The 70,376-nt window shown below is 42.7% G+C and overlaps 6 protein-coding genes across 8 annotated transcripts in view; 3 read left to right on the forward strand and 3 right to left on the reverse strand.

The window, feature by feature from the left end:
• Positions 1 to 687, reverse strand: part of LOC123956329 (actin-related protein 2/3 complex subunit 4) — a 2,887-nt gene extending 2,200 nt beyond the window's left edge. The window contains exon 1 of the mRNA XM_046028443.1: positions 534 to 687. Within this exon, the coding sequence (XP_045884399.1) occupies positions 534 to 536 (3 nt within the window). The 5' untranslated portion in view covers positions 537 to 687. The remainder of the gene's footprint in view (positions 1 to 533) is intronic.
• A 111-nt stretch (positions 688 to 798) lies between these two features.
• On the forward strand, positions 799 to 4,719 carry LOC123956328 (transcriptional adapter 3). 2 transcript variants are annotated; one of them, XM_046028440.1, is made up of 9 exons: positions 799 to 1,179; positions 1,545 to 1,789; positions 1,926 to 2,173; positions 2,439 to 2,544; positions 2,689 to 2,824; positions 2,962 to 3,065; positions 3,261 to 3,367; positions 3,980 to 4,171; positions 4,287 to 4,719. In XM_046028440.1, the coding sequence occupies exons 2-9, from the start codon at positions 1,580 to 1,582 to the stop codon at positions 4,477 to 4,479; spliced, it is 1,296 nt and encodes a 431-aa protein (XP_045884396.1). In that variant the 5' UTR covers positions 799 to 1,179; positions 1,545 to 1,579; the 3' UTR covers positions 4,480 to 4,719. The 2 variants fall into 2 exon arrangements, with proteins under 2 accessions (XP_045884396.1, XP_045884398.1); XM_046028442.1 differs by lacking the exon at positions 799 to 1,179 and adding an exon at positions 1,212 to 1,228.
• Positions 4,720 to 21,718: 16,999 nt separating this feature from the next.
• Positions 21,719 to 31,379, reverse strand: LOC123956526 (RNA-binding protein 38-like). The gene is made up of 4 exons (XM_046028779.1): positions 30,977 to 31,379; positions 28,789 to 28,912; positions 28,288 to 28,342; positions 21,719 to 23,679 (listed from the first exon to the last, which is right to left on the reverse strand). Exons 1-4 carry the CDS (start codon positions 31,187 to 31,189, stop codon positions 23,337 to 23,339), a joined length of 735 nt encoding a protein of 244 aa, XP_045884735.1. The 5' UTR covers positions 31,190 to 31,379; the 3' UTR covers positions 21,719 to 23,336.
• Positions 31,380 to 33,048: 1,669 nt separating this feature from the next.
• On the reverse strand, positions 33,049 to 39,111 carry rae1 (ribonucleic acid export 1). Of its 2 annotated transcripts, XM_046076355.1 has the most exons (13): positions 38,960 to 39,111; positions 38,244 to 38,361; positions 38,018 to 38,122; positions 37,759 to 37,851; positions 37,578 to 37,664; positions 37,407 to 37,493; positions 36,723 to 36,794; positions 35,883 to 35,990; positions 35,586 to 35,692; positions 35,307 to 35,382; positions 34,511 to 34,705; positions 34,303 to 34,388; positions 33,049 to 33,689 (listed from the first exon to the last, which is right to left on the reverse strand). In XM_046076355.1, coding segments are annotated over exons 2-13 (1,107 nt in total). In that variant the 5' UTR covers positions 38,334 to 38,361; positions 38,960 to 39,111; the 3' UTR covers positions 33,049 to 33,688. The 2 variants fall into 2 exon arrangements, with proteins under 2 accessions (XP_045932311.1, XP_045932310.1); XM_046076354.1 differs by lacking the exon at positions 33,049 to 33,689 and having other exon boundaries at positions 34,299 to 34,388.
• Positions 39,112 to 40,391: 1,280 nt separating this feature from the next.
• LOC123987437 (bone morphogenetic protein 7-like) lies at positions 40,392 to 50,216 on the forward strand. Its single transcript, XM_046076353.1, has 7 exons — positions 40,392 to 41,044; positions 45,478 to 45,667; positions 48,011 to 48,159; positions 48,452 to 48,658; positions 48,766 to 48,836; positions 48,948 to 49,058; positions 49,147 to 50,216. The coding sequence occupies exons 1-7, from the start codon at positions 40,648 to 40,650 to the stop codon at positions 49,294 to 49,296; spliced, it is 1,275 nt and encodes a 424-aa protein (XP_045932309.1). The 5' UTR covers positions 40,392 to 40,647; the 3' UTR covers positions 49,297 to 50,216.
• Positions 50,217 to 58,608: 8,392 nt separating this feature from the next.
• The window catches only part of si:ch211-253b8.5 (dysbindin), a 15,197-nt gene continuing 3,429 nt past the window's right edge, over positions 58,609 to 70,376 (forward strand). Inside the window, exon 1 of the mRNA XM_046075124.1 lies at positions 58,609 to 58,878. Coding sequence (XP_045931080.1) covers positions 58,836 to 58,878 — 43 coding nt within the window. The 5' untranslated portion in view covers positions 58,609 to 58,835. The remainder of the gene's footprint in view (positions 58,879 to 70,376) is intronic.

Genomic DNA, 70,376 nt, shown 5'->3' on the forward strand with positions numbered 1-70,376 from the left:
CAGTTACAACCCACTTAACTTACTGTTTGTCACCTTTACATTTTGAACATAGGACCATTAACAGCCAGTTTAGAAAGAAAAACACGATCAGTATAAACTAGATGTAAATAATCTGCAACCTTATATAGATGTGAGGGTCCTTAAAATCATTTTGCTTGCATTAACGTTCGTGGATGAGTCACTTTCTTGTGACCGAGATTTCAGCACATCCAAATTATTTACGTCCATCTAACGTTACATCATTCTGCCGGTGCCACATATATCCACCGTCTAAATGACAGCTCTACCTGTCATAGAAGAAGGGGGGAAAAAGGCCGAGAGGAAAAGACAGCTCAGCTCTATCACTTTAGTTTCTGCAAACCGTCACGTTATCAAGGATGCCCGTCCTCTCATTTCACTGCAGCCGACCACAAACCCCGTCTATGAGAAACACGGAGCTAGCTAGCTAATGTCGCTTCGACTAAAGCCAAAATCAGCGGAGGTAAACGGCTAATTAATTAAAAATAAAGACATATTGAGTGCAGGAGACTTACCATTTTTGAGTTTTACAAGACGGAAGTTCCTCTGCCACGCCTGGGACTCCTCTTCCGTAAATCCTACATCGTCGAGTACAGACAGGGTGCGCTAGTTTTTACTTCGCTCTTCGTTTGAAGAAGCGGATCTCTCCACGCATCAGAAGCGGTCCCCTTTGCGCGCATTACACCGCCCAGGTGGAGTGCGTTTTCTACAAAACGAGCACACCCTTCGGTGCGTCCATTCCTCTCGGGGAACAGGAGACGTGTTCAGCCTCCGTTTTTTCAGGAGTCACTTCACTTTTTAAAACCGGTTTCTCAATTACATATGTACAATAATAACATCACAACATGTATATATGACTTAGGTAACTTGTTGTATTACGGGGTTAGCGGGCATCTATTTTTGTGAGCACCGTGACACAAGATGGTTTGTTCCGGTGATACCATTTTGGATTAGGTTAATGTATTTTAACTCCTCGAGTTCATTTCGATAGATAATAACATTTGAAAACGCTCTTTCGATTTTTGTAACGTTATGTATTTTCTAAATTTAGTTCTTAAAAAATTTATTTAGTCAAAAATGGGCTATAACTTCATTTAAATGCATCTCACACACCCCTCAAATCACAATGTTTTCTCCCATCATGGACGCCATTCACTGATGGTAAATATCGTTGCTTTTAATCATTGAAACATCTATATCTGTGCTTCAGGTGTGTGCCATTCAACTCTTGCAATTTTAAAACTCGTTAATGTAACGCGTTTGTGTGCAAAATCGTGAAATCACAGTGAACACTGTTGAAATGTAAGAGCAGTTTGTGCGGTTTGGGCCCAGCGAGCTTGCGTCGGTGATGCGGACCTGCGTATACTTGTTTTTGAGTGCGTGCGTGCTTGAGTGTGCGTTTAATGCGTGGATGCGATAGAGAGACACAGGCAAACAGGAAAGACTAAGAACAACAGCTGGACACCGCTATGTGTACGTCTCTCTTATTATCCACATTGTCCATCTGTCCACTGTCCTTGTATCAGTTTGTCCAGACACCAGGCCTCCGCCACACAGCACCATGAGCGAATTGAAGGACTGCCCCCCACTGAAATACTACGACTTCAAGCCCGTCGAGCACGTGAAGGTGTGCCCACGCTACACTGCTGTGCTCGGCCGGTCAGAGGACGATGGAATTGGCATTGAGGAGCTGGACACCCTGCAGCTGGAGCTGGAGACGCTGCTGTCCTCGGCCAGCCGCCGCCTTCGAGCCCTGGAGGAGCAGAGACAGGTAGGAGAAAGTTAGGTTTAACTTGTTGGGGTTTCATCCCAAGTCAGTTGTCTCTGAATCCCAAACACATATTCCAACAATGTCACCGTTTACATCGCCTCCATTGTTGGTTTCCCCTCTCCGTGCTGCGTCTCAGATCCTCACAGACTGGCAGGACAAGAAGGGAGATAAGCGCTTTCTGAAGCTGGGGAAAGACCCAGACCCTGCTGCCTCCTCTCGCCACAAGCCAAAGAAGCAGAAGTTGGACGGCAAAGGTGGTCACGGGCCGGGCCCAGGTCCTGGCAGACCCAAATCCAAAAATCTGCAGCCTAAAGTCCAAGAGTATGAATTCACAGACGAGCCACAAGACATTCCCCGCACTCCTAAAAACGATGCTCCCAACAGGTCAGCAACAACAACTCAATTCAAATTTTTCTTTATATCGTGAAAAACTACAGCTCTTCATAATTTATCTCAGTTCTATTATACTGTATTTGCTTAGCCTCAGTGTTTTTCCTCTTCGCCCCTCAAGTCAAATCAGACTTTATTCGATTTATTGGTGACCCTAGTCTCTCACAAGTGTGCTGTGGTAAGAATGAAGGTAATATGAATGTGTTTTGTTTTGGCTAAGTATCTTTTTTGTATTTAAAATGTTTGTTTGTTTTTTCAGATTTTGGGCATCTGTCGAGCCATATTGTGCTGATATCACAAATGAAGAGATACGGTTGCTAGAAGAGCTTCTGAAACCCCCGGAGGATGAAGCTGAATATTTCAAAGTATGAAATAAAAAGCTTTGTTGTTGTTGTTATTATTGTTATACCTAAATTCAGTCAAAGCTTGGCCAAAATTCTGTGTGTTTTTATTGTGATATGTGAAATGTATCACAGTACACGCTTTGGCACTGCCTGTGTTAACTGTAGATCCCAGCACTGGGGAAACACTACTCTCAGCGGTGGGCTCAGGAGGATCTGCTGGAGGAGCAGAGGGAAGGAGCACGAGCCAATGACAAGAAAAAGAGCCTTATGGGGGGCCCGCTGTCAGAGCTGGATGCAAAAGGTGAGGGAAGACTGCAGACCTGCTCCTTAAATGACTGCACATGGGCTAGTCTGCACATGTTATTACCATGCCAGGCTGTAGTTACTACACAAGCATGTATCCACCTTAGTACTCATCTCCATGTTCAACTGCTCTAGATGTGGACTCCCTGTTGAAAAAGTCAGAGTCCCAACATGAATCTCCAGAGGACGGATGTCCCTTTGGTCCTCTCACGCAGCGTCTGCTCCAGGCCCTTGTAGAGGTCAGTATGTTGAAGACTTAGTATTTTGTGAACAAGCATGTACACTGATAAAAGTTCCAATACTGCATAGTGGCTTTAGAAAATGCAGAAATTACTGACGAGTGAGATATGGCACCTGATATTTTCATGTTTAAATATAGTGTAAACACTCAAACATGACTATATTTGCTGAGATTTGTTTCTGGTTTCTTCCAGGAGAACATTATATCCCCCATGGAGGATTCTCCTATACCTGACATATCAGGGAAGGATGCTAATGATTGTGCTGGGACCTCTCCTCGAAGCCAAGGAAAAGCTTTTAGGTATTTGTGCAGTGAATGTACAAGATATCGGAGGCACCATGTTGAGTTCTCCACTTTGGATAATGTAGCATGTTGGCCGCCATTTTAATACACAAGTTACATTCTCACACTCACTCCAACGTCAGACTGCTGACCCAGGCCATTGTCATTCACAACACCCAGCTGTAATTGCTGCAAGCCCGTGTTTGTAATGTATAGTTATGTGTATGCATATGTACAGCATATGTAAGTACACGTGTGTGCATGTATGTGATATTATTTCAATACATACAGGCATGCATGTACATTTGGAGGGATGAAATTAATGTGAAATCTAAAATTATAATATTTGACATTTACTCACTTTCCTTGAATGGATGTGGTACATGTTGGTTTGGATGCTAACGTATTTAGAAGTTGTGTTTTCCCCGCACACCTCACCACGCTGAGGCTGCCTGGCCACAGTACTGTATATTGGTTGGGAGTTTCGTTTATTCATGTCGTGTGTGTGCTTAGCAGTACTCCAAAAATGACTTGGCACAAATGTTTATTGTAGGTATTGAGTTGCCAGACTGAACTTTTTACTTTATATGCTACATATGACACATCTTCTGTCTTTCTCCCCCGCTCCAGTGTTCCTCACACACGGTCTCTGGAGGCTCGGATCAAAGAGGAGCTGGTGGCTCAGGGGCTGCTGGACTCCGAGGAGCGACCTGGACCTGGAGGAGACTCTGAGGACGAGGTCCTGGCAGAGCTGCAGAAAAGACAAGCAGAGCTCAAAGCCCTGAGTGCTCACAATAGAGCCCGTAAGCAGGAGCTGCTGCGGTGAGGACACGGGCCAGCAGTGGATATATTTACCATCAAGTAAACTGTACATAGAATAAGGTCTGACCCACAATCAGCTGTTGACATTTACTTTGTATTTGCTGCTGCCTCACAGGTTGGCGAAGGAGGAGATGCGCAAGCAGGAGCTGAGGCAGAGAGTCAGGGTGTCTGACAATGAAGTCATGGAGGGATTTCGAAGAATCATGGCAGCCAGGCAGAAGAAACGCACTCCAACCAAGAAGGAGAAGGACCAGGCTTGGAAAGCACTGAAGGAGAGGGAAAGCATCCTCAAGTTGCTGGATGGATAGAGGAAGAAACAGTTTCTGTTTTTTATCCAGAGGAAATGTTGGAAGAAGCATCGTTTCCCCACAGATTAGAACAGCTGTTAAAGTTGTTACATGGTTGGTGAACAGGTGTATCTATGATGATATATGATACAGTTTACTACAGGTCTGCGTGATTTGAATAGAGACATTTCTGTAGTAGTTTTTATGTGATTGACAGCAGAGAGCTCAGTTATCAGTAGCCATGACCATGCGTCAGAGACCCTTTTTTTTTTTTTTTTTTTTTTTTTTTGTTGAAGTTTTCTTTTTGTCAGTTGAATGTTTATGTTGCTTTTTATTTTGTTTCACCATCATAATGTAAAATAATACACATGAATGTTTGAATAAATAAGTACCACCACAAGTGTCTACTGTCATCTTCTGAGTCCTCCTGGAACCCAAATGGATAGCAGCATCACAAACTGAAGATCACTGCTACTGATTCAAATAATGGTTAAACACCATTGGATCAATTCATATTTCTGGTGTTGCTATATTTACATGCTTGTTGTTGACCAATGTTCGTAAACGGTAAGATCTGACTTAATCTTTAACTTACATTTCAAACCAAGGGCTATAAGTCTCTTATTAACTTTAGTTAAGTGCTAAGAATTTTTGTCAAATGGTGGCTATGGGGTAAACTGAGACAGAAGTTAACAAGCTCCCCTGTTTATTTATTGGCATAAGAACGTGTATTAACATAAGTAATATTCTTTAATAACAGGGAGCATCTAGAAAGGCATCTGCCTAGGCAGCTGAATAATAAACTGTATTTTCTATGGATGGCACATGTAACATATTTTACACCTATTTTTTCAGCAATTACTATAACTTGCCATTGTTTTTTTTGTTGTCTTAAAGTGTTTGTACATACAAAGTCACACAATGTAATGTGCAAATATGCCAAAAGCAAACAAGCACCTATCTTTCTGCTGGCTCATTTTCCCAGAGTTAAGTAGTCTCTTATGCTGCGTTCCAGGCAACTGGGAACTCGGAAATTTCCAACCTCCAACTAGAAAAAGTACCATGGCACGCCACTTGAAGTCGTATTTCCTACTTGTGAACTCGGAGAAAAATTATGTACCCCGACTTCACGAGTAGCAGCTGAATGATGTCACAAACAAATGGCAGTGGTAAACAGTAACCTAAAAGGCTACGTCACATTTAGCTGACGCTTTTATCCAAAGCGACTTACAATTGCTATATATGTCAGAGGTCGCACGCCTCTGTCTTGCTCAGGGACACATTGGTGTCTCACAGTGGATTCAAACCCCGGTCTCTAACACCAAAGGCGTGTGTCTTATCCACTGCCCCATCACCCCCCCTTATTACATTTACGTTTATTCATTTAGCTCATGCTTTTATCCAAAGCCACTTACAATTGCTACTTGCACTGAACAAAACTATAAACGCAACGCTTTTGTTTTTGCCCCCATTCATCATGAGCTGAACTCAAAGATCTAAGACTTTCTCTATGTACACAAAAGGCCTATTTCTCTCAAATATTGTTCAAAAATCTTTCAAAATCTGTTTTTGTGAGCACTTCTCCTTTGCCGAGATAATCCATCCACCTCACAGATGTGGCATATCAAGATGCTGATCAGACAGCATGGGTATTGCACAGGTGTGCCTTAGGCTGGCCACAATAAAAGGCCTGGAATCCTAGAACGTGGTATTACCTCACCCCACTCTTCCTTTAACTGTGGGAAACTTTTACTGAGACACCACTAGATGGCAGTCATTGTCTTTTAAATAGGCTCACAGAATTTCCCTAGCGAAGGGCCTGTTGCTGACATGTCTCCGCCACAGTGTGTGTCCAGTCTTCACTTGAAGATACCGTCAGTGATCTTGATCCTGGGGTAGAGCAGGAGACAGAGTGTCACAGGGTGCAGCTGTGTGTGAGGGTCACTGGGTTCACAACACAACAAGCAGACACGCTCCTCTTTCACCAACTGTCCCATGGTCACAACCGCTGCACCACTGGATTCAGAATATAAATTCAAACGTAATGAGAAATAAGGGGTCATGTGCCCACCAACGTCAAAGCCATGCCCCAGTTCCAAATCTTTTTTTCTAAATGTGTTGTTTGTATTTATCTCCTCATTGTTTGTTTTACTCCCTGTGCCCAAGAAATAGCTATCACGTGACTTTCAAAGTCATTAGGCTTTGGCATACACATGAATGTTTTCAAAACTCAAGTGTGGAGGAAGGTTACTTCCAGGATGTCAAAATAGAATACATTTATTTAAAATATAACTAGCCAGACATGAATGCACATGTATGTTTTGATTTTTTACATTTGTGTTTACCGGTGTGTATACAAATGTGTATGTGCAGTACTGGCAAAACCCTTGCCTTTTCAGAAGAATGGTAGGCTGGTTAAAAATAAAAACGTGTTTCAGTGTGCTTGAGCAGAGCTCAGTGCTTATAGCTAGGCTGGAGGCTCCAACAATGGCCCAATCATCATGTAAAACTCCCCTCAATTTAGGCCGGTGTCCTCCTCGCAAACTCATAATGCCACCAGCCCACGTGTATGAAAGCTTTTAATAACACGCGGACCTATTGAATCCTCCTCACAGGTGAATGAGAGGCTGAATAGACAGCTGTGGCGGGCCCTCGAGGCTGGGCGTATCACACGCTGCTTTTGTTGCATTTGTTGTCATTAGACCTAAACTGAAGGGCAGGTGGGTTTTGTGTTAGTACACTGCTCATACATGCTCAATGATGCCCGTCAGCTGTTTGCACATCCCATATTGAGCTGTTCTTTTTTACAGGCTCGCCAGACTCCTTTTGACAACCCAGGTGTTGTGTCCCTGGAGGGATGAATGAAGCTCTGACTTCTGCCTCAGCTCCACTTGGTCGCGTAGCTCTCTCCTCTCCCCATGTGAAATTCAGCTGCGTGGTGAGCTTCTTCACTCCTCTCTGTCACGGCCTGTAAACCTTTGCGGCTGTTTAAGAAGAGGGCTGTCCACTCGAGGGTCTGGGTAAATAACTTGAACTGCAGTATTCTGGCAACAAGACGTGCAGCGGCTGCATGTCTGGTATCTTTTTTCTATATCTCCTCAGGAAATTACGAGAAGACAAATAGAGTGTAAATACAGTTTTATCATGTGGGCAGGCTGTGTGCTGTGTGTTATGTGTTTACATGAGCACAAGCACACTCATCTGTGCCACAATCAGCCCTGATCTCCTGTCTGTGGCGGCCTTTCTGACGGTTCTTTGTTTTGCCAGTTTGTACGAACTATGTTTCTTTCTTCGGGGCTCTCCTCCTACTCCACCTCCATCCCTGCGTTCCTGAGCTGGCACTGAGCATTTACAGAGAGAGGCTGACACACACACACACAGACATATACATATGGGTAAAGGGATTTAACATACATCTTTCAGCCCTTTGTCCTCATGCTATGTCAGCTTTCATGCTGAATTGAAATTGTTTGTGTGACAGAGATGCAGACAGAGGTTGAGACAGCTGCTGAGGCCGGCTGGTCCTCTGAGAAGACCCTCTGTCCAGCAAGGCCACGCCTCGGCTCTACTCCCGCACAGAGAACTATTGTCTTCAGCGCTGCTTCCACCATTCTGATGTCATGGTTTGTCCTTCCCCAGAGCACTGCTGTGGCTGCTGTGGTAAATCTTGACAGACCTTTTAGCCCTTTTAGTCAGAGGCACAAACGACTGCATGGATACATGAAGAGATAGTCACAAGTATCGCATACACAAAAACACTGCTGTGCTTTCACCTTTTTTTACCCCTCTTTTACCTTGGCCTGGTTTGAATCTCATTTGCTTCTCATTTGCATGGCAGTTGATGGTTTTCTTGTGTGTCTTCTGAATTTGGCAGCTCATATGCAAATCCTTTTGCTTCACCTCCTGACTGGGCTTTACTCATCAGTGAGGTAAAGATAAAGATTCTTGGGTCCCCTTTTCAGCCTGTCAAGCCTCCAGGGTTGCTTTACACAAGATAAGCACAATCAGCTATAGACAAGCCATTCACTTACAGGTTTAGAGGCAACAAACCCACTCAGACAAGTGACAAGCCTGATATGCTGTAAGGGCATTATTAGCCGTGACAGTGGCATGACTCTATGAATGGCAATGTTGGTTTGTCAGTTTTAGTCAAGACTGAAATATCTATATTAACTATTATATTATATTAATATCTATATAACTATTTAATCAGATGCCGTGGAATTGTGTACAGATATTCATGGTTCCCCCGAGGATGAATCCTACTGATTTTGTTGAACCCCTGACTTTGGTTTTTGGTAAGATATCTCAGCAACTATTATATGGTTTTTCCCTGAAATTTAATGGCTTTGGTGATGGCTTTTTTTTTTCTTGTGCCACATGCAGGTCAAAGCTTTCACTTATCCTGTGAAATATCTCAACATCTACTGGATGGATTGGCACAAAATCTTCCACATGGTTCCCAGACGATGTGTCCCAATTGGTTATATCAGTTGAATTGATTTCCTGAATCTACCTTTAATGCCACCATAAGGTTGACATTTGTGGTTCTAAGTGACAATTTTTAGATGGAGTGCCATGAAATTCTATAGACATTCATATCCCCCGCAGGATGCATCCGAATGAGTTGATCCTCTGACTTTTCTCTAGCGCCATCATCAGGTCATATCGTACTGGATGCGTTTAATGCGTATAAGCAAATGTTAGCTTGCTAACACACTAAACTAAGGTGGTGACCATGGTTGAAATTATAGCACCTAAACATCAGCATCTTAACATTGTCATTCTGAGCATAATGTCATGCTAGCATTAGCATTTGGTTAACGCTCCTTAGCCTACTGTTGACTGTTAGTCTTGTTATTTAAGAAGAGGCTAAGGTTGGAAATATAAGTAATTATGTTAATGGTATTTAGAGGTTGTAAGCTAAATTTGAATCAATCTGATAACATCTGGTGAGATCAGGATTAGGAGGCCTGAAGACAGCATGAGGTTTGATTGCTGTTACACCCAAGACCTACAACACAAGTCACTATAATGAGTAGTTAATACTCTCTCTCACATTCTCAGCCCATGTTTGCTTAAGGTTTTATGAGTCTTTAGTCAGTCTTTTTGTGAAGGCTCAAGTCCACGACCAGCCCCCATCTGAGGCTAATTAGCACCAAAGCTTTTTCTCTTTTTCACCTCTGTCACAGTAGCAGTCTCCTGAGAGCTGGCTCTGTGCCATTAGTGTTTGACTATACTTTGTTAGAATCACCAGGCAATAAGTAAGATAAGAAAGAGAGAGGTAGATGGATAAGAGTGTGCCATGTTAGAGTGCTGTTTGTCATTGGCAGTAAATTTGAACAGCAGAGGTCAAAGCTTTTGAGAAATATGCTTTCCTTTGGAGATAAGACCAGATAACAGAGGTATGTAGAGAGGACGTATAAGACGACTATGTATGGATATATATGCACATATTTCCATACAGATTTAATGCATCTGTGTCTGCCATCTGAGCCTCTCCAGATAGTGGGTAAATTGGAGCAACGGGACTGGAAGAGACCCATCCGGTAGTTGTGGGACATCAGGAGGCCGTCAGTCTCCTCCTCATGGGACTGGATGGATAACATACCCCCTTACCGGGACCTTCTCCGAGCTGTACATCAAGGCACTGTGGATAATAGTCACTAAGAAGTGAAGGAGACACACTAAAAAAAACTTCTCTTACCACCCACCACTTCTCTGTCATCCTCTCCCCATCTCTCTTTTGTTTCCTCTGCACTGTTATTATCAGCCAGATCATTGTCAGGCTCACTCTACCCTCACTGCAGCGGAGAGGAGGGCCCGCCGCCCACATGGCTTTGGTGAGAGATTTCTAACAGCAGCAGCACAGGAGGAGGGGGGAGAAAAATGAAGACAAGAGGCCCAATAAAGTCCATCTAAATATAGAGGCAGCAAGGCCTTTTTTCCCTTGTCCTTATAAAGAGCTGCTGGTGAATCCGGGTGGACTCTCCTCCTCACTTTACCGAGAGCTGATCACTCCCTCCAGGATCGGGAACATAACTGTTGGTGCATGCATGGAAAACACACACTCGCACACACAAACACACAGGGCTACGTTGTTTTATGAGAAAGAAAGAGGACAGGGAGCTTAGTGAGTTTTTTTCTTTACACGGGAGGGCAAATCATGTTTGGTGGAACATACTAAAATAGGAGAGGTTTGAGGAAATCTCCAAACAGAAATGATGGGAGAAATGAGTGATGGGGGAGGTTCTGAGCTGAGAGTTCAAGACAGTGGAGTAGATTTGGAAAGAAAATACAGATGAATTTATAGCCATCTTTCCATGGATGGATTAAACAGTAATCTATATCAACACGATCTCCAGCTTCCATCCAAAGATGACCCTTTTTTGGCATTTACTTCTCTAATCTTATCTTACTTATAGCCATTATGTGTTTCTAAAGAGAGATCTGTCTTCTAAACTTGGCTCTGTCTTAAAGGAATAGCTTGACATCTTTGCAAATATACTTTGTGCTTTGTGTTAGCATGAGAGTTACTACTCTCTGTACTTTAAATAACAAGCTGGAACCAGCAGCTTGTTAGCCTATCTTAGTATAAGAACTAGCAACAAGGGGAAACAGATAATCCGAGTCTCTCCAAAGGTAACAAAATCCACTTACAGTCATCTGCTCCCTTAAAATAAAAAGTTTTTGGGGCATTATTATGATTTTATTAGAGATGACAGTAAAAAGCAACAAAGGTCCCCAGTCTCATTCAAACCAGCAACATTGTGGTTTTGGGTCGTGTCTTTGTTTAGTCCATACCAAAACCAACACATAAAAATTACATTTTGGGATTTAACAGGGGGTTGTTCCTGTGTTCTCATCACATCAACAATATATCATGTCACATTGCTGCTGTCATGTAATTATGAGTAACTGAGTCGGAAAAACTTTCAGCCTCTCAGATATAATTCTGAGTAGGAAATAACACATTTCTGACAGCTAGGATTTCTCCCATTTGGTGAAAAGAACAACCTCAGCAGTTCCTTTGAAACATAACAGGCAACATGGTTGCAAATCTAAGTAAAGTCCAACATCACACTGACAACAATACTTCAGGAAGACACTGCACCTGGCCAAGAAATGGTCCAGTACATAACCCCTTATGAAACCACATCTTGTTGTTTGTTAAATGCACATTTAATATAGATTAAACAAACAAGATAGAGGTTTTGTTACCTTTGGACAAGCCAGGCTAGCTGTTTCCCCCTATGTCCAGTCTTTGTGCTAAGCTAGGCTAACCGGTTGCAACATACATTATATACAGGTCATGTTCTGGTTAACACAGACCACAAATAGAGATGTGTTTTGACAGGAGACACAGGGCAGGTTACTTATAGTGCACTTATTCACACACAGACACAGATTTAATGTTTGCAACGCCCTGTGTAAAGCAAACAAGTGGTCATTTTCACAGCTGTCCTTGTATGCCAGCAGTGACAGCAAAAGTTCAGAAGTTAAACAAGGGGGAAAACGTTCACTGTGTGTTTTAAAATGCTCTTCTACACCTGTTGCTTACTGTCCCCTGCAGTGTGTGTGTGTGTGTGTGTGTGTGTGTGTGTGTGTGTTTGGGACCACACACTGAGACACTTGTGAACACACACACACACACACACATTGAACATGCACACAAACACACACAATGTGGTTTCATTGTGGTTGTCTGAGCTGAGACCGTACACCAAAGCCAAGCACAGAAAACCCGAATCAACATCACACTCATACATACTCACACACTGAACATCAGCACTTGTTACATAAGAGCTCCTCTTCCACACAGACAACTCCACAGTCTGACAGAGTCAATGTCAAACTGTGCATGAGAGAGAAAATGGGTATAATTTGTGCATGGCTACTCAGTTTCTATGTGTACAGCTGAAGTGGGTTGGTTATTGTGTGTGTGTGTGTGTTTGTGTGTGTGTCTGACTGTGTCAGTTTGTGGTCGTGAAAGCCCCACTGAGAGAGGAAGCTCAGCTGTCAGTAGTTGTCAGGCGCTGGGCCTCTCTCTCTCTCGTCTCTCTCTCTTTCTTTGCTGATCCTGTTGTAGTTAACCTTGCCCTCCCCCAGTCCCTCTTTCATTTTCTTCCTTCCTCCTCTTTTCTGCCCCCCAACAGTGGCCGGCTGGGGGGTGGGTGCGCTCGTTGTACAAGCATGTTGACCAGAGATAAGGAAATGTGGCACAGGACCAACAAACCTCCCTCTGGGCTGAACATATTAGGAGGACACACATACAGCGAAGAAGTGTCCAAAATATTGTCACCAAAGGTCAGGGCATTTTTTCAGTGGTATGTGGCATCAATATTACAAACTCTCGCCTCACCCTTGGATTTAGCACTTCTTGCCTGCTCACCTCCCTTTTTCTTCCCCTCATCTTCTTGCACTCTAACAACTGTTCTGTCTCCCCCCTTTTAGGGTGTTACCCATGCTACATTGGCCGCTCACGTGCAGGATGACACTGAACAAATACCCTCTCTCTGCAAAGCTTGCTCCACCTTTGGTGGGCGAGGAATCTTTTCTGTGTGTGCGTGCCGACACTGCCAGATGTGGTGTGGCGTGGTGTGAAATGGACATGAGGAAGGGGATGTGAGGCTGAAAGCGTCTGTGGCGCCTCAGTGCTGCTTGCCGTTGGGAGATATGGGGGTGGGATAGGGGCCGTCGGTAAGGGGATTTGCAGGGGGTGTCGGGTCTTGTGATTACAGCGCAGCTCTGATGGATGTCCCCAGGCTCTGCTTGAGTGAGACAAACTCAGATCACATTACAGAGCTGGGGACTTGGATGCTCGGAGGGAAGACGCCAAGTGAAGACTGCTACCACTCTGCTAATGGGAGACACATTTATAACCTCACAGACAGACACACACAAGTATAAAGATTAATACATAAACTATAACCCACATTTCCACAGATGCCCAGTTCATTGGGATAATCACTCCAGTCAGAATACAACCCATTATCACCTGTTGTTGTGTCTGTCTTTTTGTGTCTCGCCAGCTAATTAAACCTTCTTCACTGCCATTCACTTTGCTAAACTCTACCACAAGTATCAGCCCTTTATCGGACTGTCTCCTCTGGCTCATCTCATTATCACCAGCCCCGGTAAAAGTGCCAGAAGGAGCGAGAGGTGTGAGCGTGGTGTGGAGGGCCATCAGAACAGCTGATAGGATACAGGCCTGCTGTTGGATAAGCACTTGTTCCTGCCAGAGCCCTGAAAACTCACACTGATCCACAAATATCTCAGCCTTTATCACACCCTGACTCCACAGTCCCGGCTCAATACTTCATAGTCCTAGTCTCTTTCCAGTAACATTTTCATTGAGTTACAAAAGTTACCTCAGCTCCTGGCACCTTAAAATGTCCAGGTATCATAAGTTAGGGTCAGTATATATATATATATATATTTACAGTATTTCAGCCATCATTTCCCAACACAAGTAATAAGATGAATGTAAAATACATGTATGCATATTTTTTCAGTTTTAGCAACAACATCACTTTCTAATTCCACTGAGTATAAGACAAAGGCTTATTGTTTCCTTATAAGGGATGGAGTGATGGGAAAGAAGTGGTGCAAGTGCTGTTGCATTCTTTTGATGGCCAGAAACACTCTTAAAGTTAAAGGCACCCTATGTAACATTTGAAAGAAGAAATAACACATTTATTTTCCTACAAACAACACTTTGAATTCATAGGAAATAAAATTCAGTACACTCAGGGGGTTTTCTCCTAAATTCTTACTTCATCTTATGTCTGTGCTACTGTTGTAGTGTTTTTAAGCATGTGTGTTTATGTATAAGCCTATTGACTCTGACTGTACAGTGTGCCCAGTCTTACTGGCTGAACCAGCTGAATTCTTTGGCATTCATTTGAATGATGAGGTTGCTCAGCTTGTTAGAGGTTATTGGCAACATTGCTCTCAGCTGAACTGCTTTTAATCCGTATTTACTAATTTCTCTTCATCCTACAAACCGTTGGGGTTGTGGCCTCTGTGTGAGTTGCTGCCTGGAGGTTTTCTTTCATTCCTACATTCCTCCTCCTCCTATGCTTATTGTAATTTGGGTAAATCTGGTAATCAGTACCTTCTATAGCGCCATTTCTCACGTTGTGGCGGCATCACAGGCTGGGATCATGGTTAATCACAGCACAACACTATGCAGGTATCCCAACTGTATGGGAATACTTCATTAGTGACTCAGGTACGGATCTTCTCAGCTCCAGTTCCCCTTATTTAAAGTTAAGCTCATGTGTCCTACTTCTCCCTAGCTTGGGTTGTAATATATAAAAAATGTCAATACACCAAGTTAAAAAACAAATTAGTATGCAGCCATGTTTAACCCGGTACTGTCCCCCTTCTGACCTACTGAATGTCTCTGCTTCTTGTTCAAACCTGACTCTCTCCAGACCAGACCATGTTATCTGAATGGGTTAATGGCGCAGGGAAAAGAGCATGTGAAGGGTTTCTGGGGTCTGGTCATTTCTCTAAGTGCCTGGGTAAATATAGCCTGTATCTGAGGCCTATCTGACGCCACAGCACCAACACTCCCCAGGCCCAGACAGTGGGACTGGACTCTGACGTACAGGTGTAAGATGCTTGGCTTGGCTTTTAGGGGCCCATTTAATATGGGAAGCATTTGTGTGAAATAATGTTAATGCATGATCACATCCCATTACAAAATAAGGCGCTCATAAAATTGCCACTTCTGATTCTCTGTAAAGCATTAACAATGAGGGGCTCCCTGAGTGCTCATCATTTCTTAAATGGGTATGTGGTAAAATAAATAATAAATATAAATAATGGTAAAAAACATCTTTCCACTTAGGCAAATCACATGACACATATAGACCATTAATTACAAATATATTACAAACGTGAAAATTAGTACAGTTGTAGTAGAGTAGTACAAAAATGTGTAAATATGTGAGAAATATGCTCCAGTATTTTACAGAAATGATTATGATTAAAATTAAATTAAAATTTCATACAGCAGACCACAAGATTTCTTCTTAAACAGGCCATGATTTTTCAGAGCACCTTCCTCACTATGTGGCACTTTCTTGACACAAATAGTAAATCTTGCTGTTGTTTTATCTACTGGTGACATCATACTACGTTTCCTTTCTGCCATTCTCTCAAAAGTTTGATGCAGAAGTGTGCGACTGTGCGCATCTGCTTGATGCTGCTTTTTGTATGTGATTCTGATGTTATCTTTTGAGAGTATGTTTTGTTGACAGTTTGAACATAGGTTTCCACAGTCATGTGACTGGGCCAGCTAAATATGTCAGGGCTGTTTATTGGCACAAACATCATACAAAAGTACTGAAAACACCAGGAAGATGATGCAGTCACCAATATTTTTTAAAGGAATCAAAACCAAATGAGTAGCTTGTGAATAACAAAGTATCAATCCCACAGAATCGATCCGCACCTCCATAGCTACTAGTACCAAAACCAGTACCCTTCAAGTGATACCTATACCAATATTTCATTGGATACTTTGCATAAAATACCACCTCCTGAAGCCAAAGTTGTTGATTGGTAGTCTATTATTGTTTTTATTATTGTTATGGACAATCAAAGTTATCTACTTACTGCTACATAAAAGCATTGGGAAATTATATCGCTCCTCATCCCCTAATTAGTACATCCTCACAGGTAGTATTACATGGGGAAAGATACGTGTGTTGAAAGTAAACAACTGAAAATGATTTTGTTAAAGGGGCTATATGTAGTTTTTCAATGAAATTACTTATTATTAAAATCAATCAATTTTCATTGCCTTATTGTTAGTGCGCTCAAAACTAACTTAGAAATGAAGCACACGCCTGTTTTCTCTGTTGCTCGCATCAGCCACTATTCGGCTATAAAGGTGAGGACACCGGGTCGGATTCAGCCCTGTGCGCGCTCCGAAGCCTCTCTCAGACTACAGCGACAACACGGCAGCTAACGACATGCAGTCCACTAACACCATAAAACGACCGGCCCACAGCAAAACACAAGCTCCACGTAAGGATAAAAAACAACAATAAAGGTTTATGTGCTGAAGCCCATCAGACCAAACAGATTCAGATGATGTCGAGTAAGCACAAAGTGAACATCAGAAAACTTGGAGAAACACGGAGAGAGTCACGTTAGCTCGTTGGCTAATGCCGAGCAGTTGCTAACGTTATCCATTGCAAAGTTGTATCACGTTCCATATTACTGCACCAACTAAAGCGACCCATGTCACTATCCTGTGTACCACTGGTATTGTGTCAAAGTGTTGATTTAGCCTGCAAAAAATGACGCAACAGTAAAAAGCAAACGTGGAGCGATGGGATGCAGCCAAGAGCAGACAGCTAACGCTACATTAGCTCAGACCTGCCGCTGTTTGCTTCATAATATTCAATTTAGATTTATTTTTTTTTACCAATGCTCAGGTACACAGCTTCTCCACCTCTCAGTCGCTGAACCACATTATATACAATACGGCAACAAAAACACACAAGATGAGCCATCCACTACCACTGCAGTAAAGTTACTTACTGCGGGCTAACTGTTATAAAGTGTGACACAATCTCGTTATAATATTCAGTCCAGCTCACTAACCATTTTGTTATCATCCACAACATTTAGCTGTGCTCACATGGCCGAGTCTCCAGTGAAAGATTCACAGATAGTAAAGATAGTTACTGAAAAGCAGACTGGCGAGCTAATGCTAACGCACATGGATAAGATCAACCTCAAGCTGATAAAAATATTACTGTAAAGTTGCAGTGGGAGTTGATCTGAGTTTCCAGCATATTATGTGAAGCTGTCTCCTTGTCTGTCTATAGCCGCTGTCTCCCTTTTTTCTGAGAGTATTGTGCCAATATGCGGCTCGCTGTGCTGAATGAAAGGTACGGAGCCAGTGTTTACCTGCCTCTGAGCCGGGCATGTTGAAGTAACGGAGCCTGAACTTGTCTGGAGAAAAGCCACAGTCGGTAAGCCGGTGTTTCCACATCTACTGCTGGATTTCTGTATGAAAGCGGTTGTGTTTCGGATTATGCTCGCACATGAGTTCAAGTGAGCACGCATACAAGCACACACCTGGTTGCAATCTTAAAACTGCACCTCTAGTGGCTGCAGAAAACTCCCTAATGTCCCTTTAACTTTCAATCAATAAACTGAATTGAAAGATCTCCACAAGTGCTTTTTCCTTTCGCAAACCTCCTCCAAAAACGACAGTCACAAGTATAAAATGAGGAAGGAGTCTGTTTAACAAGTTACTAAACTACACTAAAGACTCACAAACAGAGGAAAAGAGAGGCTGCACGTCCAGCCGATCAAACCAACTACACCTGAAGCAGCCGCAGCTCTGTGAGTAAAATCAGCTGATCGTTGCTGTGCCACAAAAGCTTATAATTGGGGACAACAGGAAATAGCAGAAAGCAACAAAACCTGCAAGAGAATGGGGAGGGGGGCTTGGGGTGGAGAAAACAAACAAACAAAAGACAAAAAACAAAAACAGAGAAAACCAGCCGAACAGCAGCAATAAACAGCTGGCATAAGAAAACAACACGGCACAGCCATGAGAGCTGGAATAATAACTCATTTAAATAAGTAACTTAATGAAAAGCATAAAGAATAATTGTACCTGTGACAACTAGGGACAACCTAAATTTCTGTGTGTGTCTATGTGTGAGAGAGTGTGTGTGTCTGTGGGCGGCTGTGGTTCAGGAGGTAGAGCGGGTTGGCTGTTAATCGGAAGGCTCCCCCAGGCTGTATGTCGAAGTGTCCTTGGGCAAGATACTGAGGAGGAGTCCGACAACCGACTACAGATCTGAGGCCAACGAAGCAAACCAGGGACGCAAACTCGTCCCTCCAAACCGACCAGGAGATGCCTCCCCCGGACTCCATTGTGCAAACTAAATGCCTGACAGCTATCCAGACATCCTGCGCATCAAGATGCATCAACAATAGCACCTACAATAGCATTGCAGTCCTCCAAACCGCAACTGAATCGACCTGTGAGGCGCCCAGAGACCCCCACCCCCAGTAGCCAGGGCACCCCTCGACTCCCCGAAGTGCAAAGGACCCGAGACCACAGGTCCCGGGGACAGCCAATCCCTAGCCCCCAGGGAAAACAGCAGAGAGCTGTGCTGCACCACCAGGGAGCAAGAACATGGGAGAACCATGGCTGACAGTCCCCCAGCCCAGCCGGAGGCCATCCCCCCGAGTGCAGACAGAGCTAGCAGAGCCAGCAGAGCCAGCACCCCATGAACCCGAGCCCAGCCCCCCAGGCAGCCACCCCCAAGGAAGAGGGCCACAACCCACCCCGACAACACCGGCCACCGACTACCGCACAAACAGTAATTTTTTGCCGCGATCTGGTTACAAAAAGTATGGAATGAAGTAGGCTACTGGTTTGACTGGAGAAGTTTTGATTCTACTTGATACTGGGCTGTTTCGGTTAATACCATAAAGGTATCGAGTAGCGATACCCATCCCTAAAAGCTACCCACCAAGAAAGCTAGGTAGATAAGATTAACTTCAAACAAGCATAGAAGTTCATAAAATTAGGTAGGCCCATGTAAATAAAGTGTATACTTACATTACATTTCTGTTCACAAATTTGATGATGTAACTAGAATACATTTTTACATAATGCTTACTCAGACCAACAAGCAGTGGCCTTGCTTGGTTGTGATTAAAGTTTAGCTGAGGTCTGATATGGTGTGAGTGTTTTTGTAACAGTTCTGAGGAATCCCTTGACGTCAGAGTTACACGATGGAGCAAGAAGCGTGCGGAAAGTGAGATTTGACTGAGCCTACTTTGAATGTGCATGTGAAAGAGAGACGGAGTGAGAGAGAGAGTGATAGACTGAGAGAGAGGCCTTATGGTGACTCAGCATAACAAGGTCGGCTGGGCCTGTACGACCTCGTTCATCAAGCTGACACCCGGCTCTGTTTCTGCTCCTCTCTGGTGTGATTCACAAGGAGAATGCGAGAAGGAGAAAAAGATAAGAGAAGAGAGGGGAGAGAAAGGGAAGAAGGGATAGGAAGAGAGAAACGATGGTATGTGAGGAGAAACAGGGCCATGAGCACCCAAGCAGGAAAGATGAAGAAGAGATGTTAAGGGGAGAACAAACACAAATGACAAGCAGACATTGAGCAAATAAATGTGTGAGTGAGATCACAAGCAGAGAACAGGGAGATGAGATAGTGAAAGATAAACAGGGACAAAGTGAAGGGAAGAGAGGGGGACCAGAGCTGCCTCACCACAGTAACATTCAGTAAACACAGCAACAGCAAGTGTGTTTAAATATCTGTGACATGATTCAGCTTTTAAAACTGCATCCTGTCCTTTGTGTTGTCAGCTTCCACAGCATGTCCTAACACACTGGCATGGCATCTACCAAGCTTCTTGTTTTTTGCTGTAAAGTCATGCCTTTTTCCTAGACCCAGCTCTTGCACACAAACACACTCCACTGTCATCACTGAAAAACAAATGTGATATATTTTATACATAAACATCACTGAATCTGTGAAAGGAGCCCTCCCCATCAATTTTACACATGAAAGTCAGTTTATGCATCACGCTCACTCAGCCTGTGAAAACGGTACAATGTCTTCAGTGGGTCTGGAGGAGCTTTCCAAAGTCTTCAAATTTATAAGAGAAAGCAGGCATGACAAACTGGAGCTGTGGAAAGATGTGGGCAATTACCAGGCAATGACAAATGGCACAATCAAGTTGCATTATGGGAAATGTAGTAGTATTTTTTGACCCATAGTAGAGACTAATTCTGCACTCATGTTTCTGACTTGAAAATATCCTTCTCGATTTGAGTTGTCCATGCCATAAACGCTCATCGGTCAGTCTCTTGGCCAGTCAACTAACTTTGGTCCAGACTGAAATCTAACTATTGTATTGTGTATTAATGGTCCTCAGAGAAAAAATCCTACTGACTTTGGTGATCCCCTGACTTTTCTTTTAGCACCAAGGTTGACACCTATTTCAGACATTCCTGTCCCCTTATTGTAATGACTTTGGTGACCTTCTTACTTTCAAGTAATCATCAGGTGAACTTTTTAGTTTGTCCAATACCTGTGAAACTAAGGGAACTTCCATCAGCCTCAGCTGCAATTTGTGTTTAGTGATCATTAACCAATCTTAGCATGCAAAACTGACATGGCAAACATGGTAAACATAATACCTGCTAAACATCAGCATGTTAGTTTTGACATTGTGACCTTGTTAGCATGTTGATGTATTAAGCTCAAAGCACTGCTGTGGCCATGTACACCCCACACAGCTGCTAGTGTGGCTGTAGATGCTTGTCTTAATCTGTTTTGCATGTCCTCAACTTTAATAACGGGATTAACAAATTTGGGATAGTTTGAAAGAAAACCAAGCTATGACGAATCAGAGTACAAACAATCGTGAACTTCAGCTCACTGAAATGATGACTGAATAAATGAAAAGTGCAGGGTGTCCTTGTAATTAATTGCAGAATGTCATGAGAATATTAGGTCTGAATGGATTTCAATCAAAACAAAGCACCACAAAAACCATCTATTGAACTCATGGCCAAATTGTAAACCATTGCTGGGTGGATAAATTACCCTGGGTAAGGACAAATAGATAATGGATGTGTTTTTGTTTCTAACAACCATGCCTGTGTTTTGTTCTCCAGGCCTAAATGGGGTTTAGAAGTGACACATCTTCTAAAGTAGCTGATGTAAGCACAAACATGTAGAGACGCTGGTGGGAAAGACAGTGAGCTGAACTAGTTTAGCAGAGTGAAAGGACCAAAAATAAATAAAATAAAAAAAATGTGGTTACATGCAGCTCTGGGGAACATCTTCAAACCACTTTATGACATTCTGCCCCACCCGCCCCCAACTCTCATTGTGTTAGCTGAGGGAACACCCAGCACCCTGTCAGGTGGTGGTGTGGTGTGATAAAAGTCTGGGCCTCCTGGTCCCCTCTGCGCCCCCCTCCCTACAGGCTCTACTGGCCCACACAGCCTTGATAACAAGCGCACACACATAACTGAACCCTCTCACCCCACAGGGTTTTTAACAGTATCATCACAGCAGAATCTGCATTTCAGTTTTGTTGTGAATACAGTTACACTACAATTACACATACTGCAAACACAAATAACTCAAGAGCTGGCATTTTTTTAAACACTGAGTGACAAGATTATGATCCATTGTTTACTTCTTTGTTAAAATGAAGCCCCAAAAAGAAGTCAGACATCTTTGAGTACAAAGTCTTTATTTAAATTTTTTTGGTATGGCTTCTTTGAAGGGACTGTAAAAGACATTTTATTGAAAAAAAAAAAAAAAAAAAAAAAAAAACCTAGATAATTTCTGATGCAACCAGTCAAGGACCTACAAAACAAGCATCTACTGTGGTTGCCGTGCACCCGGCCAAATCCACTGACATGGTGACAAAAACAAAATGAATACAACACCTGTGGATCTGCAGGTTAAATGACATCAGTGCCACAACTATAGTCATAGTAACAACCAAAAAAAAACAAAAAAGCTATTTTAACTTAGTACCTGATATAAATACCTACATATAAATATTGTAAATGTACTTGACGACTGATAACATTTTAAAATGCTGTACATGAATGTCCTTTTGAGAGCAACAGTTTGTGACAATCTCATTAAGAAAAGTTTACGGGGAAAAAAAAAAAAAAATTAAAATAAAACCCAACCACACACACACACACACACACACACATACACACACGAGCTCAGTGTCGGCTACCTTTCAACAATGATACACAGCGCTCCTGGTCCCCATCACCCACATACTGCATGTGATTATCTACATCCATTTGAAATCATCAAGACCTAAGCAAGCCAGATTAATGTGACTGACTGCTGAAAGGCCAGTTACAAAGGGCTCTCTGCACTTGGTTCTGTGGTGGGGGTGCTTGAAAAGTCAGGAAATTCAAAAAAAGGATTTTTTTTTTTTTTTTTTTTTTAAATTAAGGCCTCTTAAATGAAACTGATAAAAAAAAAAAATATAATAATAATAATAATAATAATAATAATAATAAGTGTAGTCCTGACATCACAGCCTCAAAAACAAACAATGGAGCTGTCTCACTGTCTTATATACTGAAACTTTCTGTTTGTCCTTGAGGTGAAATCTCTCGTCGTCCTCCTGTGTGGAGCTGAACGCTTGAGGTTTGTTCATGGGTCAGTGCTCTACCTCACTGCTGATGGCACCAGGATGGGAACACAGATAGGCGGACAGGCTGGCTGTATGCCTCGCAAAATCACCACCCTGTCTCACCCTGCACCCCACATTTCTGACTGTCCCCCAGTGTCCTAAAGCAGCAGTGCCCTTACCCTAAATCCACACCAGATACTCTGGAGTTGGGAGGAAAGAGGTGTTACATGTCCCAGGCAGCTCTCTAATCATCAATATGTACCATGGACACACACAACTTCCATTGATTGAGCTAACAACATGATAACAATGATAATAATGGCATACAAACAAACACTGACAATGACATTAATACAATAATAAAGGACAATAAAAATAATAATTATAATAAAAAATGAAGTGTCAGCTTCTGGAAGCTCTTGGAAGAGACCACATACTTTATGCTGTTTAGCTTCCCTGAACCTCAACAGTCCTCCAACCCTCCCACTGCCTTTTACCCTTTAACCAATGAGCAAACTGCTCATCCTGATCGTATAGTGCAATAGTCCCACTCTTTTTCCTGGAAGCCCCTGCTGACGATAGGCGGGTTACCCTGTAGGGCGTTTTTTGCCATCCTCTGTCCTATGGTCCGTGACCACTACTCACTCCTCCTCCACTGCTCCCTCTTGTCCGCTTCCTTCATCAGCTCACTGCATACGGTCCGGCTGGATGTGCTGCTGTGGGGCATAGTGCAGGAAGGCCGGGGCTGGGCCAGCGGCGGAGGGGAGGGTGGGGTGTACGGTGGCCGGAGCTGTGGCGGCGGCGGCCGGACCAGCAGTGGCTGGGGGGCTGGTGGTGTAACTGTAGCCCAAGAAGCCAGCTGGGGAGGTGGCATACGGGTACTGCTGCTCAAAGGCTGCCTGGGCGTACTGGGTGTAGGCTGCGCTGTAGTCCAGGTATGGGCTGGTGCTGACAGAGGAGGATACCTGAGTGGGCAGCACCAAGCTGGGCTGCACAAAGGCTTGTGGGTAGACGTACGGCTGCGCCATCCTGCAGACAGACAAAGACCAAAGAGGGGAGGGGTATTAGACAAGAGGGGCTGAAGCACCAGAGCAGAGAAATCTCAGGGCCTGGCTTTTTGTTTATATTGCTCCCAGAGTGTAAGTGTGTTGGGAATATAAACTCTCTGTAGGTGTTCTGAACTTAGAGAGCTCTCACACGGATATCCACTGTTAGTGAAGCCTAAATAGACGAGAGGCAGAGGAGGTTAGGCGAAGCTGACTCAACCCTGTCTGTGTCAGTTAGTAAAACCTACAAAACCTGTTAGGTAGGGCTTCCTGAGGTAGATGCGGGTGGGGGGTGAATGACAGAGTCAGCCGTTACTGGCAGGTTTTCAAGCTCAGGCATTAGCGGAGTGTTTTAACAGCTGCTGCTGCTCTTCACTTGCACCACACACACAAAAAAAGGAAGTGCATGAAGTCTACTCGTTCTCAATTGGTGTGTAAATCTCACACAGACCATCACAGGTGATGATGCTAGCTGTGGGGAGGCAACAGTGGCGGGGGAGCTCATCAGGACTAGGTGCCAGGTTCTGTGGAGCCTCATGGGCCGGCTCTCAGATGTACCTGATTAGACCTATGGGGTTGAGGGACTGTGCTGTCTCTCCTTCTCTTTCAGTCTTTGCTTTGTGACTTTGTCCATGGAGGAAAGGGAAGGGGAGAGAGCTTCTTCGTGAGCTTTATTTTTAGTCAAGACTTGAAGCATCTCTCCTGGGCTTGTTATCTGCGGCGAGGGATAGTTGTCGCAGAGAGGAGAAGACCCCCCTCCACCATTTTAAAGGGTGATGTAACTCACTTTTTTGAGAGCCTTTACCCTTGATACTACCCTTTGGGGGTAAACATATACAGACACACACCCTGAGACAAAGACATAATGGGCACAACAAATAGAACTTTGACGTATGCTGTTCAGCTATATCTCAGTACTGATGAAGTTCTTCCGTTGATAGACTGTATCCAAACTGCAGTCTTCGCTTTCTCCCCCCTCCCCAACTGCCAATTTAATCCAGGCGAGGAAGAGGATCAGTAATGAGAGGCAGCCATGAAGTAAACACAGCAAAAGATAGAAGCATGCATGGCTAGGGATGTCATCACACTCTCTCCACACACACACACACACACAGCCCTTCGACCTGCCTGGCCCTTCCCCCTCTCCCAGCCACCCACCCACACCCCCCAGTTACCACTGCAAACCCCAAACCATGCCATAATAGGGAAAGAGTCACACCGCAATCAGCATAACCTCTTCAGTTCATATCACACAAAAGGAAAAAGATAAAAAAGCACTCCAATCCATCACAGCACACTGCACTGCACTCTCAAGCCATCACTGGCACCTTGGAGAGAGGCTGGCTGAGGGAGGGAGGAGGGGGTGGGCAGACATTTTCTGTCAGACCCCTCCTGGGGACTAGTCCTGTACTGTGGGCATCTTCTGATCCTCTGCTGGTACACTGGTCAGCTGGCAGCAGACAGCAACCATGGCAGAAGGTTGGATAGGAGGATGGCAGTGATTATTGTCAGCAACAACATTAAGGTCCCATTCTATCATTCAGTCAATACAGGAATGTGATCAAGAAGCATTGGGGGTACAGAAATGTGTAAGACCTATGATATGACAGCACAAAGACAACATACAAAAATATACAGAGCAGGGCTGGGGACAGCAAGGAGTTACAGAAGCTCACTGAGACTTCTAGCGAGGGAAGGGACCAAAAGGGGACAGATGTAAAACCAGATAACAGGGCATGTAACCTGTAAGCATAAGCTAATTAAGGTAATCCCCACCCATGAGTGCAATCTACACTTTGCCCTCACAGTGCCATTCAAAAGATGGCCATCCATTAATGCTGTGGGGCATATGTGCTTTCACTCATTTCATATATAATGAGCCGGCCTTCTTCGTAGCTTGGCAGTTTGGCTTAACCTAGACTTAGAATCAAGAGACGCTGTGAGGTAAAGTGAAATAGAAAATAATGTAAACAACCTAAAGCTAGCCTAAAAGGGAGTTAAGGAGAGACAGAGCGCAGAGAGAAGGAGATGTTAACTGTAATTTTAGCTTCTAAATTTAGCTTCTACTGAAAGAGAAAAAGAGGAGGGACGGGGACCGAGGCAAGATGGGGACAGTGGCAAGCTCCCGGGGGCCGCAGAGACGCCAGATGCCAAGCGGATGGCGGAACAGCGGCAGGGGAATGTGGATGTCGGCCAGAAGATCATAGGTCAGCTGGTTTTGTGCTGACGGCCAGTCTGTGCGTGTTTGACATAGTGCCACTCTGCGGATGGCAGACTGAGACACTAGAGAGACAGGCTCACCAGAAAACATTTGATGTGCATGAATATTCAAAACACAGGCTGAAATAATCATCATCATCATCATGAAGGCCACTTAATGAGCTAATGTGAAAAGCGCGGGAGATATCACACCGGGCAGCTAAATATTTCTACACAATAACACCAATGACCTTCAGCACATGACTCACAGCAACACAAAGTGTGAAAACAGACGGGACCGGACTGGGTGGGGGAATTAAACACCACCTTACAATACTTGTAAGAGGACTTGATGTTCCGTCCTCCCTTCCCTCTTTGTTCAAGAGGACTGAATATTCTTTGAAAGCAGGAGGGGAAAAGGGTGTTTTGTTTGGCACCTGTAGAGGTGTGTTTCCTAGGAAGCGCACAGCCTCATTAAGTATTAGTCCCAGAATACATCCCTCAGATACCCTGCCTTCAATCTCCTCTTTAACCCCCTCCCCCACCACCCCCTCCTCCCTCCCAGTCTCACAGAGGTGTCAGTTTTCAGTGTAGCTCTGACACGCTGGTAGTGGCAGCACTTTAATTGGAGAAATTAAAGTAAAAACCAGTGCTAAAGGGAATAAAATAGGGGGACATGACGTAAGAAAGTGCAAGGAAGAGGTAAGAGTGGAGGAGGTGATGCATGAGAAGAGATGAATCTGCAAGCATGCCGACAACTCCTCCCCTCCCCATCAAAACAATGTTCCTGGCCTCAGTGACCCCCTCTGGCCCTTACAGTCCACAGCATCTGCTGATCACAGCTATACACACAGACACAGCAGTAAATCCAAACCAGCGCACCACCACTACATGCAATGGTCCAGCACTGTTCAAAATCCTACTTCAGACAAGGTCCTCACACCATATGTTATCAAGGAGTTGATAGAAAGAAAAGCCACTTGTATGCTGTGCACCTTAGGGAGGCCTGCGTCTGTCACCCTCAATACAGAGGAAACTCAGAGGCAGACAGACAGGTGCTCCGTGTGCCTCTCCACGTCTCTGGGGTGGTGGTCATGGGAGATTAAGGGGGTGTAAAAGGCTGTAATACAAGCCAGCACCTGTCAGGCACATGCCTCAAAGCGCCATTGTGCTCCACATTTCAAACCCTCAGGGTTTTGGTGCCATCCATGCTCACTGTGGTAGCTGGAGCACAGACATCGGAGGGACTTTCCAGTGTCCTCCTAAGATCTTGGAACATTATGGGATGTGTCCCAAGTGGACCTTGAGATTAATCTTTCAGATTTCAATCTTTCAAGTGAGATCTTACAGAGGGGGCTATGGCTGATGTACACTCCTTGTGCCTTTTTTGTGTTTGCCAACCTCCAAAGGCACCGAACGTTTCTTATTTGGACCTTGTCCCTGTGGACTGTCCTAGGATTCCCATGAAGCTCTTAAAGCACTCACATGCTCTGAAGTCAGTGACTGTATAGGGCTGTAGATACCGATTATTCCATTATCAAGATATATATTAATCTGCCAACTATGTTTTTGATTAATTATTTGGTTCATGAAATGTCAGGTAGATAGTTTATAGTGCTCATTAAAGTTTCCCAGAATACAAGCTGACATTTTAAAATAGCTTGTTTGGACTGACTTGGGTTCAGTTAACAAAACCCAAAGATAGGTAACCCAGGAACTTGAAACTAGTTACATGTTTTTTTTGTCTTTTTATGTTTGTGTTTATGCTTGATAAAGTACTTTAAGAACCAAGCACCGGAATTGTTGGTTTTCTGTTGATCAACAAATCAGACAAACAATCAACCGTTGGGCACTGGTCATATTTATAAATATCTATAAACACTACGTATGACAACCTGAAGTGAACCTTTCATGGTATATTCATCTTCCAGATAGAGCTGAGGTTGTGTGTGTAAAATACAAAGGGTGGTGAGGGATGAATTCTGAGAGCTGTAGGGGGTGAGGGGAGTTATTACTGCAATGAAATGCTCATTAGCTGCTTAGCAGACCATGGCTCCTAGACGCTGTGCAGGCTGTTTCTACAACACAGTCACTTCTAGGAAGCCTTCTCAGTGACACAGGCCACTCAGTCAGGTACACGAGTCAAGAGGCTCCTGACAGAAGTCAACAAGCGAGTCACACATTCACCTCTGGAATGCGCTTCTATTACCACAGATATGTGAACCATCTCCCAGCGCTATAAGACTCAAATATGCTAACAGGCTACTTCGTGAGTTGCATGTGGACACAGAAACTGACATGTATTTTCTAGAGGCCCCGTTTGTCAAAGAAATAGTAGCCCACAGTGAGCAATACAAGAGAATACAACAAGCGCCCACTCCCACTCACTTACCCATACTGCCTCTGGATGAGTGCTGGGTGAATGGGCTGCACTCCGATGGATATGCCTGGAAGATAGGAGGCCGGCTGTCAGACACACACATTTGCATTTACAGAGGAGGACCAGAGAACAATACACAGAGGGCACGGAGAGACAGAGGCTCTGCCTGTTTCAAAACCTACCGCCAATGGAACAACAGATTCAAATGCGCAAAAAGCAGTAAAACATGTATGTAATTGGGAAACTAAATGTTATGGTGGTGTGCACATGTACAGTATGGGTTGTCTTATCAAAAACTGCCTGTCACACACACTAAATGGTAGAAATTAGTCTCTTTTGTAACTCAGGGAATAGGTACCTTTTTTAACTATGGTTTTTGTTGTGGATATTCAAACTTATATTCCATGTTTTATGCTCTAATTACTACTGGTCGAGTAGGATGGAAGTGCCATTATTTCTATGATTGCATACATGATTTAATTGAGCCTTGAAACAACACACAGTATATCTCACCGGTCTGTATGCTGCGGGGTTTGGCACCCAGGTAGGCCAGGTTGACATTGGCTTTCCTGCCATCAATTATAGGGTTGGGATCCTTGCAGGCTCTCTCTGCTGCTCCTCTGTCAGTCATTGTCACCTGGTGACAGAGTCAGACTCGTCAACAAGGTCTCACAAGATAAAAACAAACAGACGGTAGCATGGCATCCTTGGCCAGAGACGCTAAACTTTTTAAGCAAAACAAAAACACTTGAAATGCATAATACAGGACTTTGTCTGCTGGTCTGATAAATTCTCCCTACAGGCTTCCCACTGTTAAGAATCTGTTTCTGAAAAAGGGAAACTACAAACAAAGCACAATGATAAGCTTTGAAAACTGCCCACAGCAGCAGTAGCCAGCTACTTGACTGCCACTCAGCCATGGGCAGACCTGCTGAAATATGGATCTGGGAAGAGCAACAAGGAGCTTATCCAATTAGGGACAAAATATTAAGGAGATTGGTATTAGTCCACCCCCTCCCCTCTCCCTCCTGGCATTACACAAGCCCTTCTGTTTTGATTGCCACATTCTGCCAACTCAGAGGGTTCAGTCACCTCGGTGTGTGGACCGGGCAGTGAATGTAGGCCACGGCTTGCATTGCTTAAGTGGCCGTTTTTAAAAACAGTGTCCCTCTTCATAGTGGAAGGATGCAGAACAAAGCCCACTCCAGGGCCTGTGTTGTGAACACACAGGAAGGAACGAGGCTGTGTTTACACTCAAGAAACAGAGGGGGTGGGATCGGGGGGGGTCTACTAATCCACCTCTGAAGTGTGTTTAGAAAAAAGGTGTGCTCAGCTTTGGGGCACCTCCATCCCCGCCTGCTGCCAGCTACCTCTCCGACTGGAACGCTCAGAAAACAGGATTAGCAGATTGCCTCATGCCACACAAAATGTGTGTCTTGTCCTGGGCAGCACCCACACCGGCCTGAGCCTGTTTAACCTGAAACACCAGCTCCAACAAGCAGCCGTTTGATACAAACTAGACTCACGGGACAGCTTTCCTCAGAGTTAGGGAGCCGATGTGTAAACACCGGGAGTGATTGTCTTACAATTCTGCCTTTAGAAGTAAACATGTAACAGTTTTCCATTCCTTCTTTGGCCTGACGGTGCATTAGTGCTGATGTGTCAAAATGTTCTGGTAAATATTTGCATATCTTGTGCTGCTTCTGTTCTTTGTGTGAAAGAGAATGACTCTTTATCTGCCTGGAACAGGTTAAGTCATACCTTAATGTAGATTTAAAATTAGACATCACAAGGTCCTTGGATTGAGTTTCATTAATCTGACTTAAAAGCACCAGTAAACAGCACGTTTCCCACTTTGCACCACGAGCGGAGGTGAGATGAAGGCAGTATGACTAGGTACAACTTAGTTTACGTTTTATGAACTTTTCAATGGCTTGGCTGGTGCACAGACTCAAATAGATAAGATCAAAAGGGAAGTTTAACATAAATTTGTAGCATATGAGAAAGCCAATTTGTTGATGTTGGAATTTCTCTCTCAGCAGCCAAGATGTGATGTAAATCATGTGCTGCGGCCGACTGCTCCGGTCCTTGACAATGGAGGGCAGGGTGTGCAAGGTCAACCTCCCCACTGCTCCAAAATAACCATATAAAGGAAGCAAAAAGTACAGTCTCTCTCTCTCTCACACACACACACACACACTTTCAAAGCCATATGCTGGGGCTGATCAGGGGTGAGTGGGGCTTCATTGGGGGAGGGCGGTGAACATCAGACATATGTTTTAAATATAATCTTCTTAGTTACCCATCAAATTGTGTGATCCCTCATCCTCATCAGGCTACAATAACAGCCAGCCAGGCGAGAAAAACAGCGATGCTGTGCAAGTACGTGTGGAAGCTTCAGTGTGTGTGTGTGTGTGTGTGTGTGTGTGTGTGTGTGTGTGTGGCCTCTGACATGTAGCTGAATGATCACATTACAGTAGATATAACTAGAATGGATATGTAGTCATAAATTCCCATATAAAGACAGTGGGAGAGGCACTAGCATATAAATGGGTACGTTGAGCCAGGAACTATACGCTGCACAGCGGACTTACAGCAGTAGCTTGTAATGTGATCTGGTAGTGTTAAAAGTTGTGAATGAGAGCTACGTGTTGGTCTCGTGGTGGATATTGTGGTGCACGGCTGTCTTGTTTGTACTCACAAAGCCATATCCTCTGGATTTACCGGTCTGTCTGTCCGTTATCACCACAGCCTCGTCAATGTCCCCATAGGCCTCGAAGTATTTTCTCAGTGAGGCATCGTTTGTGTGGTACGGCAGCCCGCCGACAAAGATCTTGGTAAAAGTAGTGTCTTTCTGAAGCGATGGGGGATGCATGACTTCCAGGGCTCCGTTCATGAACTGATGCAGAAGCATTGGTCAGCCGGAGAGAAATCCTGAAGCACACTGTAAATGTACTAACCGCTTAACAACGTCCCAGCATCAGTACAAAAAAAACCGTTTATCTCACTAGTTTTCCTCTCGTGTTGTCCTTCGCTCAAAATTACGGTAATCTGCTGGAAACTGTGCTTCACACTGCGGGGACTCCTCCGGCCGCGTCTACACTGGCTACACAGCTCACCGCTGTGAGAAAATGTGCCTGGAGATTTTATACGCCGTGTCTGAGGCCGCGCCCACATTAAACTGTTGACCAACCAGCGTCACCGCTGTGTGCCTATTTGGCCAGCGGCTCCTCCCATCATCGGCCCGCCTTCCCTCGGCGCTGCGCTGCACCTGCTTTTGTCCTTTAGCACACAAAGAAAACCCCTACTGTTACAGCAGAAAACGCGGCTCTGCCACATGGTGCATTGTACCACTGTAATGAGGAAGTAATTGTCTCTCCTTCTGGTATAAATAACCGTTCCAAGCGTTAATAAGCAGGAGTATGTTTAGTTAAGTATGCTTATTTTACCGTGACTTACTTTTACTTACTTTATTTATTGGGAGGGACATGGCAGATATAGTCTGAGCAGAAAGCAAACATACAGGAATTAATAAGTGTTAAGTTTAACCCTAAAGTGCAGCTGAAACCAATGGACAGTGGGAATCACACAACTTGAACCAAATAAAATAAACCCCAACACCTTACTTTATATGTTCATCCCTGGTTTGTTTCACTTTAATCACTTCATATTAACTAACAAAATCACAGACTGTTACTTGTGATTATATGCTGTTTGTCTATTTTAAATCTTACTAATATGGTCTCAAATATTTGTATAGAATGTATCAGAGACTGGAATAGTGTTACTGTACAACATACCATGGGAGATTGATTTAAACCATATATAAAGTTATTGTCATCATTTCTACCTTCTTTTTGGAATATCAAAAGTTACATAGCTGTGCCCGTTTGTGATATAGACTGATTAAAGTACAATATGACAAACTTCATGGTGTCACAACAGGCCACCTCTTATAACCCTACCATAAAAGCAAATGATTGACACACTTTGCAACAAAAAAAGCGTGTACTTGAGCTCAAAGCTCTTACTTTTCAGTACCACAGTAATGTATTCTACATGTCTCTGCATGCGGCTCACAAACACTGATAACCTCTGAGCGGAAAAAGGCAGCGCCTAAGGTCCTAAGCAACAGATCAATCCAACAGTAAAAGTTGTCCAACTGCTTCATTGCCAAAATAAATACAACCCCCTGGTTCTTATAGACAGCGGCCAGTGAGTCATCTCATCCGTGATCATGACTGCCATCAACCTGGAGGACTTTGTGCAGTTAAACTTGGTGCAGCTTGACTGAGCAGTACAGGAGAGAATTGTCTACAGGGTTGATACCAGTGTCACCCCATAAAAGCTGAGGACCCGCTGAACTGGCAGCAGCACATCTTCCCGCCCTCAGTGACTTGGAGTTCCACTGCTAAGTACCCAGGGTCAGGCTAACAGTGAGGTGATACTCTAATGACCTCAATAAACAGGCATTTAATTCACACCTTCTCCTCTATGAACTGCTTCACTTTTCACACCTGGCCTTTGTAGCTGCCCATGCTACCTCATTCATATCCTCTTGATAAATCCCCTCTATTCCCAGCTGTGTATCTCTGTCAAAAGGACTTAACCTGGATGAAGAACCCCACTGTCCAGCTTTGATCTCATTTTTCCTATTTAGCTCTCCGACCTTAGCTTGTGGACTTTTCTACAGGTGACTGCTAAAGCTAACACAAAGGGCAAAATGCACCACCTGCTGGTCAAACCTTGATTAAAACAAGCAGGCCGAAGGGGTCAATGTGATACAGATGCTGTCCAAAGTTTATCATTTTGTGATGCCAATGTCAGAGACCAACATGATGAAGAGGATTTACAGCTGAAATATGAGCGACTGGTCATATTCATGGTTTCGCATGCACAATACAGTTCATTTATACAGCAAAACACAATAGGTTGGTTTTTTTTTAACCTATTTTCTCCCTCAGGTTGGAATAAACATGTTCAAATCTAATAGTATGCACATATTTATTTTACATCTCAGTTTCATTAATGGAGCTAAACCACGGAATAACAGCGAATCACAATATTATGAAAAGTCTTTGGAAAGCTGTAAAAAAAAAAAAAAATAAAAATAAAAAATAAAAAAAAAAATGAAGAGCTGGACACAGTAAAAAAACAAACAAAACTGAAACACCAAGATGAATGCCAAATGAAGCCCTCCCCTTCTACAATAACCTCTAAGACCAAATGTCACGCAGCGGTCTTCAGCGCCAGGTTGGGTAGGCCCCTCTGATTGGTCCATGCACAGTACGCAACACCACGGCATTGGTCCAGGTGCTTGCCGAAAGGAAGGAGTCTGTCTCGGGCGTATACACACACTAAAGCAGCAGATCTTCCCCATTTCCCCACAAGAGATGTGACTCGGCACGACGAATCTAAAGACAGGAGGGAGCAGTCAGTCACAAAGCAGTTGTCTGAGTTTTGGTTTTGTTTATTTCTGAGAGGGCGATCACTGTGTCCCTTTTGCACACAACAAACAGCACAAGATCACTCTTCAGCAAAATAAATAAACAAATATCAATCCTTGCAGATGGTGGCTGATTCACTGTAAATAACTGCTTGCCTATGTTCAATAATTCCTGAATCTTTTCATCATCTTCATGATCTAATAAATAAGAGTATATTTAAATATATAAATATTTGTCACTGAATACAATGCAAAGCCTTAATACACGCCATAAATGCTGTAAAAAAAGCCAATATTCCTGATTGTACAGGCGCCAAGGTAGCCTGTATACACCATTTAAGCAGAAACTACACAAGCCTTCAGAATGACATCACCCAGGTCAGTACCATACAAAATGGCTACTTGTAGCAGCAGGGAGATCTGAATCATGTCTATCGTCTGCCCAGATCCATGCACGTCAGGTCTCATGGGGTGCCTTTAAAAGGCCCCAGAGTGAGTCACAAGGTCACTGAGAAAGTGGGGCAGCCCCGTCCGGTGACCGCAGCCTCCATGTTTACAGACAGTGGCTGTCCTTCTCTCACCATTTCTTGTTCCGAGGCTTCAGCTCCTCTGCAGCGTTCCTCAGGAAGATGTAATTCTTTTTCTGGGGGTTGTAGTACTCATGGCCCTGAGGAATTCAGATAAGAGCACAATATTACAAATAAGGCCAGCATGAGGCGAACAGTTTTCAACCATTGTAGTGAAATACAAAACACCTGCTCGCAACTTTCAGAAAGATTTTACCCCTACCTTCGACCAGTCGTAACTGGAAGCATATGCAAAGATGTTGCCATTTTGGTTGAAGCAGCAAGCCGTAATGGGCTGGTCGAGCTGCTCCGAGGTCTTTAACTTGGTGCGAGCGTCTTTGTCCCAGAAGCTGAAGCGCCCGTCTGAGCCCACAGTAGCCAGTGTGCCATGGACAGGATGGAAGGAGATGGCATTCACCTAATGGGAGAAAATGGACATTAGTAATTAAGAGATGGGGGAACATAACTACGCTGAGTGGTGTATCAGAAGAACTATTCTGTAATGATTGAGTCCGTGAAAATACACATGGGCGGTCCAGCAAGACGGTGTCAACCAAGTTGCTCTGACAATTGCGGGTGTGACAAATGCAACAGAAATAAAAAAGAGGGACTCGTGCCATTATTCACAGCAATTAAATAAGAATGGGTGTATTTAAAATTACATTAATGCTAAGCCATGTTCACATTAATTGATTTCAGATACTGAACACTGCACTAAAGGAAACGCTATTAACAGACGTGTTTTACTGCAGATATGACATTATAGAAAAACCACAGGTGTAATTACATTCATTTTAGCTGTAGTTTAGGCAGTTCAAAGGCATCCATCGTTAACTTATTAGTTACACCTGAGTTTTTATTGTAACACTTTGAACCAAAACTCTTGACAATAAAGTCCACAAACTGGTATAATTTGTGCATGTGCCAATAAAAATATGCCATTAAAATCTCCTTTAAGAGCACAAAGGATATGTTTCTTTCAAAATGTCACTTTATTTTATAAATTCAGAATAACTTACAGCATAGATGTCCTGTGGAGTGGTTGTGTTGGTTCCATTGGACCTGTGGCACTTAAAGGTGAAGTTGTCTTTGGCTCTGAAAGAGATCAGGGAACACATTCAAGTCATATTTTACTTACAGGCCTTGGACAGTAAGACCAGCAATGTCTTTTCCATTATGAAAAAACAAACAAACAAAAAAAAAAAAAAAATCAAACCTGCTTCAACTTCACTGGATAAAAGAAAAAGCAAGACTTACTCACATTCACTTTTAAGACGTTGATTTATCTAGACACTCACGGGTTTGGAGGGTTGATATAGTGGATGGCCACTCGGCCCTCAATGCTTCCCAGTGCAAAGCCTGTGGGCTTGTTTTGTTTGTCCTTGAATATGGCGACACAGCGGTGCTGTGGGACCAGGGGAAAAAAGTTAATTGGATCAAAAGGTCATACATGAAAAATAAAATATTTTACAAAGTTTGTTTTTATATTTAGCACCAAGTATAAAATACATTATTATACATAAAACTCCCAGGGTGTTTGCAGAGAAATATTTATAGTGGGGGAAAAAAACAAAGAAAATACTAGAAAAATCCACCTGATGTTTGAGAGGAGAGTCTATTCTGCGAAACTCAGAGGGCTGGTTCTCCAGCTGGTACACTATCAGTCCTCTCTCAGCTGTGGCAACCACCGCCATGGGGTATACCTACATACAACAATCATGGAGGTAATCCATTATGTACTCAGCAAGCACGGCTGGACGATAGAGCTCATAAATAATAGATATTTTTAAGCTGTGCCACAATATACAATATATCCCGATTTATGTCTAAATAACATAGGGTACATTCTGAAATAGTGCAAACATGATGATAATGTAAAATATTATCATTTGCTTTACATTAAACAGCATATAAAAATAGTTCAAATTAGCTCAACCTTAAACATCTCAGCAGTTAAGTGCAACACACATACTAATCAAGCAGTAATATTAATCCAAAAACATCATGTATAATAGGAAAACACAGACAGGGACCATTTTACTGCAAAATGACCATGTTTTGCTATAAATAATTGCAGACTTTCACCTTGGTAAGGTTTAGAATGCAGAACTTTTACTTGTAGTAGAGTATTTCCAAAGTGGGGATGTTATTAGTACTTTTGCTTAAGTAATGGACCTGAATACTTTTTCCACCTCTGGTTACCCACAGCATAACTGCACCTGTGTCACCTGCCTACCTTGTGGGTTGCAGTATAATAGTTATTGAAAGGCTGTGTGTTGTTTTCTCACCGTCTGGACCAACTCTGCTGTGAAGAGTAAATGACGTCTTAGCAACGTTGCATAAAACACACAGCTTTCACTAACTATTACACTGCAACCTGAGCAAAAAATTCCATGAGCTTAAAATTCATGTCATACTCCTCATAAACCACTTACAACATCTGCACAGTAGCATCTCTCTGGCATCTGCAGAGACATCATGGGATTGGGAGAGCGGGTATCCCAGAACTGAAGAGAAAAACAGAAAAGCTTTCACGTGCTACATTAAACACTACAAAGCTTGATATGACACTCTTTGATTGGCTCTTTTATTGATCATTATGGTTACATTTAGGTGTCTGCACAAAAATATCAAGAAAAATTGCTCAAAAAGTGGCCGTCACCAATTGATAAGATACTGATGGTCCAGAGATGATTGAAATTTAGTTTACCAAAAGCTGTTTTGGATGCATAATGTCCCACACAGGCCTTTGGCCGAGTTCAGACAGACCACTGGGTGGAAAAAATGTAGCACTCTGACTGATTTGAATGGGACCACTGCGTTGACACAACGGCATGCCAACATAGACAGCTTCGGCAAAGTTGAACCTGGCACAATGCAATGTCATACGGTATGATGCTGCATTGGTGAAAATGTGTGTGTGAGTGCACATTTACATCCTGGCAGATTACGTAACATTATTAGAAACTGCTATGCAGTAGTTTGGTATCTGATAAAGATCTCTCATTCAAACTGGACTTTCTGGATTATATTTCATTGTCTTGTTTTTTTTCCAGATCTTGTGACCCTAAAGTGAATGTATGTTTTTTTAATCAGATGCGTTCAAATGGCTGTTGTACCTTCAGTGTTTTGTCCCAACTGCCAGTCATGATGCAGCTGTAGTTTGGGGCTTTTATCCAGTGGATTGATTTGATCGGACCCTCATGCTGTGAAGAGAAAAGGTGAGAAGAGTCAGATGATTCTGCTTCCTCCTTAAAACCACACAACTGATCTGGGAGCGCTCAGCCAACCTGTGCAATCTGCATTGCTTGATTGCTGTTAAGATCCCACATCTTGGCTGTTTTATCACATGAAGCAGTGAAGACCTTACTCCCATCCTGGTTAAAGAGAACAGCTCATCGTAAGTTATTCTGTGGCCCAGCAGGCAGCATCTATTACAGGGCTTAAACTACTTTGTATGAGGAGACCTACATCGCTCCAGCACGCATCCAGCACTGGACCTGCGTGCGTCTGTTGGGCTTTGGGGACAGTCTGTCCATTGTCCTGCACCTCCCAGCACCGGACCTGAGGTTAGATGATACAACATACTGTGTTTACTACAAACTCATGATCGAGTGGAGAAGTCCTTCATGGAAGACAGGCCCGGTGAAGGCATCCTCCTGGACCTCAGGTGTATTCAAATTTCATATTAAAATAACCATTCATAGTCATAATAGAATAACTAACTGACATCATTGGCCCAGGATCCTCCAATGAGGAAGTTCCCTGGCATGGAGGGAGGACTGAAAGCCAGACAGCTGATGCTGTCATCTGGAGGTGAAGTCACTTCAACATCCTGTAGGAACATGAACAACAAAGAAAATTATTAAGCTGTCAATTAATCAGGCAAAATTGCAGTTTCCACTCATAATGATATATAAAAAACGTGCATTTTCTCCAGTACTCCGCTGGTTTACCTTCATGGGATTGTGGCTGTCTGTTGTTGTGTTTCCAAAGACACCGGTCCCTCCTGTCCCAAACCCGGTGTTTGTCCCAAATAAACTCATTGTGCATTAACGTTGTCCTAATGTGCGCCTAAGAGAGCAGACGTGCATCAAAATGATCAAAAGCCATGTTGTTAGCCAACTGGATGTAGCGTTGAATCCAAAAGGCCGTTCAATCAAGAAAATACAATATGTGGAACTTTAATGTTATAGCATTACACTAAATCACCTTTGCAACCAGACGTTCATCAAATCACTCAATTAGCAAGTTCAACACTAATGATACAGATTAGATAAAAGCTAACATGCGTAACAGTTCGCGTAAACCAAAACACTTGAAGACGTAAGTTAGCTGGACAGCTAGCAGTGAATGTTAACGCTAACTAACGTTAGCATCAATTAACGCTACCGCTGCAAGCTCCTAAATACAAGCTAGCGTGGTAACATTTAACAGTCTAAGTGTATGATATTCATACGTATTTGCTACTATTTTAACCATTACGTGGGTCAGAAAATATATACGGGTAGATAATTCAACGCTAGCTAACGTTAGCTAGATCAGTTATTGAGACCATCTGTGGCCGGTTGGCCAGATTAAAAACTTTCATGTGCTGACTTTTCAAACACCATATTTAAACACTGTATCACCAGCAGCACCCTCTGTTAACTACATGAATAAAAGTACATACCCCAACTATAAACTGGCAACGCTGAAAATGCCAAAATAACTTGGCGCAGCAAAATGTGGCGCTTTCCCTCGCTGTGTCGCAGTTTAGTGACGTATCGGGCCCTGTGCTATTTCAAGAGTAGACGCTTGGAGGCGCTGCATGACAGCAAGTCACTTTACCATGGAAAGTAACCCGGGACTTTGGAATGAGTGTGTCTGACTGATGAATTTAGTTTATGTATCTCGTCTATAGCTAGATTATCCCAGCAAGTGTAGCTACCAAAGGTATCAACCAAAATGGTCCCATAACGGATGATGTTGTGGCTGAATAGAGTCAGTTAGAGGGCCTGTTGGCATTGCTGAAAATTCCTTGGCCAAAACTCATTTTACAGCCTTAAATTGTTGTCATTATAGCAGTAGGGTGGTTTACAAATGTTTGTAGTGGATATAGGGAGGACTCTTGTTGTTTATATGTGTTTGCAGGGATGAGCCATGTAAAGTGACCTCTTCTGGGAAAAAACATCTCAAGTGAGTAGTGCATGGTACTCATGGAACTTTGGTTTTGTGGTTTTAGTTCATTTATGGATGTTTCTGGTAGCCCCTATACACAACATGCACATTAGTAAAAGGCCATTTCAGTCTGTGGCTATGACACATTTACTTTCTTCCTAAAGACAGTAAATGCCAACGCAACTGCACAAGTTCTTTAAACTTGTGTAAAGTAGTGTATAGTCTGTACTTAACTCTTGGATTCTTGCTTTTTCAGTCATTGCCAACCCCCACCCCCATTAACTCTTATGAAAGTATTCACAGCGGAGTGCTTTAAACTTTGTTGTAGTAAATCACCGGGGCTATTGGCATGTCCCTTCATGTGCCTGTGCTGCTGCTGCTGCTGCTGCTGCTGATCACTCAAACCCTCAACAATTAGGGTGGGCCTGAGTTTATTGTTTGAGTTCAAAGGTGTCTGCATTGAAGAAGGGATTTGAGGATTTTCCCTCTTTACCTTTAGACTGATCATTTGACAGTGTTGGAGGATATCTTCGTGTGTACAGGGTTTGAAGCACAGTGATAATAGATCCAAACTGTCCAGATATGCTCTAAGCTAAATAGATAGGATTTGAAAAGAAGTACATGTGACCTTTGATGTTGGAAGTGATGAACCATGGGATGGTCACACCAGATAGGTCTGGTTGCAAGTTACTGCTTGCAAAAAGAAAAAGGAGAGACCAACTGGGAAAAGTTGTGATAATCAGATATGAACAATTACAGTTCACTTTCGTTAGTGGCCAAACAATCACGTCCAAACAAAGGACGCAGTGATGGGCCACTTTGGTTTGAAAGGTCCACGCCCTATTACCAAGATAGGAAAGTGCATTTCATGATATGACACTGGTCTATTCTCACCCTACTATTCATTGATTCACCCCCTCACGCTCTCCCAGTCTTTCCAGTCTTGGTTTATCCCACTCTGAACCCCTCCTTCCCCTCCCCTGACACAACCCCTCAATAAAATCCATTCCCAAGTAACTTCAAGAGGAGCGCACAGCTGCATCACACCAAGACAGTGCGCAGCTACAGATGATAAGGGATTGATTTTATAAATTGACAGAAGACACTGTGTTTTAATCCCACAACGAGCAGAACTCTTTCTGTAGGAATCCCCAGTTTTATGTTTTGACTAGTTAGAGCCACGCGTAAAATTTGTGTAAAATGGTGACGGGCGCCTTGGCGACGCTAATGATCCTCCTGTCGTGGGGTTACTTCGTGATGACCACTCAGGTCCCCTTCTCCAACTTCTCTGTGGACAATGAGGTGCGCTCCAGCTTCATCCAGCGGCGGCTGCGGAGCCAAGAGCGCAGGGAGATGCAGCGAGAGATCCTCTCCATCCTGGGGCTGCCGCATCGGCCGCGGCCGCACGTCCACACCAAACACAACGCCGCCCCGATGTTCATGCTGGACCTGTACAATACAATCTCTACAGACGCAGAGCCGCCGGGATATTCTTACTACAAGCCCGTTTTCCCGACCCAGGTTTCCCCCGTGGTGACCCCACAGGACAGCCGCTTCCTGGATGACGCAGACACGGTGATGAGCTTTGTCAATCTCGGTAAGTTTACAAGCTCACTTTGACTAACAACATTTTTTATTATGTGCCCGTGACAGAGATTCAAGTGCCCAAAATTTTGCTATCACCAGTATCTTCTAAATCAGTGTTTCCCAACCCCCTCCTGGAATACCCATTGTCCTGCATGTTTTAGATCTCTCTCTGCTCCCACACAGCTGATTCAAATGATCAACTCGTTATGAACTGCTGAAGCTGCTTAAATCAAAAATCTGTGCGGGAGCAGGGTAAGGGGTAGCCTGCTCTAGGAGAAGATTGGGAAACACTACACTAAATAATACTACAGGGGCTTGGTTTACTGTCTTAACGCTTATTAAAATCAACCATTTAGGCTAATCAGAAACAGCTGCTTAATTGCCAAGTAGTGTTTTACACATGAGGAATTTGCTTTGGCGATAAGGTGCTACACTTAGACAAACATACAGCTGACATAAATAAATGTAGAAATATATAAATATAGAATAAACACATGCAAGTTATATACCAATAATAAAATATCAGAAAATATTTCACCTGAGTAGGCTATTCTTTGCAAAGCGTCAATGACTACTTAAACTCATCATGTTATCTGATTGAATCAATGTTTTCAGTTTTCTTGACAAGTCCTTTAAAGCCACTGCAACAGAGGGCCATAGTTAAGTGTATGCAAAAGCCAGTGTCTCTGACATTGTGGCTAATAAATCACTTTCTTCACATGAAATCGAGCATTATGCATAGCTATAAATGTTATGACAACATGCTTGTCAACATGCATCCCTTCAAAGCTCTGGGGGTGAGGCTTTAGCGTGGCTTTGTTTCACATGACTAGGAATTGAACAGGCATTTCTAAACCCTGAGGGAGTGAGAGATAAGTTGACCAAGCTCAAGATACAAACTGCATCTAAACACGCTCTTGCTGTAGTAATCTCTGTTAGTGCAGGTGTTTGTGTGTTTGCAGTGCATTCCTGCATGTATGTGTCCGTTTGTTTGGAGGGCGTAAATCACCGGGGTCACAGGTGGGTTTTGGGGCTCACTCAGACATTATTGAATTTATAAAAGGCAAATCCTGCCTTTGTTTCCCTTGGAGATCCTACGGAGGCTCTGATATCACTATGGTGAAACAGCAGACGGCATGGTGCCTGTGGCTTTTATCCGGATGTGGTTACATCCAAAACCAACCCCTGTCTTCATTATGCCCCTCTACTGCCTCGCGGCTTCGAGCAGGGTTATGGGTCAATGTAAAGAGATGAAGTTTGCTCATCTGAGATACGCCTCAGAGAAACTTTTAACCTTCTCCTCTGTTTGTTTGTCATTTAGAGTTATTTTTTGACCAGCTCATAAACATGCAGTTAATACAAAACATTTGGAGATTTCGCAAACATAACATTTAATGTCCTCAGTGGTGAACTTTTAACTGACAGTCTTAAGCTAATGAGATCTGGAAACATTGTTTCTGAAAACTCATAACAGATTTATGTGGTTCCACATCTGAAGAGTTTGATTATAAAGAGGAAGGAGGGAAAAAGGGCGCAATGAGTGTATTATTTTTCTCAAGCCCACCATGGCCTCCTGTGCTGATGAGTTTTTAGCTGGGGCTCCCACATTATGCTGGAGTGACTCTATCTTGGTGGTCCTTGGATGATCGCTTCAAGACCAAACTGGATTATGGTATTTCCCGTCCAAAGACCACAGCTTCCAGTGAGGGAGAGCTGCTGTAGACCTGCCCAGCCCCTTCTCCCAGTACATCAATTTATATATCTTGCAGGTGGAAAGGGCTTAGAGTTTATTATTACACATCAACCTCATTTACTCAGTATCTTTAAGTGAAATTAATTATTTTAGAGGGAAAGGATTCAGAAACGTTAAAGGGAAAATCAATCCCTCCTTTTCATTTGTTAAACAATATCTGAGAGCTTGTGTAGTAATATTGTAAAGTCAACACACATACACTAAATCACATCACTTCACACATGCTGATACATGGCTGCATATGTTTACATGTGTTCGAATGCCAAACCACAGGTCGTACTTCAGAATCACCGGCAGAAAGCATTCGACTCATTGTCATGCAACATTACACAAGGCGGCTGCTATTGTGCTGCACAGTTGTTGTTTATAAAGGAGATTGAATGTAGTGCAGAGGCCTGAATCAGTCTTATCGGCTGTTCCGCCGTTCTCCGCTCTGCTACTTGTCACGTCGACCGTCTTGTTTACTGCAGCTGAAATCTTTGCCTGGAGACGTGTACACGTGTGTTCAGTATGGGCTTTCTTGCCTCGACCACAACACACCTGCAGAGCATGGGAAAAAGGCTTAATGACCAGAAACGTCACTGGCTTTCATTAAAAACAGAGTGCAAAATACTCTCCTTCTGGAGGAATGACCATATCTCTGAACAGAAGGTGTATTGTGTTTTTGAGAACAAGCAGGAAGAAATGTTTGTCCTGCTAAGCTCTAGGACGCATAAGGAGATTGCACCAAGAATTTCTTTTGCCCCTCAAGAAAATCTCATTAACTTCCTCATTATTTATTTATTTATATATATATAATATATATAATGTGTGTGTGTGTGTGTGCAAACTAATTCCTTTCTTGTTGGTCTGAAGCTGGAATTGTCATTGCATGGTAGCATCTGACGAGAGGCATTTTAACTCCACTTCTGTCTTTCAAATCTTGAACAGAGTCACTTTGTCAGTCTGTTTCAGTAGATTTAAGACTCTCTGTCATTAATAAGCAGACGTGGTGCTGCATTCCTTTGCAGATTTATGTATAGGTGCAATATTTGTTTAGCAAAAGCCTTTTTGGTGGTTCTAATAATCAGCAAGAAAACAGTTTAAGCAATGCTGTCACACATGTCAACATGTGCAGAGATTCAAGGTTTTGAAGGGGCAGAAAATGTTCACTTGAGTAACAGATTTGGCTAACTATAATCAGTTGAAATGTCTGATATGGAATGATGTCAATAACGTCTGAAGCAGTGGTTTTTATTCACAAAGGTTGCATTTTTGGAGTTCTGTTTTTGTGCAGACATTGTGATACATCTTTAAACCACCCTTGCTGATTTATATATTTAAAAAACAAAACAAACATACTATAAAATTGCAATAGGTTAATGATAGCTTTGTGGCTGTGTGGCCCTGCAGTGTCGGGAGTAATCTGAAGTGTTGAAATGCCTCCCAGAGGGAAGTTTGCATATCTGAGGTCTGATCTCTGCAGCTAATGGTCCCTAACGTAAACACCCCAAGTCCTTACAAGCAATTATTGCTTTCATAAAAACACTGCTCGCTCCCTTCCAGCATTTAATTGCGGTCAAACAAATGACTAGCAGGGTTCAGAATGCACCGCTCTTGACGATGAGGTGTGTGTTTTTGTGTCGTGTATTACAAATGTTTTTAGAAGACTGTGCGTGTGTGCTCTTTCATGAAAAAACAGTTCTGTTTCTAGTTTTAGGGTGCTGTGAGTATGATCGTCTGTGCACTGAAACAATAGTGGACCATCAACAGGGTGATGTCACAATGATGTCATGGTGTATGCCAGTGGGCAGGATGTGTTTAAGGTGGCTAATCGCTGCGCCGCTCTGCACACCTTCACCGGAGACCTCCACTGCTCTTTCCAAGGACAAACACATTGACTAATGCTGTAAAAACACAACTCTGGAAAGCTTCAGGAAGCTTCTTTCTGACCACCGTTCTTCTGGAAAGTCTGAGCTCAGGGCGTCATCAGCTACTGCTTATTTACTTTATCCTCTACAATCAGAACGACATCTCTGGACATACATGTACATGGCAAAATGATCATGGAAGTGTGGGTGGGACAGACTCTGGTAGTTAAATCACACATGACTTTGTGTGTCTCTCTATACTTTATGTGAGTGTGTTTATAAACGCACACTGGCTGCTGTGGTTTTCCGGGCAGTGCCTTAACAGGCCTTTTCTTGTGGTCAGCACATATGTGCAGTTTAAACAGGGAGCCAAACTGAGCCTGAGTGTGTGTGTGTTTTTTCTCCCCCACATTGGCACGTATGGCAGACTTGACTTAAGTGATGTTTTAGATCAATCACTTCACTCATGGAAGCAGGATTTTTCCTAATTTCTGACAGAGGGCTTCCGAGATGTGGGCAGAGTGACACACATCAGAGAATCGTTTGATTCAGCAACAGTTTTGACAGATATGCAACCACCGACTGGTTTACATCTGATTGTACTCACAGTGGTTTCTTTTCCTCAGATGTACAAACTTTCCCTCTGGGGGACAGACGTATTATTTCTGTGTGTGTGTGTGTGTGTGTGTGTGTGTGTGTGTGTGTGTCAACTGATGCAGCCAACAATAAACTATTGGTCATAGTGGTATCATGATCTGGTGGATTATACACATCAAAGCATCAATCAAATGTTGATTTACAACTTGTCGGTTGCTTTCTCTTATTTTCTCTTCCTGATAGTTGGTCAAGATCAGGCGCTTCTGTACCAGCAGCACGGAAGAGAATTTCGATTTGACCTTTCCCGTATTCCAGAGGGCGAGGCTGTCACAGCGGCAGAGTTCAGGATTTATAAAGATTTCATACTGGAACACTACGAGAACGAGACATTCAGAGTCAGCATGTACCAGGTCCTGCAGGAGCCTCCAAACAAGTATGGGTGTTTTTCTTTCCATCTCAAATTTTACAGATGCTTTACTGGTTTTACTGCGTCTGACACTTGATTTGCTTTAGCCTGTGACATATGTATCTGCTTCATCCTATCCGTAGTGTTTAGCATTTAGGAATTTGTTCACTCAAATAAGAAAATTCTCAATTATTCTATAATATTTATTCTAAAACAAAATTATTCTATAATAATTCTCTCAAATGATTAAATTCTGCACAGCACTTCTTCCAGCTAAATGCTAGCATCACCACACTAACATACTCACGATGGCAATGCTAACATGTTTTAGCATGCTACATTTGCCTCAGCACTCAAAAACCAAAATATACAACAAATGAAAAATATTTTCGTGATGGTTGTACTAGAGAAAAACTTATTACAATTCAACTAATTAATGCCAGCACTCTTAAAAGCATTTTTCTAAGTCTTCATTGTAACTTATTTTATCCTTTTACGTTAGAGACATAGCATGAGTAATGTTGTTTTTGTCCTGAGAACAGGCACATCATGCTACTGTGTGTTTTTTCTGTGAAAGCTGGTTGTTAGGCTGCTGTAAGTGCACACAGATCGGTCTGTCTGCATTTCCCCATAGGTTATATCTGCCGATGTTGGTGTCAGCGTCGAAGCTGTTTACACAGACATTAGTGTCACTTATAGAAACGCAGCGGTTATCTCCAGAGCAACTTTTCTCTCACACTGCCATACCCCAAGAGACATACATTTATAACACGCAGCTCCAACCACAAATAACATTCTTGACCCTTAAGGCGTCAGTTTACTCTCTTTTTCGGTGGCTACTCTGCCATATTTCTGTCTGTCAGACTGTCTGCCACCTTCTGTGTTGCTCTCACCCTGTTTTCATGTTTCACACCACATCTGAAACTGGATAACATGACAAATCATCTGATTTAAAGACTCCACACGCCCCCTTCTTTCTCACAAATCAAAGTTCTATCACTCACATTTTGAAGTCTTGTCACCCCACTACTTCTGCGGCAGAAGTGAGCTGACAGAATCATGTGCAGGCAGTAGATTTAAGTCCTTCACCGGTGACAGTGGGGCTGACGATGGTGTTAAGGGCAACACTATTGTCATTCACAGACACACAAAGGCTACTCCACACAGACGAGCAGGCGGCAGGATTTAAGACAGACATCTGCCTGAGGGCCTGAAACTCAATCTGTTAAAGCTATTGTCTGTAAAATCGGCCCTGAAGACGGCACATATTAGTATAGGAGTTTTCTTCTGGGATGTTAAGAAAGTGCTCCTTTCATTATGGCTGTTCAGTTTGGGTGGATACGTGTATCAGGGTGTCACTTGATGACTCCACATATTGTTTAGAGGCTGAAATGACAAACTTCTTTAATCTTGCATTAAAATGATTTATTATGTTTATTGTGTTAATGTACTATTTGAAATGCATCCGTCCATCAACAGTGTGTGTTGCATAATGAATTTCTGCTGAATCAATTTACCATGGAAAATTTAGGTTTGTTTTTCTGATTTACACATTTATTTGTCTGGATTCAGTGCATTTACAGTGCAGCTCAAAATCTTTAGGACAGTGACACATTTTCTGTTGTGTTGCTGTTAAACAGTTGTCTCTCAGCTTTCACTTGAAAGTGAGAGAGCGAGAGAGAAAGAGAGAGAGAGAGACTCAGATGAGCAAATAGGAACTGTAGACCTTTCATTTTTTTAAATTTTTTTTTAGTTGAACAGTTTTAGATGAATCAAAGCAATTGGCCAAATAACAACAAATGTAATTAAAGTGATTTTATTTTTTTTATATTTGCATATTTTTATATTCCTTTGCAGCCACATACATCAACACTACAGCCATATTAATTTGTTTAATTTAGTTCACCTACAGTTTCATCAAATGAAACGCACTCTCAGTTGGATTGAGATCAGTTGTCTGACTTCAGCGACATTCCACAGTTTGGACATATACTCTCTCGTTTGCCTTTAATGTGTTACTTTTTTGCTGAATTGTCCTAAAACTAAAATGACTCCTATACTGTTTCTCGAGTATGGACAGGGTAAACTCCTTCAAACACAAGGCTGAAAATGGGCACTTTAACCTCAAAGCCAATGTGTTTTTAGTCAAAACAACATAACACAAGTTGTCCTAATCTAACTGCACTATAGCTATTACAGGACCACACATGTTGTTTTGCATTTTTTTTAGCCCATTAAATACAAAGTTTATTTGGGATGCTTAATGTCTGCAGCCAGCCAGGGATACCCCACTGAAAGCATATGTTCTGACACTCAATGCTTTTAGCCATAAAATGCCTTGAATTCAATGACTTGTTGTCCTCTTCTCAGTAAAGTGGAGCTTTTGCTGCTGGACCAGCGAGAAGTGTGGGCTGCAGAGGAGGGCTGGCTGGTCTTTGACCTGACTGACACTAGTAACCTCTGGCTGGCCAACCCTGAGCAGAACCTCGGCCTGCGCCTGGTCCTGGAGGACAGTCACGGTCAGTCATTGCTATACATTAACTAAGATGGAGAGGGATCCATAACGGCAACAGCAGCAAGATAACGGTCTTTGTCTGGATGATTTAATGCTCTTTAGGTCCTATGGTGAAATGGACCACCACATATTTAATAAATGTGTGTAGTGAGTTCTTACAGAGTTCAATTTATGATTGTGGTTGTTGTGGTCACATTAGGATAAACAAATGATTGTTCAGTAGAGACTTAGATGTGTTGTCATCTTCAGTGGTTGAGACTTGCAATTCATTTTGTTTACCCTGTCTCCCTCTGCAGGCCAGAGGAGGAACCCCCAGCTGGCAGGGCTGGTGACTGGCAGTGGACCTCAGGATAAACAGCCCTTCATGGTTGCCTTCTTCAAAGCCAATGAGGTGCGCTTCCGCAGCGTCCGCTCTGCCCACGGGCACAAGGGGCGCCAGTCTAACCGCTCCAAACCTCAGAGGACTGTCCAAGATGCACTTAAGGCAGTGGAGGCTGCAACAGGTGCCTCAACCTTTCAGATCTCATTATAATAGACTCTAATTAACTTTGACCGACTTTTTGTGCTTTGGTACTTGTGTGTACTCATACTTGCATGTTGTCAATTTCAGATAATGGCATCTCTAAAGAGGGATGTAAAAAGCACGAGCTGTATGTCAGTTTCAGAGATTTGGGATGGCAGGTACAATCAGATCTTTTCATTTGATCTCATTTTAATACAATTCCACTTTTATTTTTTTTTATTTCCAAAATGTAACATTTAGACATATGCCTGTGCTTTTACTCTGATCAGGACTGGATCATAGCACCAGAGGGCTACGCAGCGTACTACTGCGAGGGAGAATGTGCCTTCCCTCTCAACTCCTACATGAATGCCACCAATCATGCTATTGTGCAAACTCTGGTAAGTCCCAAACAGCCCCTGATGACAGGCACTTTCATTACAACCTCCACTTTCTGCGAGGAATAGTTTATGCTTCTTCTAACCACAGGTGCATTTTATCAACCCTGATACGGTGCCCAAGCCCTGCTGTGCCCCAACGCAGCTCCATGGCATCTCAGTGCTCTACTTTGACGACAGCTCCAACGTCATCCTCAAGAAGTACCGCAACATGGTGGTCAGAGCCTGTGGCTGTCACTAACCGCTCATGTCCCCTCCTGTGAGCTCGGCAAATCCGGAGGAGGGATGTTTTAAAGAAAGTTGGAAGTGAATGAACCAGGGACAAAGAGATGATTGACTGGTTGGTCACCAGGGAGCTCCTGCCACAAAATAAGCTTTAATCTGGTGTACTGTTTTTATGACCAGCAGCTGAGCCTCCAGTATTATGCAGTATTAACCACCACCACAATTTCACAGAGAAAGGCATTTCTTTTTGTTTTCCTTTCAGCGTAACTAGAAAAAGTGCACTAAAAAGACTCCGAGTAGTTCTAGAAACTGAAAGTAGAAAGTTACTATTTTCCCTGATGTGCAACACGTATCCATCTGCAGTTGAATTCTCTTGTGAGGCATCAGAAGATAAAATATTGCCTTGTTGGAAATGTGCATTTGGTAACTGATGTCACAGCTCATAAAACGTTACATCTCCATCTTCCTGTTGAACTACTACACCTTCTCTATTGGAACAGCTGGATGCACCCCATAAGAAAAAAAAAAAAGTACTCTTCACTGGTGTTGGACTGGTTGTTCAGGAGGCCCTTTGAACCTGGTCAGGTGTAAGACATCTAGCAGCTTGTGTGTGTGCGCGCAGCTGATGTAGAGGATCTCAGTTCTTTCTCGAGAATGACAGCCCAGACTGTTAATAAGAGTGTGTGGGACTGAAAGGCCTGCCTATTCGGCCTGGTTTCCTGGTGCAGACATATATCACCAGTCCTGTGAAAGGCACATAGTCTGCAAGATGTCAGTGATTCGTCTTCAAGAGACGGACATCAGGGTGTGCACACCATTGCCCAGACTGCAGCTGCCATCTGGCGTCAGACCAGAGCTGCAGGTGGGCAAAGGGAAGCTGTAATTTTATTTTGTCAGATTTAAGTAGTTGAATAAATGGAAACTATCAAACAAGAAGCAGGTGGGTGTTTTTTTTTTTTTTTTACGATCATTTAGCCTCAATAACCTTCCTTTCAGCAGAGCACCATCGGCTGGTAAATTAATGTTTTGTGAGTGATTAATGGATTTTTGAGACTTATGTGGGGGGGGGAAAGAAAATATATTTATATACAGGAAATTGTTCACGACAGATTTATTTAACGGTGAGAAAACAGTTTCACATCTTAAAGACCCAATCTGCGTGTACAGCACCATGTCTGCCCTAACTGCGTATACTCAGGAGGAAATCACATTGTAGTGCGGGCATATGGCACTGTACACCAATGACAGATTGTGCTTTTAAAGTAGTTGAATGGCACAAGCATCTCCACTGTTAACAGTGGGACAGGCATTTATAAAAGGAGCATCCGTACAAAAGCAAAGCAGCTGTATACTGTAGCAACCACACAGATAAAGGCATTCTCACTGGCATTCACAGAGGAAGCTGAGAGCTTCTGACATCGCATATTACAACACAGCCCACACTGTTAAAAACACAGATTATATGTATCTGTCACCTTAAATAGAAAACGGAGGTAGAAGCGTGAAACTAAATCCAACCGATACAATCAAAAGTGGTGGTGTCAATGTGGAAAATTCACACTCAAACTGAGGACTATACTATAAGAAAGGTTTCAGGCATTAAGGAGATGCAGTCTTCAGAGCAGCTTCCTGCCTCAGGCTGTGAGACTCCTCAGCTCATCCTCAGCTCTCCACCATGTAAAATAGCTTTATTTCTATGACTTATTATTTATTCACCCTTCTACTGTATATTACTTTTGTATACACATTTGGTTTTGAGAGTAGCATAAAAGGATTTTACTTAATGACATTATACAACCCTGTGTTGTAAAATGATAAATATCTCTACCTTGTAATTTGGAATGAAATCATCTTTCATTTATGATCCTAAGGAAGTCTTACATAATATTAGGCAGGAGAGAGATGAGCTTTAAATGATATGATCAGCAGTGAAGGACCTGAGGGAGTATTTTTCTGTGCTTTTCAAGGTACGTGGGCTGATTTTGTCAGAACCGCTAATAATATGAACACTCCCTTTTAAAACAATTTTCTTTGCGCCTACAAGATCTTTCTCAAATTCACTGTCATTGAACCAGCTCTCTGCAACAACACACAATGTATGTAGACTTTAGTTCCCCACTTTCTCACAAAAATGTATTAAATAGACCGTTCTCTCACATGAATAATATCTGAATTCTGTGTTATCATATACTTTGATCAGGTTAACAGAAAATCTAATGTTTAACTCTGACTCAACTCACGTAGTTGCAATATGCTTATGTAGGTTTACCTCTGGGGGATCCTGAGCGTTACTCATTCCTCTTTAGCTTTTACTCCTTAGATTCAAAATGACAGTCAAGCACAGAAATATGACACAGGAGGTAGAAAGACAGCAAATATAGGCTGAATATAGCAGAGCTTAAAAGTGATTGACTTGCTTCCTGTCCGTAAAACAGTCCTCCCTACATGCAGTTAGTCCCCGGACCTCTCAACTCAGGGGCTGAATAGTGTCTCCTCCGGACCGCCTCTGCCTCTTTCTTCTGACTCCCTGCTGGCTGTTCTGCCCCTGGGGATACCTGGGGTTGTGGTGCCTTTAGGGACCCACACCCTCCTTCTGACTTCCTGGGTGAGGTTTGTGGCTCCAGGGTGGCTGATGATGGAGGCTGGGGGACTGAGACAGGGGTAAGAGCCAGGCAGACATCCCCCACACTGAGCTGCCGGCACTGTAGGCCACAGAGGCCGGCAGTCCTCTGAGGGTTACAGGAGGACCAGCCCCGCCCACGCACAAAGAACGGGTACTCCACATAGACATCCACCAACTCCTGGAAGAGGATGTTACATAGATAAAGGAGGATTAAACACAGAAATGCTGCATATACACTTGTTCACTAGTGTTGTGGCCTTGTACTGATCAGATACCACATGCCAAACATTACATTGCTACCCACAAATGAATGATCCATTGTGAAGTTTGGTTAAATCCCTGCCACAGTAATTAAATTATAATTGCTATTTTGTTAGTTTTCTTTGAAGTGAAAGTCCCTGTGGCAAATTTGCATGTAATAATAGAACCTGTGAAATTGCCTGTATGTTGATAAGAATTTTTGTTTTTAGAAAAATAAATCAATCCCAGTGAAAATTGGGAGGTGGTGGCATAAATTACTGTCTTTTGCCTTTAAAAAAAAAAAGAATACTAAGGCATCAATGTCAGACATCTACTTTATTTCCTAAAACAGCTGGGCACTGTTGGTTTTAGCAAAGATACTTAGACAGAAGTAAGTGGTGCATTTGTTTGGGACTATTTTCAGCTGCGGATTAATACACATTTTCTTGTTCTAATATTTTTGACACTGGGACAGTGCATGTGGGAGTGCCCATTTCATTGTGATGAATGAACTGAAGTCACTAACGAGTGGCTAATGCATGTATTTTAATAGTTTTTGAACAACAGTAGCTCTTTATGGTACAGAGAAAGCGTTGGCTACACATAAGTGTTGTTCTTGTTGGATCAAACAACAAGCCATAGTAAAAGTAAAGTAAACATTAGTTCTTTGTATCTTAATCCCACTCAATTGATAGTATTTTAAACTGATGAAATATTAAGCAGATTGTATATACAGCATCTTCTATATGACCTGTATGCAACATTTGGTAGATGTACTATGTAAGAAGAATAATGGCAGCTACTTGAGAAGGGTCAGCTGTGGATGATGATTAGCACAAAGTGATTTTCCTTCACCTGGGACTGCTGGTCGTGGAGCAGGATGACAAGACGTGAGATGGAGGAGGCTGAAGGAGAGATGCTCTGCACCGTGCAACAGCTCAGGCGTAGGTCTGGACAGGCCAGAGATCCCAGCAGGAAGTCCTCCGTCTGCAGGTGTTCCACCCTCCTCAGCCGCCCGTCTCTGAGCTCGATCAAGGAGCCTGCCACAAAGTGAGGGAGCAGCCAGGGAAAATGGTTAGGAGAGGAAGAGGAGGAAGAGGCCTGCACAGAAGAGGGGCGAGCAGAAGATCTTGATGTGTCCTCCTTCATGGAGGTGCACGTGGTGCTGGAGTTATCATCAGGAGTAAACGAATGTCCAGAAACGGGATATTTTACAACTTTTGTTGATTTGTGCAGCACATCATGTTGCAGTGTGAGGTCCTCGTGTGGAGAGTGAGGTAGGCATGTGCTCAACAATGGAGGACTTGCTTTTTCAACCCTGGGGAAATACTCAACTTTTCTGTCTCTTCTCCGCACATATGGTCCTTTATTCCTCCCATTGCTCTGCCTCTCTGTGTTTAAACTCGTGTCCCTTAATGTCTTGAGCTGCTCCCAGCCGTACCCTCCACCCACCCTTTGGAAACCCTCGGAGACCAGGGAGACAGGGCGGAATCTGGAGGGTTGGTGTGGATGGCCTGGGTGGAGTCCAGGTGTGCCAGACAAGTGGCTATGGTGCTGATAGTGGTGAGAGAAGTCCCATCCAGGGTGCAGGGGGTTGAACTCTCTCCACTCTGGCCAGCTGTGATTCTCCCTGAATGCAGAAAGGACGTGAGGTTTGGACCTGGTGGATGTGTGAGTCTGCATCCAGGGCTGGTATAGTGCAGGAACCCGTTTCGGTACGGGCTGGAAAGGGCCTGTGTGTTTAATCTTAATCTCACTGTGGCTCTTGTAAGGATAGGGCACCTTGAATGTTGCAGCATCACACTGCTGCTGCTGCTGCTGCTGCTGTGGTGAGCTCGGCCTTTGGTCCCTCTTTTTGAGTGGGAGGCTGTCCATGTCTGGGACTAGAGCTGGGTTCTGTGTGAAGCTTATTGGCTCACGCTGCCTGTCACTCACACCGGCACTGCATGCCCTCCTGCAGAAGCTGAGGAGGTGTTGTGATCATGTGACACAGTCTCCAGTCTCTTGGCAAGCGCTGCTGATAGTTAGGTCCAAGGTCGTCACGATCTGTAAAGCAGAATAAACAAATATTGGTGCACTTGGTGCAAACAAGGTGTCGAGCTGGAGAAAATCATTTGATTCTCTTGTTTAGACTCTTTCTCTTTCTGTCTGTTACTCTCTCTTCCAAAAATTTGTCTGTAAATATCCCCTTGACACATCAACAATAACTTCACCATCAGCTTCAAATAAAGGCTTTCCAACCACCCATGGGGTTTGGTTTGATGGACATCTACCAACTCTTTTGTAAAAAAGTTACTATGGTAACAAAGTTCTGCACAGTGTGGTTGGTGAAGGGATAAGTGTATTGAGGATTATACAAAGTAAAAGGTTGAGGGTGGTTATAAAGTCAGAGGATAGATTATTATCACAAGGTTAAACTTGTCTTTCCCTCAAGGTATCATGATGGCATTTTCTACTAGAAACAAAAGAAAGAGCGTGTATTCGGTGTCTAAAGAGTTGCAAGATGTTAAGCATACAGCCCCAGCCTGCATCTTTCTCATGGGACTGAAGAGATCTCCAGCACCTCGAGCGATTGAAATCTCATCATTCTTCTTACATGCACGCACCATAGTGAGTCAGTTCACTGAGGGGCGCTAAATTTAACTACCTTGCGGCCACACACACTCACGCACAACAGTTTCTTACCTATTCAGAGACTCTGCAGACACATTGTTTACACAAAGGAATGCAGGAAGGTAAAGAGCAGCACAGGACTTTTACAGCCTGTCAATGCAAAGCTCATCTCAATGCCCTGTATTATGTCATCATCATAGTTGAGCACAGCCGCTGAATGGACCTCTTTCACTCTGCCTGATGGGCATGTCTCTGATATGAGCTGTTTCTCTATTATGTGTGTGTGTGTGTGTGTGTGTGTGTGTGTGTGTGTGGGATCAGACAACACCCTCACACTGACATTCCTGTGCAAGCACTCACCATTATACCGTGAGACATAAATAGATAAGTATTTGTCAGCTAAATGCCCACAGTGTAAATGTAAATTCATTCAAATGGCTTAGACGTGTGGGCTACTTACTCACAGTGACAGACACACAGGTATGACCCCATCATGACCCAAACAGGCCTATACTGTAATGTCATCCAGGCTGAATGACCATATAGGGTGATCAGTATACTACAGGTATCTAATCTACGGAAATGAAATATATATACACAGCAGTGTTTGGTGTGTTTGGTACCATCATGATAATGATAATCTGCACAGAGGACGGGTTTGTTTGCATATCATAAGTGACAATATTGCATTTAGTCAGCTTGATGTTTCTATCTATGGAGCTGTAGTGCAACACAACCAAATTCAACCTACTGTGCTGAATCACAGAGACCGCAAAGAGTTCCTCAAACATGCATTCAGAGTTAGACTAAATTCAAATATCACAGCTGGCTCTCTTGGCGGAGTAAACGACAGGAAGATCCTACATAAATCAAGATGAATGATAAAAAAAAAAAGATGTAGCAGACTTAACTTACATATTCCTCCATCCATCCACCCGTCTCTCTGTGCAACCATCTTCACAAAGCATGTCCACCCATGTTCACAGAGGCTCCACGCACACCTGTCTGGCTCATGTCGTCCTCCCAGGCTGCAGGTGAAAAGGCAGAGCAGAGCAGAATGATCAGAAGCATTCAGACAAGCTCATCAGACTGTCTATCAGACACACTCTCCTCCTTTTTTTCTTCTCCTCTTCCTTTCTCTCTTCCCTCCTACTCGCTTTTACATTTTACACTCCCACTCTACTTAGTCAGGCAGTCCTGTTAACCTTTCTCAGACAGATGTGATGTCTCTCCCTCACCCTCTCTTACTTTCTCTCTCTCTTCTCTCCCTCGCTCTCTCTCTCTCAGTCTCTCACATCTGAACATGTTCACCCTGTGTTTGCTGCTCAGTAGCACTCTCAGCCTCTCTTCCATTTGTAATAACACTCCTCTTCCTCTCTCCACTCTCTCCCTTCGCTCCGCAGCTCTCTGTTGTTGGGTGTATAATTAGAAATGAGACTGCTGTGCAACTCCTCAGCTGATGGTAGGCGTATGACTGCCTGATGGCTTTGGCGCTTTGCCCGGAGTAGTGAGGGTGGGAAACCGTTGCTTTAGACTAGCTTGGATGCACACAAGCAAAAAAAAAACAAGGGATTGCACAACAGAAATATCACTATCATATCTGCAATCTGAAAGCAAATAGCCCTCACCTGTGATTAACTCCTTTTGCTATTTCTCACTTCCTGCTTGTTTCACCTATGTGGGCAGATGTAGACTAATAATGTTTCATCCTGAAGACGCCATACCAAATGAATGCTTTGAAATCGCGGCTCAAAAGTCAACATTAAATCTATCATCCGCAGTAAATGAAGGCATTTCATGGTTGTGCAGAAACATGATATAAACCATGTCCCCTCACCCTCACCGTCACCCTGAAGCCTGCCTGCTTTCAATACAAATTTCCTCACTTTCTTCTTGCTTGCCTACTTGCCTCCCCCCCTTCATCTCATATCAAAATACAAAAAAAGAGGACTTGGCTTTTGCTCCAGAGATGTCTCAGCAGCACAGCAGTGCGGGTCTCAACTATTGATTTTGCAAGGCCTCAGCAGGTGAAACCCCTGTCATGAGAAAGCCCACACAGAATTTAGTTTGAGGTGGAGAGGATTTCTCACTTTGAGTCACATCATGTTTCCTCTGCCCACTCTCTCTCTCTCTCTCTCTCTCTCTCTCTCTCTCTCTCTCTCTCTCTGTCTTAGACTAAACCACCACTGACATTTACAAAGAGTGTGTTTTTATTGATTATAATCGCCAGTCACACCCACCACTTCCCAACTGCTACCTTACAAACTCGATGTGAAGTTTCACAGTTTCAGCTTGGCGCAGACGTGAGTTTCAGCAGTGAAAGTTTCCGTGCTAATGCACTTGTAGATGTAAGCTAATACAGGGTTGTTATTGTTATTGTTATTCAACGAAGGTAAAAGTCAAGGGCAACTGGACTTGGTTGAAGATATAGGAAGACGTTTCGTCCCTGGATGACCTGGATGACTGAGAATCTTCATTGTTATTGTTGTATTATTCTTATGTGAAGAACTATGCAACATGTTTTTTTGTAAAGTATCCTACAAACAAAGATTTTCCCCCCTGTTAATAAAAGTTATTGGGGATGATCATCTCACTTTGTGCTGATTCTCACAGATTCTTGCAGTGACTCACACCAACAACTTTAATGCCAGCAATTCAAACAAGGCACTCTTTAAAAGCCTCTCTCAGACGCCGGTGCAGTGTTTTGGTAGAAGGCTATAAACCCTTTGCATGCAGATATTTTGTCATCAGTGAGTCCAGCTCGGACGAACTGGAAATGTCGTCTGTTGTCCACTAGATGGTGTCCAGGACACACAGATTAACAGATTAAATGGTGTTTTGAGGAAATATTAGGATTTTTGGGGAAGAATTACAACAAAATTGAGTTTTATTCGATTGGTGTTTTTTATGTTTGGTATTTATTGGGCTGTTAGTGACAGGAAATAGGAGGAGAGAGAGAGAGGGAGGAATAACATGCAACAAAGGTCCCTGGCTGGACTCAAACATGGGATGTTGAAGTACAGTGTCCTCCTCTTCAACCTCTAATTCACCAGAGCACAACCAAAGTTAAATCAATGATTAGTGATCTAACATGAATGACTTATTCTAATATACAAATGAGTTTCCACACTGTTTAGAAAAACATAAATAAATCCTTTCTGCCCAAAGTAACAGGAATAATAAAATAATCTGTGATGATTTCCTCAATTAATCGATTCATTGTTTGGTCTGTAAAATGACAATGAAAAATTTCTTTCTTCACAGTTTCTTCAACCAACAGTCAGAAACACAAAGATATATGATTTATCAAAAGATAAACAGTGAAAAGCTGCAAATCCTCACTGGATCAAGCAGGAACCACAGACTGCTTTTGGCACTTTTACTTAAAAATTACTTGAATGATTAAGCAAAGTAGTTGCCAATTAATTTTGTGTCAAATCTAGGTTGCACTTTGTATACAAATTTAATAGTAGGCCTATACGTAAGGAACAAAATGTTTCTTATGGGGAAAATTGAAAAAGCCTTTAAACTGTTGCTTACCATGAATGCTCTTTTTCATTTTTTAACATAAAATAAAATAACAATACACTATTTAAAGGGATATTTGTTATCTGTAAATGTAACATATTTTGATACCACTCGACCCTGAAAGCGACACAGATGAGAGAGGGTTTAAACCAAAAAAGGGAGAAAGGGAACAAGAGACAGGAAGGGAGGAAGGGAGGGGGGGAGTGTAAGAAGACAAAAATAACAGAGGCAAAATCCCTCCTTCTTCTCAGCCCCTTCTTCGCTCTCCCCCAGCTCCTCCCTCCTCCCCGTCATTGGTCAGCTGGTCGGCTCCACAAAGGCACTAACTTGTTCTCGCCTCATCCAAGTGGCTCAGAATCCACTGAGGGAAAGAAGGGAAGCAGAGGAGAGCAGCAGCCTGTCGGTGTCAGAATCAGTCACTTTGGAGCGCTTCCAGTGAGCAGAGGAGGATGATCGACAGCCTCTCTGGTGAACTCTCACAGGGCTGACCGGCCAACTCACACTGATCATCTCTGACTGATTATCTTTGTTTCCTACGACTCTCCAGCAACATGAGCTCCTCATCAGCCAACGTTCACAACAAACGCCTACCCTGTGAGTTCTGTTTTAATTTTTTTTTACATATTTGCCTTTTGCAGGAACTTCTTTCAGCTCAGGTGGATATTTTGAGATTTAGCCACAAGTTTGCTCCTTTAACACAGCTTTTATTTTTAGATGTAAAGCAGGACGTTGGAGAGGGGAAAAAGATTCTCCATATTTGTTTGTCACAAGTGCAGCACACACATAGGTTGAATATTTAAGTCAAAGAAACCGAAACTTGAGCTACAATAAAAGTGTGTGTTTGTGCAATTCTCTCAGTTTTGTGTCTGTGGTAAAACCTTTCCCACTATAATTCCACCTTTTCCATTTTATTTTGTTAAAATGTTTCACCTTTTGACATGTCAGAAATACTTTTCTTTATATAAAATGTATTCCATTCTCCATTTCTATGAGGCATAAACTGCATATGTGTGTGTGTGAGATATATTGTAGAAGCCGGTGTGACAGCTCAGCAGCTTAAATAGCTGCCGTTGTGTTGATGTTGTCTGAAGTGACTGGTCCAAGTAGCTGTGCCAGCCAAAAATCAGACAGGAATGTTGAATCATCGCCCTGAGTAATGTTCACTAATACCAAATGAATAGGTCACACTCTCTTTGCACAGGAACAGGGATAGATTCCAACACACACACACACACACACACACACATACTGGGGCAGGCTTGGATTGGGGCCACCGCAGAGCTCCAGACAAAGATCTCTTATTTCTAATGGGATTGTGCCTGCAGATCTCATCAGAGTCGGCTGACTGCAGCTGGGCCTGCAGCTCGTTCCACAGACACAACAATCCAGATAGGAAACACAGACCTGAAATTGAATTAGTCCCTGTGAGATCAGTATGTGATTTCATGAGGCTAAAAAGGATCATGACTTTGACTCCAGAGAAGATGTCTCCCATCTGTTGCTCTGCCAACAGCTTCTGTGCCTCCACAGTCAGTGCTGTCACGTTTTGATTATTGGGGGAATGTGCCAGAGAGCGGCACATCAGTGCGCTGTGGAGTGAAGGACTGACCAGCTGTTGTGAGCAGGCAGCAGGGTATTTGATGTAGAAGGAATTACTTCTATTCTCCATGTATTCTTAGCTCAGTCCCCACAGACGTGACCCAGATAGGACTGAAGAGTAGATTCTGTTTAATGAGCAATTTAGTGGGGTAAAAGTCCATATCATGTGCTGTCTGTGTGTTTAATTGATCACATTCTGAGGGATACAGTAAATAACTCTGCTATCTAGTCATTGGAGCTTAATGTCTAAGCTAGAGGGGAGACAAATAGGACCAAATTGAACGCACTGAAGAATGCGTAAACAAAAACTAGTGGGTGTTTTTTGCCTACTTTCCCCCATCTCTCCTGAACTGACAGTTGGACTTGCAGACTTCTCATCTCTCCTGCTTTGTTTCTCTTCTCCTGAGCTCCAGTGCATGGCTGAAGCTACCATTGAAACAATGACAACAAGACATCATGGTTTAAGTCATGTTGAGGTTGAGATATGTTATTGTGCAAATACATTCAACAACTTAAAAAATACATAATTTTCCCATTTCTCACCGGATCACATACAAAATCCTGGTCCTTACCTACAAAGCCATTCGCCACCTGGCCCCTTCATACCTCACTGTCCTCCTCTCCCCCTACCAACCTTCGCAGTCCCTCAGATCCACCTCAGCCGGTCTCCTCTACGTCCCCAAGTCCAAGCTCAGCAGTTTTGGGGACAGAGCCTTTTCCAGGGCAGCTCCCAGGCTCTGGAACTCCCTCCTCCATGAGATCCGCACCTCTGAGTCCCTCACCATTTTCCGGTCCCGCCTTAAGCCCCATCTCTTCTCCTCTGCCTATCCCTAGCTGTTTTTTTTGTCATGTTTCTTTTATCTGCTCTGTAAAGCAACTTTGAGTTTGTGAAAAGCGCTATACAAATTTAATTTATTATTATTATTATTATTATTTCCCAACCAAAACATTACTCCACACAACACCTTCATATTGGGAAATTAGAGACAATCTAATTGAACAGTAGCCTGGTGGTAGACCTCTTAATCATCGCACACACTGTTTTTTCATTATTTTAAAGATCCGGGGTTGTGCTTAACTATGAGGGATCAAGCATGGGCACACTGTCTTCCCAGCGAAGAGAAATTGATGCAGTAGTACAGGTTGTTGTAAGCGGACTTACAGGAACAAGAACTCCTAAATCAGCATTTGTCTTCGGTCATTTACCTTCAACTTAAAATGATGGTGACGGGACAGGAACGTCACTCGCTGCTGACTGGCTATAGGGCAAGCAAAATAAAATCCTCCCCGCCCCCCAAAAAAGTCAGCCAACATGACTTCAATTTCAGACTGAATAATTAAATTAAAACAAAGCAGTAAATCATTTAGATTATCAGGCTAATTAAACAATTAACAGAATAAATAAAATGTTAATGTAACTTTGGTGTCTAGTCACTTTTTTCTGGGTGAGGGGGGCCTCTGGCTACAGACTTTGTGTTCAAAGATATAATTGGTGATAATTACTGATAAACACTGTCACTGTCAAATAATACACTACCAGAATAGTTGTCTGGGTCCAGTCTTTAGTAAAAAGCAAAAAACAGGATCATTACTTACCAGTTTGAGAAAAGCTCACATGGTGCAAATACGCAGATTATTCTATCACAAACAACTCCTTGTGGCATGTCAGCACTTAATGTTAATTAAGTGTGTTTGTTTGTGTCTGATCATACTAAACAGCCTTGCATGGATGGCTGAATAAGGTTCCCATCAATTCAGCAGTCTAAGCTGTGCAGCCCTGGGGACGTAGACCAGCTCCTCTCATTAGTTCTCTAACAAATCCATCTACTCACTGTTCCGCTGAATCCTCAGGGTATAGACAGAGCTACTGCCTCCGGGCAAACACTGAGTGTTCAGAGCCCTACAGAGAAAAACAGCAGTAATGTATCATGTGAACACTCTTCAAAATGTGTAAACTATGTAGCACAAAGTCACCTGTTTGATCAGTTAATGATTTGAAGCTTGTTCACTGAGGCGCTGATATTGCTGAGAGGAGGAAACGTGTCATTCCTCCGAGTTTAACAAAAAAAGGGTGGGAAATTAAACCTGCAATTTTTGCATGAAGAATTGATTAACAAACGATCAAATGACTATGTGTATGTGAAAAGAATCTCCTGCAGAGAAACTGATATTGACTAATGCTAAGCTCTACGGAGCATTTCATTGATTTTCAACTCATTGTTTTGGTTCACTCTCACTGTTCTCATAGTGCAATTTTCAACCCCAGCAGTTTTCAGCAAAAAAAGCTCTAAAAACCCACTGTACGCTGCCTGGCCAGCACCAAATGAAAGACAAAGACAAAGTTAACAACTTGCTGGTGAACATAATGTAGCATTTAGCAGCTGAAGAGCCAGAATTTTCCCTCAGTAGATGGTTGTGACCAAAAACAGTGCTAAAAGAGAGTGACCGTTGGACTCCAAATGAATGGGAATGCTGCTCTGTATCTGCTGGATGTAAATGAGCAGCTGTTTGCTATTATGTTTGCCATAGAAACGTTTAAGGTGATAATATCAATGTTGGCAAAAGAAAATCACATATTGCAGGTTTTTTAGAGGTCATATTATGCTCATTTTCAGGTTCATCACTATATTTAGGGATTGTACCAGAACAGGTTTACATGGCTTTATTTTCAAAAAACACAATTTTTTTGTCATACTGCACATTGCTGCAGCTCCTCTTTTCACCCTGTATGTTGAACGCTCCATTTAGCTATGGAGTGATACATCTCACCTCTACAAGAGTTGCAAATGCGCAGTACCTAGTTAAGGAATACTAGCCAATCAGAAGCAGAGAAGGGCGGGTCCTGAAAAGCCTTTAAACACTGCTTCGGTTCAGATGTTCCCCTTACCAGCTTAGCAACATGGACTGGAGCAAGAGTTTCAGAGTGGTGAGTTATTAATCTGTAACAAAAGTATCTTTCATCCATAAAGGTTTAACTGAGCTCTGTCTCTATATCACAGTAACAACTTTATGCCCACTGACTGCCTGGAGGGTAGCTGAGGGTAGGTACTCAGGACCTTTTCATTGGTTCATGAAGTTTGGTGATCTCATGTATTTTCAGTACAACTAACTTGAGCATTAGCCAATATGCAACAACACCTATTTGGGAGTGCAAGGGCTATTTAAAAACACAATAAAAAATACCAGACTAATAGAAATAAAGTTGTAGTGCAGGTAAAGTGCATTATTAAGTTTCCCAAAATGTAGTAAATAAAATTAAAGTGCAGTAGAGGAAACTGATTTAAAAAGATGACAAACCCAAAAGCATATAAAGTTAGAATTATTATTGGAGCTTACAGTTAAACAAAATATTCATAATAGAGTTAATAATAGTAAATCGTGATAAGATTGTGTTTAGTCTTCTGTAGCTAGCACAGCATGCCACCCTGCCTCAACCTCAACAAACAGAGGAGAAATGTCTGAGAGGCTGTGTTGACTTTAACCAAACATTCCTACAGTTCTCCCAGCTGACCAGAAAATAGCTTTAAACCAACCAAATATGTGAAGAGGCAGCGCTGCTTTCCCAGGAATAACGGGGTGTGAATGTTGAAGAGAAATGAGATGAGAGAAGCCGGCATGTATTATAGTTAATGGTGAAAGAACAGCTTCTCTGTTTGCCTTGCTCTCTTGTGAAGGCACACCCAGACAGAGAGGATACTCATATAGTCAACCATCACTAGATAAGTTCATGCTCTTTGGTGTGACTACAGATTTAATTATCAGAAAAATGTGTGACAGGATTCTCTGAGCTCAACTATGTTCCCATGTTCTCCAGATGTACTTTGCATTAACACTGTTGATATAAGGCAGATTCTTTACTGATGCTGTAATTATATAGTAGATAATTGCTTAATTGTTAATAATAGTATTCTACTGTTTGTTAATAGTAATTTTGAATAAGAATATTAGTTATTGTGGAAAAAAAACATGGGTATGTCAGTACTTTGTCAGCTGGTTAAGGCTATTGTGTTGATAAGAACTCATGACAGTCTGCTTGTTGGCTTATGGAGGGCAGTGGGACAGGACACTGACCTACTAACAGTTCTATTGTTCGTCTGGGTGTAATCTAGGCAAGACTTAGAAGCAGGGAGAGGGTTAACACTGATGTCATTGTTGTCCTGACGGGCCGGGCTGATGGTGCTGGACACTGCTTTGTCCCAGCAAGATCTAATATGCAAATAAAAACACACACACATGCACTGAAACATAATCCGGAGAGACACACAAATCAAAAGATGTCATAAATAATTTACAACTGGAGCCCAGTAAATGGCAGCTATTTGAAGAAAGAAAATAGGGATTGAGAGAAACCAAAAATAAAAGTGTGAGACAGAGCAAGTACAAAGATATATTTGTCCATTTTACAAGTGTGGCCACCTGTCTGTTCCTCTTTAAAGCATCAGTTCTGATGAATGAGACAAAGCTACATGCAAGGATTGTGTTGAAACTGAGATGCAGTTGCTGGAAATTAGAAAAAAAGTGTAAATCAGGAGGAGTTACATTCCTGGGTGCCTTCAGGATGTGCCGACCTGGATGCTTTGAAGCACTCAACATCGTCTGTTTAATGGTGGTGATAAATTAGCACATGCAGTTACAGTTGCAGCTCTGCTCCTGCAGTTAGAGCAGGATAAATCGTCCACCTGTAGCCAACAAGTCGCTCCACCATCTTTCATGACCACAGAGACACCATTAATTACTGTAACAGCCGTAGCAAAGAGACTGATCCACTAATGACCAGCTGTAGACTTTTAACTGCCTGCTGCTGCTGTTGGGTCAATGTTTGGCTTGAAGGTTTGGAAGAGACTCTCAGTAAAAATAACAAGACATCCTCTTTAACTAATGAGCCTGTGCAGAATTCTTTCTCTCTATCCTTTCCATCTCTACAACCCACAACCCTCACTTTTGGCTAACCTCCCTCCCATCATATTCTCTATATTTTTTTAAGCCTTCCTCCTCCTCATTTTTAGCCTTTCTGCAAGTGTTCGTGTCCTCCCTGACCTTTCCTCCCCCACTCTACTTGCTACTTTTCTGTGTTGACAGCCACTCATTCCCCTCTTCTGCACCCTCCTTCTCTCTCGCTTGTCGCAGTTGGGAAACTGTCCATGTGTGAAATAAAATATCTCTCCTCGGACAAAAAGTATCTGGGTGGAAAGAGCAGCCAGTCAGTCTGTTGCCTCAGCCCAAACAAGTGTTACCTCAGAGTTCAGTGGTGGAATGTAACTAAGTGCATTTACTCAAGTACAGATTTCTGCTTTTACTCGGCTACATTTCTGAGGGAAATATTGTACTTTTTAGTTGACACTTTATTCACAAGTTAATTTACAAATTAAGATTTTTACATACCAACATACAAGGAGTTTATAAATTATGATGTTTTGTTATAAATTAAACTATCCAACTATATATACATATATACAGCTGAAAGGTAATTGCCAACTATTTTGATAATCGTTTAAGTAATTTTTTATGCATAAACAAGGGATTTGTTGCTTTTCTTGTTAATTACTTAATTAAAAACCAAACAATCAATTGATTAATGGAGAAAATAATCAGCAGATTAATCCATTATGTATCATGATTAACATTAGTTGCAGTAGCAAATTAGTTAAAAATTTGGTCCACCTCAAACAACTACAACAGAAAAATGCTTCTACATGCTTCTAAATCAGTGCATGAGTAATAATAATCTAATGATATAATATATATTAGCATTACAGTCACAGGGAACATTTTATAGTATAGTACTTTTACTTTTAATACGTTAAGTGTATTTTTCTGACTTGTTCATGAATAAACGGAAATAAATGACAAAATGCATAATTAAACCAGAAGAGTGCACTCAGTTGAGTGCAGATCTCTGCCAGGTGTGTCTGAGTGCATGTGGATGGGGAACAGGACAGAGTGCAGGGCAGGCTGTGTGTCCAGAGTGTATTCTTGAGAGTAGTGGAATGAAGGGGGGGGAAGTTTCTTTGTGTAGTAGAAGTTTTCATTTATAGATGAATGCAAGGAGTATTTTTGTATGGAATAGTTTCAGTTTGCACAGAATAGTGTAATGGTAGGCTATTGTAAGTGAGCAACCTGGGTCGCATAACTGTATAAACTTAATAAGGAAACAATTAATGGGACAATAAGTCCAAACTTCTGAATTGAAACACTGTTATTTATTAACATTTTGTTATGTTAACCACACAAAATAAAACCCCTCCCAAAGATTTGAATCTCACTCAATTGTCCTTCGCGGCTCCCTTACAATCAAGATGGCAGTTCAAGATAACAAAACAGGGATTTGTTCGTCTCTTATCATGCTTAACTTTAGTGAATAAAAACATATCATGTATGAATGTGGTCTGCAAATGCTGCTGCAGTTCAAGATGAGACCACACTTTTCTATAGATGTCAGATGTCATTTAGCCACAATAAAAGCAAAAACAAAGACAAAATGCTGCCTGCAACAGGTAAGCTTTGATTTTAGCCGATCCAATTGCTATGTCATAACAAATATAGTTGAATGGCGAATACTGGTAAAAAGATTAAAGTTTAACTTTATGATAGGCCCAGTCAATGAAACAGGTTTTTCACAGATTGTGAATCTGTGCAACCACAAGAGGTCCTCGAGGTTACAGTACTAAATGTGCACAAAAAATATTAGCTTGATTAGCTGCAGACAGACTAAACGCATGATGCTGATAATTAATTGGGAAATAAATAATTATTTATTTATGTCAAAATTTCTACAAATGCACATTTGTTTGTTTTGACTTTACTAATAAATATAAATGTAAACTAATGTGAAGATGAATAGAAGACGTATTTACGTACTGATTAATTACATTACATTGATTTATTTCTACGATTATTTTTAATTTCTGTACTTATTTAAGCATTTATTCACACATGTATTGTTTTTCTCAATTATTGCCTCATTACCATATTTATTTCTGTTTATATTTCAGCATTAATTAATATGTTGCATGAATAAGTCGTTTTACCTCCATACTCACCACCACTCTCCACCAGAGCCTTTTAAACAGGGACGGCCTCATCCATTTGTACACGGAAACCACTTCTTAGAAAAATCCTTGGCTTGTATGAAGAATCAAACAGAGACCCTGACAAACTGCTCTATTATCAAAGCATGTGAAGAAACAACGGTTCCCACTGGGGGTTCTCTTTAACAGCTGTTTAGTGAGGAGTTAGCTGCGTATACTGCATGTAAAAACAACTGGATCATCTGGAGAGGCAACCTTCTCTGCCCTGACCTTCACTTTCCCCGTCACAGGGGAGTCTGTCTGTGAGCTCACATTTTCATTTAGCACAGTGATGGGGTAATGGCAGCCTGTGGGCGACACCCAGCCCTCGTAGCTCTTCATTTAGCCTCCGGATCAATGTGTTCCCCCTTCTATTTGTGCGATTGTTGCTTCTAAACTGGCATTGAAAATGTGACAGCGGAAAAAGGCACTGACATGCAGATACTTCACAGATGCAGAGTGTGACCTGATTCTTGGCATTTATGGTTTACACTAGAAAATGCACCCTGTTTAGAAATATAAGATATAAGCAAAGTGAAGACACAAGTACATTGAACAATCTCTGTATCATCATGTGGGGATGATGCATTATATCTACAGGCATTTGTGCCTGGGACTGTTGAGAAGTCTGTCTTGTGACACAGTTTTCACAGAAATTTTATTTAAGCAAAAAAAAAAAGATCAGCAGGATTTTAACATCTCATGATTAGTAAATGTAACTAAACGAAGAATGAGTTTAGGTTTATACTCCCTGCGCTACATTCAAAATGATTTCCTGTAAATGGCATCATGTCTGAGGAGGACAGGCCAGTCCTGTTCCCTTACATCTCTGCTTTTGTCCACCTCTGAATGGGCTCTTTCTCTCTCTGACCCCTGAGTGGAGGATCTGGATTTGTCTTTATGTGGGGTGGCAGAGTGGCACAAATATACATCCGGCCCGCTCTGTCTGTCTCTATCTTTGTCTGTTGCACTCATTCTGCATGTCCAGTGGGTCCTGAGCCCTGATCTATGACCTTTTCTTTCTCAAGTCCCTAAGCGCTCAGAGGAAGGAAGGAGGGGGAGACAGAAAGGACGGCGTGGGAGATAGAGAGAGAAAGACAACAAGGCAGAAAGAAAGACTGAAAGTAAAAAAGGATAGAAAGGGGACATTGAAGACAATAAGCGAAACCGAAAAGAAAAGACAGGAAGGAAGGAGGGGGAGAGAGAAAGGACAGAGGAGGTGATGAGAGTGAGACAGGAAGTGAGGCAGGAAGAAAGAAAGACAGAAAGACACAAAAAACAAAAAGAGAAAGAAGAAAGAAAGAATATCAGGTCAAGCTCAAGCCTGCAGGTTGTATTTCTCTCCATTCTCTCTCTCTCTCTCTCTCTCTCTCTCTCTCTCTCTCTCTCTCTCTCTCTCTCTCTCTCTCTCTCTCTCTCTCTCTCTCTCTCTCTCTCTCTCTCTCTCTCTCTCTCTCTCTCTCTCTCTCTCTCTCGAGCAGCCACAGGCCGTTCAGACATGACTTTGGGGTTGTGGCGGGGCCGTAGCAGACCAGACGTATGATCTAATCAGAAGTGGGCACTGTGGCTTCTTGGGACAGGGGATTTTCCTGTGTGAGTGGCTGCACTAATCAGAGGTCACAGTGGTTGTCTGTGGCCAGGGAAGCTGCATCGATCAAGGTGATTCAATGGAAAAAAGAACTGGAGAGGGAAGCAAAATCAATGTGAGGATATACATACGTATGTAGCTAACCTTTAGCTCTCCACAGGCCTCAGCCTTTAAGAAGAAACAATCAATGCTGGGATCAATCAGTGTTTAAGTGACTGGAAAAATCCTGTCTGCTCACATTTTGAAAGAAAATAACAGGTAGTCATTCATCCGGTGCAAATCCAGTGTTTTGTTTGACATGATGTCCTCGGCTGGTCACATTAAACAAGGAACTCTTTTCATCCAAAACACAGATGTCAAGCAGGCAGCTCCTGATAGTGACTGACATCTTGCTTTGTCAGCACTGCCCCCTTTGCTTCCTTAAGACTCTGTAGACAATAGTGTTTCTGATTGTGTAACAGTGCAAGAGGAGAGGAGAGCATTGCAGACTCACGTTGGCAGACAAAGACAGAAATGCTGCAAAGACAAAAAGCCGTATAGATGGCTGACACAAGACAAACAGCTTGTAATCACTTGCCATCTGAGGGCATCACTTTTGTTTAGGATGACTGCAGCTACTAGCAATGCGTCGGCCACAAACAAGTTGGTTCTATGAGCCGGCTCTTTTAAGCGTACGATGGGATCCCGGCTGAGAGCCCATTTCATCCCCTCACCCCCTGGGGACAAAGAAAGATGAACAAATTACACTTCCACTAATTACTTTTACGTATATGTCTGTATAGAGTTGTCATTATTCATTAACAGTATTATTCATTTTTGTTAGTAGGGTGTTATTTTGTTATAAAGCTATGATAATTATTCTTGACATATCCCACTTTTTAACCAACAGTATTACAGAATATTTCAATGTATTGCAGATGAAGACGCTTGCATATTTAACTTAATGTAACATAGGCTTTGACCAGCAGGTGGTACTAAATGAAGAGCCATTTGGGAGCCAAAGAACCAGCTCATTTGATATTATAAAACACGTATTTAAACCTTAGAAAAGAACACAAAGAATGGCCTTCTCAACTGCCATAGTTGCAATGAGCCACATTGAGGTTTTTTTTTTTTACCATTTTGAGAATAAAGTCGACATGTCGAGAATAAAGGTGAAGTACCATTTCAACTTTATTCTCGTCATTTTGACATTTCCGCTTTATTCAAAATGCAAAATAAATTTAAATTCTTCATCCTTAATTTCCCCACCCTAAATGTTGCCCTAATACTCGTATATACTAGTGATGGAAATTACTTAAAGGGGAAGTGCACTACTTTTACACATCAGGTACTGGCCTTAGGGAATACACCTGCATCTGGGGGAAAAAAGCCTTTTTAGGCTCCAGAAGGAGCTGTGTGAATTTTGATAAATTGCCTCAAGTGATGTCACTTAGCGTTTGCGTTGGTTGAGGCTGAAGAATAGACATTTGAAAAAGCTCTCAAAGTTAGTCAAAGTAGCTCCTGCACTGTTAGGAACTGAAATAAAGGACATACAGTAGACATACTGTATGTCCATAGGTGCTGTCAGTCCAGCCCTAGGGTTTCAGTTGTCCTCTTCTTTTCCCTCCAAAGCTGTCTGCCTTTTTGACTGCAGAGCTAGTGAGGTCCCTGCACCCAGGAGGCAGGCTGTCAAACACGGCACAGCAGAGCTGCACTGACAGGCGTGTGTCCTTAACCAAAAACATGTGCCTGCTCGCGACTCGTGGGGAGGACTGTGCTGATGCAGCACTCTGAGGATGGCAACCTGTGGCTGCTTTTAGGCAACATTTAAAGTGTCTGCAGCTTTATCCTGACTG

Source organism: Micropterus dolomieu, linkage group LG18 (assembly GCF_021292245.1).
Source record: "Micropterus dolomieu isolate WLL.071019.BEF.003 ecotype Adirondacks linkage group LG18, ASM2129224v1, whole genome shotgun sequence".
NCBI classification, from domain to species: Eukaryota; Metazoa; Chordata; class Actinopteri; order Centrarchiformes; family Centrarchidae; genus Micropterus; species Micropterus dolomieu.

What these genes read in the sequence shown, in the direction of transcription:
- LOC123956328 (XM_046028440.1), top strand. Translation starts at nt 1,580, where the DNA reads ATGAGCGAATTGAAGGACTGCCCCCCACTGAAATACTACGACTTCAAG. An exon ending in CCCTGGAGGAGCAGAGACAG is followed by an intron (nt 1,790 to 1,925) that starts GTAGGAGAAAGT and finishes GCTGCGTCTCAG; the next exon opens with ATCCTCACAGACTGGCAGGA. An exon ending in AAAAACGATGCTCCCAACAG is followed by an intron (nt 2,174 to 2,438) that starts GTCAGCAACAAC and finishes TTGTTTTTTCAG; the next exon opens with ATTTTGGGCATCTGTCGAGC.
- LOC123956526 (XM_046028779.1), bottom strand. Translation starts at nt 31,189, where the DNA reads ATGCTTCTGCATCAGTTCATGAACGGAGCCCTGGAAGTCATGCATCCC. An exon ending in ACCCCGCAGCATACAGACCG is followed by an intron (nt 28,343 to 28,788) that starts GTGAGATATACT and finishes CCTATCTTCCAG; the next exon opens with GCATATCCATCGGAGTGCAG. An exon ending in CTCATCCAGAGGCAGTATGG is followed by an intron (nt 23,680 to 28,287) that starts GTAAGTGAGTGG and finishes GTCTGTCTGCAG; the next exon opens with GATGGCGCAGCCGTACGTCT.
- rae1 (XM_046076354.1), bottom strand. Translation starts at nt 38,333, where the DNA reads ATGAGTTTATTTGGGACAAACACCGGGTTTGGGACAGGAGGGACCGGT. An exon ending in GAGGATCCTGGGCCAATGAT is followed by an intron (nt 37,852 to 38,017) that starts GTCAGTTAGTTA and finishes ATCTAACCTCAG; the next exon opens with GTCCGGTGCTGGGAGGTGCA. An exon ending in AAGCAATGCAGATTGCACAG is followed by an intron (nt 37,494 to 37,577) that starts GTTGGCTGAGCG and finishes TTCTCTTCACAG; the next exon opens with CATGAGGGTCCGATCAAATC.
- LOC123987437 (XM_046076353.1), top strand. Translation starts at nt 40,648, where the DNA reads ATGGTGACGGGCGCCTTGGCGACGCTAATGATCCTCCTGTCGTGGGGT. An exon ending in GGCAGTGGAGGCTGCAACAG is followed by an intron (nt 48,659 to 48,765) that starts GTGCCTCAACCT and finishes TGTCAATTTCAG; the next exon opens with ATAATGGCATCTCTAAAGAG. An exon ending in TCAGAGATTTGGGATGGCAG is followed by an intron (nt 48,837 to 48,947) that starts GTACAATCAGAT and finishes TACTCTGATCAG; the next exon opens with GACTGGATCATAGCACCAGA.